The sequence below is a fragment of the Sceloporus occidentalis genome, unplaced genomic scaffold (assembly GCF_023333645.1).
Source record: "Sceloporus occidentalis isolate IW3139 unplaced genomic scaffold, rSceOcc1.0.p SCAF_23, whole genome shotgun sequence".
In the NCBI taxonomy this organism is placed as follows: Eukaryota; Metazoa; Chordata; class Lepidosauria; order Squamata; family Phrynosomatidae; genus Sceloporus; species Sceloporus occidentalis.
Window position 1 is genome coordinate 989,612 of NW_028317003.1, and position 72,089 is coordinate 1,061,700.

At 38.7% G+C, this 72,089-nt stretch overlaps 1 pseudogene; it reads left to right on the plus strand.

Moving 5' to 3' along the window:
- The first annotated feature begins 19,420 nt into the window (after positions 1-19,420).
- LOC149300664 (epidermal growth factor receptor-like) lies at positions 19,421-53,272 on the plus strand (annotated as a pseudogene).
- Positions 53,273-72,089: the final 18,817 nt, after the last annotated feature.

Below are 72,089 nucleotides of genomic sequence, written 5' to 3' on the forward strand. Positions count from 1 at the left end.
TATCTGCCCTATTCTGTCAGTATATGATCTATATTACACTTCCTATGTTTCTGCTGCTAAAGAATCAGGTTTCAGTAAAAAAGCAGGTACACAGATGGTTTTTAAATTTACTTTATAATAATAGTGAATTGAAACTAAATATAAGAAGGCTTGTGGGCCATCTTCTGTATTAACTATTTGTGAATCTCATCCTGCCAATCACAAAAAAATAACACAAAAAAGCAAACATAGGAAGTCATATGTGACTAAGAACCAACTTCTCCAAATTTTATTTGTTTAATTTAGAAATCTGAAAAAAAAAAACAGAGAAGGGGCTACAACAACAGGATCAAGTACATCTGGTGGCTGGAATGTCCCTTTAAGTTTTGCTAAAAAAAATGTGCAAAGCCGTTGGAGATGATGCAATAGCCAGACTCTTTATTTATTCTATACCCCCGCACACTTTGATACCAAAGAAAGAGGTCACAGAGATTGCTGGCCTGGTGGGCCATTTGTGTCTTGTTGCACAGCTGTATTTACAAGCTCTGTTGCTAGTCCACCAATATCATAGCAGCCAATAGTCCCAAAGTTGCCAGCAGAATCCTCAGCAATTTATCTTATAATCATCAATTAAATGTTGCCTGAGCAGCTTGGTACACTAGACACCCCAGTGGCACTATGTGGAACTGCAAGTTAAACATACAAACTGAAAGGCTTCAGGTAGTAGGCCAAGGTTTTTTAAAGTAGAGAAGCAGTTGCATTGGAGGGCTGTTGCTCCCTTGCTTTCTTGCCAGCCCTCCCATTTTTATGTTATAGATAGACAATTTTAGACTTTTTTTCCCTGTGAATTTTATATGGTTCATTAAAGAATACTGAAACAAAAAAGATCAAAGACTGGAGTTATTATATGCTTTGGTATTATTTTAACTTTATTTTATTATTGGTTTGGTGGCCTGTTTTATGTTTAAAAGATCTTAATGTTGTTTCTGCTCTGTTTGGTGATAAACGTTTTCTTGATTTTATGGTTTTAATCCAAAAGAGATATAAAACAGGTTATGTAATGTGAAGGAAAGTCATGAATATGTCATCAACGTATTATAAACTCTTAGATTGTGAACTGAGAATCACAGTTACTGTAAATGAAGACAAACATGTTCTATGTCACATTACTGTACCAAATGTCCTGTCTTGTGTTGGACAGCCCCAATGTTGGGCACTGTCCCACTGTTCTGCTAAGCTCCCTCACTTTCTCCAAGATCAGAGGATCTCCTTTAAGAGTTCACAGTGACAGGAGTTTATATAGAAGAATAATATATTTCATTTACATAATTTCATTTATAAACACTAATGTATATATACAGATTGAATGACAAAGCATTCTTAAGGTAAGAGGGACTCTGGGAAAGGAAAGAGGGACTGAAGGTTTGGGGTCCCAAAGAGGGACTGTTTCTCCTGAAGACATTTCTCCTAAAAAGATTGCGGATTTTTGTGGACAAGTACTCTTTATAGTATATCCGGGGGGGGGGGGGGGTCTAGGATGCTGCTGTGGGTCAAGATTAGGGCAGCAATCTGCTTAAATATATCACCGATATCACCTAGTGATAGTACTTTTGTATAAGCAGATTGCCCAACTCAGTGGGTGCAACATTCTCCTTGCTAAACGTTGTGCCGCCAGTAATGGCATATTCTGGCCTAGGCCAACTAAGTCTAGGATGGCAGGTCAAGGGGCACAACAGCTCCTTTGCTGCATAACAAGGAGCCAGTTGCCCGATTGCGTAATAACGCGTCCTGTGGTGCCACTGTTGAACGGGCCTGTTAAAAGGGGGATCAACATAAGTAATAAAAAATAATAACGATAACTAAAACAACTTGATTAGCTAAACGTGTCTTACCTTTTATAATATTTGTCTGTTTTTTCCCAAATTCAAATATGGATCATTTGATTAATCATCAAGAAACCGTTTTGCTGTTAATTCCTTTTTTTCTGTAGCTTTTATCCTTGCACTCACAAGCAACAAAAGAGGTGGTAAATTCATAGACATTAGAAATGTGTGTAACTTAGGACTTCTAGTAAAATCACATTCCAAATTACTTTTCACCAGCATCGAAAATTCAGATCACGTTTCTATTTAAAAAAGTGTTATTTGGTCGATTATGCCTTATTATCTTTGCGTCTGGGCCCATGATTCACATAACTCCTATAGGGCTGGAGAACTAGAATTTTGTTATTTCAGGTGGTTCTAGGCCTAAGAATTAATTAACAGATGCCATAACTAATAAAAAAGAAGGGAACCAAGCTCTGGAGCTATTTAAAACAATATTCTGTATTTTTTTTAATTCTCAGCACATCTTGAGAAGGAAGATTGGGGAAAACTTGGCTTGTGGAAGAAATAGAGTAATACAACCATATTTTTCCACAGCCAATGCCAAAATGATATTTGATATATGAAATCATATACTTTTGTATCTATAAGCATACAAGGTAGCTGTATAGTAGTCCCTAAACACATGGATATTTGTAGAAGTGTTCAAGCAAGGCAGTAAAGAGGTTATAGGGAAAGGTTAACCTGGTATCTGTCCCATCCAATGTACAGTTTCCAATACTGTAAGGTTCTGATTTATTGCTGTTGTTGAGTATTTTCAATAGCCTTAAGAGCATGTCTAATTTCTTAGGCAGTCGCACATACCAGACTCCGTAAGGGAGAGATTGGTAGGTCTGATCCGATGTCCAGGTAGGTGATTACCTGTATATATCTCATGACATTTAGTCGATAGGGTAGATGTCCCTTGTACCCAGCCTGTTTATACTGCAAATGCCAGTGCTGAGCTGGCATCAACCAAACATTATCTCTCCTTGGATATGATAACATGTCCACGTAGTCAAGTTTATTTTTATAGATAACGCATTATTTATTTGTAAGGTCTCTGGTCAGGGTCCTCAAAAAGAACTTCTGGAACCATGTCCCCTCTTTGTGTGAAAAACAAAAGTAACACTGGATTTTTTACCAGTTTTTGCAAACTTTTTTTAGGAATCTAAATGTATTTATGACCGAACATAAGACACAATCACAGCGTCTTTCTCTTTTAGACTTACTTATTTCTGGGACAAAGCAGCATATTGAACTTTTTGATAACAAATGGTATAACGGATGATAATATACCTAAAGTTATAGCTATAGTTTAAAAAAAACAAATGGGGCCTCATCCCCAAGATCTGGGGAGTGGCTGCAAGTGTTGCCTTGGTTGAAGCCCAAGACAGCTCCCCTCAATGACTCCAAGACGGCATTTTGGCATCTGCAGTTTCTCTAGGATGTTAAAATTCTCTGTTTTCATGAGGGAAGTGATAGGCTGCTTTATGAATCATGTCAATATGTTGGTGGAATCCAAGTTGACTGGAGATTAATTTCCCCTAGAAAGAAAATCCCACCTTGTCTATGTTGTGCTCCATATATCCGTGCCCTACCTATTGAAGACTTAGAAGTGCATGATATCACCTTGGGTGTGGGCTCAAAGAGTCTACGCTCATAATCACACAGACAAGCGAAGAAGCAAAGTACTTAGGATTAAGAAAATAAAAGTAATTACTGATTTCAGAAATGCTATTAAAAGTGGAACGTTTTAAGTAAGCCTTTAAAGGTATTTGATGTTTATAGACAAATGGAGACATGCAAAATGTTTTACTAACACTGCTAATAATTCTGGCTAGAGTGAATATATCCCAACTAGCACTGTTGTTTATATCTGTAGAATAAGCCTTGCGTGAGGAATTATTTAAAGATGTTGCTCTACTGACTCCGCTGAATTTAACACTTTTGTAACGGAATGCATTGCTAGAAATATAATTTCTGGTATATATGAGTTGCCAAGCCTTTACCAGAAAAAACTTTTTAAATCATATAAAGTTTTGCTTTTTTCATAATTTGCTGGGAACATTCAATTAGCAGGCTCGGATAGGTTGCCATTGCGACTGAAATTCATCTTTCATGTTTTTGTGTTTTTTTGTGATCAAACCTTTGGAGTAGATACAATCACAGATCTGTTGGATATACTATAGAGTGAAATTAATGTGGAAAAGCACCTTTATTGTGCCAGTAAACTTTTAAAATAACTGGCATGTTTAAAGGAAGTAAAACTTTTTTTTTCAGTGCCCCCAAAGTGTTGAGAAGACAGTTTGTACTTTGGAAGTTACAAGCTGTTTTCTCTGGGCAATCTGCACTGCCTCCTTGTAAACAGTCGCTCACAATTCGTTCAGTAAGCAGTGAGATTCTTACCTGGTTTGGAAGAGGTAATCTTAACAAGATGTGTACATGGTCTGCAACAAAAGACAAAACAAGTCATGTGAATAAGACAATACCAATACAAGGGCAAAGCCTAGAGATTCCTCTCACTGATTCCTGGGTGCTAGACTTTTGTGGTGCCCCCCAGTTGAGTATGGCTATATTGATAACCCCTCCACTTAAAAAACAGTGGCAACAAAATTATGGCAACCACTCCACCTCTTTGGGCCCCCAATTCGCCAAGTAACATGTCACCCATTTCCCACAGGCCCATCTTTGCCCCGATCAGCTTGTCGGTGCTATATGTGCCCCCCTAATAACTTATCAGTGCCACTTTTGTCCCCCAAACAAACTTACCATTCCAACAGCTTGTCAGTGCCATCTTTGCTTTCAAGTAGCTTGTCAGTGCCATCTTTGTACCTAAACAGCCTGCTAGCACCATTTTTGTGCCCAAACAGCTTGGCAATGTGATTTTTGTTCTCAAACAGCCTGTCATTGGCAACTTTCCTCTTTAAGCAGCATTACACTGAATGTGTCAGTGACACCCGTTGCTCCAACTTTAAGGAGCGAACCCCTGCTATTTAGAGCATCTGGGTGCTTTGCAACTCGTCCACCCTCTTAGGCTTGGCTCTGCAGTCTACACAATTGATGTGCCCATTGTTCTGCAGGGTATGAACATGTTAAAACTTTTCGCCAGGGCATCGAGGGAAATGTGTAGGCAGAAAAATACAACCAGAATTTGCTTAAATCTTAGACTGCATAATAATTTTAATGTCAATCCGAAAACTAGTGGGTGGGCAAAACTCACTTCCAGTAAAACCAAGTAGTACCAGGCTGAAAAAACATGTCTGAAGACCTGTCAACCACAATGTTTCACAATTACACTTTCTCTATACATGGGCTGTTTGATCAACCATCTTTACCAGACCTAGCAAAATATGTTAATCCAATTTTAAAGGTACTGATGTGCTTTTTATTGACTGTTTTATTACAATATTATCAGAAATTGTGTAAATAACTATTAAACATACTAAGAATTCATTTTTTTCTTATAAAGAAAATAGTAGCCATTTGTGCTAAGATATTTAAGAAAATAAATCAAGAACATGTTTTTTGAATTTCTTAGAAACTATTTACTTAAACATTTCTCTTTTTGTTGAGGTTTTAGTTCCACAGTAGCAGGAGAACTTCCTGTTTTGTGTGCATGGACATAGAAATGTTAATCTTTGGTTTCAAATGTTCATGTGTGTTTTAAATGGAAATATATTTATAAATGTATTTCATCATTTTCTCATCAGGCATACTTGCCTTAATTTCACCCGGATAATAATGAGTGGTGGAACATTTAAAATCTTGTTCTTTTTTAGAAAGAAGGATGACTCTCAATTCTCAGTTAATTGTCTCATGACCTTACATAATTTATGCAGCCTTTCCTGTACATTTATAAAAACGCTGAGGTGAAATTTATTGGGCTTCTTATTCTTCAATGATGAAACATGACACAATTATATGCTCTTTTTCTTTGCAATCTAGAGCAAGAGGAAATTGAACCTTTTCGAGGTAACAGTGAGGTAGTTGTGTGGCTGAGGCAAAATTCAGTGAGAAAATATTAGTGCTATCATTTGTAGATGATACAGTCATAAAATAAATGGACAACTGTAATCAAAATAAATCAGTTATGGCGCATAAAAGGCAAGAGTGCTAGAGTACTTGGAAAAATCTACTCTCCATAAACTTGGCCAACATTGCCAGAGTCTCAATGTCGCTCAATAGTCTACTAACCTCTTAATCCCACTCCTGATCTATACTGGAAAATTATATTATAATACTAAAACCTCCCATTCCTAACTTTCTTACTGGTAAGTGTTAGATTTAATTGTTAATTGAATGCTTAGATTTTATTATTGCTTGAATGCTAGTGACTAATTTATTATTATTATTTTTATTGTTATTATTATTATTATTATTATTATTAAAGCCTTAGCAAATGTCTATGATGTCAAGGAAGCACTTGGTTAAACCTAAAACATTTCTAGCTATATTTCTAATAATTTAAGAGTAATTCACATCATGGGCACACATAGTTTCTCCTTATATATAAAACATAGTCCCCATTGAACGTCATTTTTATTTCTGTAATAATAGATGTTATGGCGCATGCCACAATCAGTGCATGGTTCACATGTCTGCAAATTGGAATATCCTTAATAGTGTAATATATGTCTATATTTACATACAGTGTTAAATACAGATCAGACAGTTTCATACAGATCATCTGGTATTTAATCTAGCAATACCAAAAAAATGATTTAATATCTTACGGTGTCACTTAAGGTGTCATATTGTTGAGAGGAATATAAAGGAATATAATGTTTCAGCATTAAAAATGACTCCTAGTACTTTGTCACCTTTTATTTATTAATACATTTAGGTACAATTTCTATCACAGTTGAGTTACTTTACACACTTTATAATACTAAGCTTATCTCTTGGAGCACTTTTTCTAAATATGTTAAATTTTTTAACTTCAGACTCTTGAAATAATGTGGTTTAGGTCTGTAGTCTACAGGGTACATCAGCTAGGTTTAATGGCAGTCAAAATACTACAGCAAAGACCACATCTTACTCAGCAAATTGAGGCCTTTACTTCCAAAAATTAAGGATTGTAGTTGAAACTTCTAAACTGTGGGGATATCTGGCACTTCATGGTAATTGTGGGTAAAATACAGTTTGCCTATAAAAATAGATTTTGTAGCAATATTAAATGCTTTTAAATCTTTAAGCTATATTGTTAGGTTGTGTGTTATATTCACCTATATATTGAGAAAAGCTATTTTCCTTATACTTTTTGCACACATGGTCTTCTAGTGATGTAAATGTGGATAATTTTAAAAAAAACCTCCACCAAAAATGAATCATTAGCAGACCACAATCAGTCCAGCATTCAGGGCTACATTTTTAAGCTTTGATGTCAGAATTTTGGCAATGGACAAATAATGTATAAAGTTCCAGTCCTGCTCATAGACTTGTTCATCCCTCTTCCTCAATGATAGGTGGGATTCCTAGTTGCCATGTGGCGGCTATGACAAGTCTGCCTGCTACGTTGCTGGTGCTCTCATTAGACCAGATACAGAGGATTAGGAGGAGATGCATGCTGCATCACGTCTTGTTACTCCTAGATGTTCCAGATGTGCATGCACAAGATGATTAAGTCCATGTGGTTTAAACTTTCAGGGACCTTATCAGAATACCATGCATTAAAAAGCAAAGCACTGCTAAGCCTTATGACAAAGGATGCAATTTATATTTTATATAAAAAGTGTAATAAGTTGTAGCTCTGATGCTTTGTTGATTTGGTCCAAAAAGCCTTGCATTTCAGAAACTGGCTGAGAAACACAGAAGAAAATTTTGGTTGGATTCAGGATGCTTTCAGGCAACCAAATCAACCAAAAACATTTTAGATCATGGTCAGTAAGTCCAAAATGCACAACTAAGAATAAACTAATTGAAGTTTCCTGTGTTATATAAAGAACAAGTAAAAACTGTAAAACCTCACATAGTGGCCTTTTAAGGACACCTAAAGAGGGAGCGCATAATAACATTTATATAAAGTTGCCCTAAAAGATTGTTTTTTAGTGTGTCTTTATTTTTCTGTAGAGGGTGAACTGTCCTATCTATGTGAAAAAAATGGTAAGGCCAGTCCTCCTTCTTTCTGGCACACAATTTTTTCTAATTCACAACAAGGTCCAAACATATTCAGAATTTTCTATACAATCTGTATTACAAATGTTCAGGCCCTCTAGTAGTGATAAATGTGTTCATTAACATTGTCACACTATTGTACTGCTGATTTACTTTATCCTTTGATTTGGTGGAACAGCTGGATGCGGTGGAGTTGGAGCTATCATCTTATAGTGACTTGTTCAACTTTTTGGTACAATACATTTGGTGCAATGGTGTATCTAGGCCTAACCACTCCTAGGCATTGAGATACGACACACTGAGCCGAAGAAACGTGTGGAAGCCTGTACTAAGCACAGCCCTCCATAGTGTTAATGGACTGGTTGGGGAAATCAGCGATTTCCCTTTGGACAAGGCCATTGAGCATTTGCTCTATAGGAAGCCTGTTCGCCCAACAGGGCAATTGGCTTCATATTATGTGGACGAGGGTCTGCTGCATCTACCACCCTAGGCCTAGTTGGTGTAGACCACTATACGCCGCTGGATGACTCCAAAAGCAGTTGCATTTTCTTGAAAATGGAGCGCTGTTTTCAGTTCACTTTAAAGATGAACTACAGTGGAACCATTTTGTTACTACTGGTGTTAACATTGAAACAAACTTTATTCAGCTTGCCGGTCCCTACTTGGATTTCCTTAATCTTTCCAGTGAAAAATGTCACCACTGAAATGATGAACCTGCACTAACTGAAAAAATTAAAAGGTTCTGGCATAGTTTAAACGCAAATAAAATGCACCAGGGTACTTTGGTAGCATAATAACAATCGTTTGATCTTGCTATAATTATATTTATTTTCTCAAATACTCTATAAGGCATGAATAAAAGAAGCGTCTTGGTTTACTGTTTAGACTACATATGTGCCACAATTACTAGCACTAGTCTTTGAAATAAAATGTTGAATGCGATGCTCACTTTAGCTTTCAACAGCAACCAATAAAATACAATTAAGAACCTTGACATCAAGAGACAGTTTAAAGCCTAAACTGCCATTTGTTTTACTTGTTTTGAAGGTTTGCGGTAAAGTGACACAGAGCAGAAAGGTATTTTGACAGAGAGATGCTCCTTTCTCTGAACTTTTGTAACTCTTTGGAGTAAATTCACTAACCAGAAGTTTTCTATTATAGTTGAGCATATCAGCTCTCTGACATCACCATGTGTTATAAAGTCCAACCCCAGTGAGCTGCTCTTGCAAAAATGGAGAAGAACATTATAGAATGTATATTAAAATACTTACTTAGAATGTTGTGCTATTCTACATTCATTGTTGGAGGGGTTGCATGGGGCAGTATACGATCCAGTTAAGTAAGGAAGATGAAATGTGCATTTCTCCTGAAGACTCCTGATTAGTAAATACACTCCATTGTTTGTTGTCAAAAAATGATCTGTTGTTGGACTGGACACCGCTATCTAAATGTATCAGCTGCAAACTTATTTGCATTGTGCAGTAGGGTGACTATATGGCCCAGCATATATACACACCCCTTATGTGTCTACCCATAGGATTTAGGTCAACTTGGTGCAGCATGGCCCGGAAAGTGGCTTAGGAGCAAAAAAAAAATGACCACTAGCTCTAGTTTTCTAACCGATTCTAATATTTGCATATGTGTCTTCTTAAAATAAATATTTGCTCTTGTTGGAGAATGGCAAAAAGGTTAAAAAAAAGATTAATTGATACCGTACTGAAAAAATAACAAAGATTGAGATCAGATGATCCACATTGGGCAATAACCGGTGGTGCAGAAAAACTTTTGGTTTCACTGGTAGTAACAGCTTTATGATATTTGTCTTTATAATTCATCTGTCCGTTTACTTCACTGAACTAAAACATAATACCTCGCAACTGCAGCACTAAATGGGTTAGGCCAGGTGTGACCCGGTAATGACGCAGCAGGAAATGTAAAGGTGTAAAGAGTGAGGTTGCTGGGATTTGAAGGAAATGAATCATTCGTACAAATAACTGGCACTTCAGCTTATCATTACAGCCAATGTATTGTTTATCTGACAAATAAATGCGAGTTTTGCAAGAATGTGTATCTTGTACCAGAGGCATATTTAGGTGTAGCCCATGCTAGGCAGCAGCACTATCACCTAGTAGAGCTATCCACCATATGTTCCCTCACACTGCTGAGAGACAGGATATGATGTCATATCACATTGTTACGCACAATGCGGAGATTTGTGCTGGAAAAGTTGCAGGTCTCTGTACCCTCAAATTTAGACCACTGCTTAGGAAATTGTTTCCACAAGGGGGTTATATAATAGGATGCTATGGGTGGATTGGTATTTTTTAAACATGGAGAAAGGCAGCGTGGGTATAATGCCCTAGGGTCAGGTCTAGAACCGCATTCAAAATAAAAACATTGCTCTCCCTAGGTAGATACATAAACATAGTATTAAGAGAAGGAGCGCAGAATGCATAAACATTTTGGGTGTCCTCTTTGGCCTTGTATGAAAGTGCTGGCTAATAAAATGTTGGACGGTGACAAACGTACCTGCTTACCACAGTAAGACATGCTTAATATATTAGGGGTCTGGTTTCTCAACATAATGTATTGCATAAGAGAATGGCTACTGAGTAGATACAGGGCTTCCGACTATATAGTACAAATAAATAGCTACTTATGTCCCTTCTATTCTGCCAAATAATGTACCATCAACAAAGTATAGGATTTGTGTGTGGGTAATATTTAACAAATTAAAAAGAAACAAAAAAAACCCCAATGGATAATTATACATATTTTTGTCTTTTTTAAAATATTGGATTTTTTTAAGAAATAAAATGCATTTAAGACTCCAGCAGCCATAGTGTAAATCAGGAATGCAGTCAATGCAGGCCTCATCTTAAGGCAATTTTTTTGCCGCGTTAAGGACTTTGTACATATGTGTTGAGTGATAACTTCCAGGGTGCTGAAAATGGCAAAAATGTTCTGTAAACCATACCATGCTTTTATTGGCTACTTTGCAAAAGCGAAAGCTTGTTTTTTAACTGTGTAACTTATTTGTATGGGTGCACGTGAGGATACACAAAATATGCTCTACTAATGGAGAACTTTTGAACTGCCGTCTTTAACCCTATGTAACATGATTCACTGCAAATGCCTTGGTGTTCATAGTGTTAAAAATATTCAGAGATTTTAAGCCACTTGTGTTTATGCTCCGCTGATGGGTTCAACGCTTGGCCTTTAACATAGTATTGTGCAGTGGTGGATGACAGTGCTATTTGATCAGAAGATAACATGCAACTGAAATATGAAACTGAAAATGAACAATAAAGTACATCAGTTTACCAGCCTGTATTGTATGGCTACTGCGTTTAAATAAACTATAGTGTTCATAGAATACCTGGGCAACACGATTAAAATAACTATTAAAGCACTGTAAATAAAGAATGCAGTTTCCGGTCTCAATTTTCGTTTTTTTACATTACGGACAATGAGTTGGAAGTAAGCTTTCAGTCTCAGGACAACCTCATAAAAAGTACACTAATTGTGGTTAATATATGTGATCTAAATCACGGCGTCTAAAAAAAAAAAGGAAGATTTAAGCGGTTACACGTTTTTCCCAGTGGAAGCAGATGGATTCTCTATCTTCCTCTATCTCATAATTGAATCCACACTTGATCCAGCAGGAAGTGGTTGTTGACTTGAGAGTACAGGTCCTTCTTAGTTCCTCTAGTTTCTTCACGGGGTTACTGGATACATTAGAAATATTTTTATAGTAACACAATTGCAATATGAAAACAATATATATTTTGTCCTCTGCTTTCTCACAAGCTATTTAAAGTAATTCACCAGTTGAAGGCAATGTGAAGATCTGAGGTTTGTTTAAATGCCGTTTTTGTCTGCATAGAAGATAACATCAGAGGAGTATAATACAGTACCACTATAAAAATAAGGACTGTAGAAACCATTATCTACTGAGGTTGAGAGTCGTTGTTTTACCTTGAGATACTTTTTTAATGCTGCTTCATACGCATACACATAAAGCCTTACCTTATAGCTAATAGATGCACTCCTACCATTTAAATTATGACAGTGCCTTTACTTAAAGTAATTAAATATGCATTTTTTTGGTTACCATGTCAGGGATATAATACTGTTCCATTTGTCAACAATTAACTTATTAACTTTGTAACATGTTCCAACTTGTAGGTTAATTTGGACTTCATGTGCTTGGACTTCGACTAAATAAGAGACACAAAAGTGTAATTTACCAGTTTCACTTTCTCTAACCTACATCGCATTGTCTTTGATTTCAGTTAGGATCTAAAAACAAATGGCTGATTACAGTACCGTAGAATGTTGAATAGAACAATGTACCTACTTCATTCTTTATATCTGATCTACCTAGAACAGGTAGATCAGATATCAGACTCACTCATGGAAAGACATTTTACAACTAGGGTTTTATTTTGGTTTAATAATAATCTACAGGTATTTGACGTGTTAATTGTAGCACCGATATTCTCTTAGTGTCTTCATACCAATTTTATATGAAGCCACAGAATAGGTGAGACACTGGGAGAATAATGGTGAAGAATTGCCAGAATGGGTTGAGCTTTTGCATGTGGGTGGGGCTACTGTTAAGCCCCACCCCTTTCATCCAAGGACTACATTTATATTTACTTTCAAAATCTAACAGAGCAAAACCACTCAAAAAAGTTTAATAAAACAAAATGACTTACATAACATGTATTCTATAACTATTACTATTGTATTTTGTTGGACTTATTTATTATCCCATAGAATAGTTATATTAAAGGCATAGTTAAAGTTTGCAGCCTATATGTATATATGTATGGATCTTAAGGCATTGCTCAATTATCTTACATGTCAGAGCTGCAGTATGATTAGAAAAGGGTTGCTTTTGACAGTAAAAATCCAGCTCAATATACACACGTCCTTTTGTAAACTTCCTGCGCAGCTCTAACAGCTGTGCAATACACTCATTTGATCAGGGATCTGATCATAAACCCTAGAGATTAGCTCAAATATAAAAAAAAAACTACCGTATTTGCTCGATTATAAGACGACCCTGATTATAAGACGACCCCCCAAAATCTGAATATTAACTTAGGAAAAAAGAAAAAGCCTGAATATAAGACGACCCTAAAGGAAAAAAGTTTTACCAGTAAATGTTAATTCATGTAAACTATTTTTTTTAATAAAAGCTATGATTGAGAAAAATATTTTTTTTGTTTTTATTTCTTGTATTTTCCAGCCTGTCCCCCAGTTACGCACATCTGCCCCCAGGCTTGCCACACCAATATGGCACTGTGGCCCATGATATGCCTTTTAACCCTCTATATGCCACTGTGCCCCATGGTATGCCTTTTGACCCCCTATATGCCACTCTGCCTCCAGAAATGCCTTATACCCCTATATCCCATTCTGGCATTTAGGGGGTTAAAATGCATATTATGGGGCAGAGTGGCATATAGGGAGGTATAAGGCATTTCAGGAGGCAGAGTGGCATTAAGGGAGTTAAAAGGCATTGTATAGAGCACTCTGCCTCCAGAAATGCCTTATACCCCTATATGCCACTCTGGCATTTAGGGGGTTAAAAGGCATATTATGGGGCAGAGTGGCATATAGGGAGGTATAAGGCATTTCAGGAGGCAGAGTGCTCTATTAAATGCCCCCTTAACGCCACTCCAGAAATGCCCTATGCCCCCATTTAACTAACACACACACACACACTCTCTCCCCCCCCTCCCCTCCCCTCCCCTCTCCTCTCTCCTCTCTCCCCTCTCTCCCCTCTCAGCCCTCTCTTACCGGTGCTTCCAGCCGGGGCAGCGGGTTGACGTCGCCTTCTGCTGCAGCCGGAAGGAGGTGGAGTTGGCAGCGGGGGTTTGTATGCGTCCGTCGCGTATACTTTCCCCGGCTGTCAGAGATCAGAGATCTCTGACAGTCGGGGAAGGTCTACGCGACGGACGCAGACAACCCCCGCTGCTAGCCACACCTCCTTCCGGCTGCAGCGGACGTTGTCTACGCGGATCGCGTAGACATCAACCCGCTGCCCCGGCAATACAGCAGGAAGCACCGGTAAGTGTGTATGATGGGGGGGGGGGTGAGACAGGAGGATCCAGGTCCCCTGCAGCGGTGCGGGGGATCTGGATCTTAGTCTCCTAATCAGACTCTATTTGAGGTCTGATTAGAAGACGACCCCGATTAGAAGACGAGGGGTATTTTTCAGAGCATTTGCTCTGAAAAAAACCTCGTCTTATAATCGAGCAAATACGGTATATATCAGCAGAGCATCTCACGTCTTTAATTAACCCGTTCTTGAGTTTTATGGCTAACAATGTTTTAAGGGAAGCTGGGTGAGCTAGTGTTGACTTAACCAGGGTCACAGCCATGTTCAAAGTGTCTTCACCGATTTGTCTCCTTCCTTCATTGACTTCTTGCGTATGTTGAAACCTGTATTTCCAGAGGCTAAGTTGGTTCCATTGGGGCCTGGCTGGTACCGTGCCATGGCCGCTCATGCATCTCTAGCATGATTGCCAACAATGGATATCTACCAATATGACCATTTTCCCTCTATAAGTAGATGTTTGTCGCAATCTCATGAAAGCACTGTGTACCCAGTCAATGCCCGACAATATGCCTTGCTCAACTGAGTACAAAATACACAGCAACACACAGAACTTGATTCCATGAATCCTCTTTTTAACAGAATGTTATGCAAACATGGAACAAATTATTACTGGCTTGCCAAGTAGTGTGCCAATAAGGTAAATATTTTGGCTGAAGGTATATAAAAGCAGAAAATCTTTCTAATGATGTGTCGCTTTTATATAGTCGCTGAACTATTACTACTATATGTTTGACTATAATTAGCTTAAAACAAACAGATTCTTGGCCGATGGCATATAAAATATGTACATTGTGAACATTTCTTTAGAATAAAAAAAAGAGGAGCCAAGCATAAGTACTGTTTATAATTGTCTACCATTTTAAAGTGATCAACGTAATGTACAGCCATTCCCAGAAAAGAGAAAGCTACAGGGCTGAAGAGCTTTACATATTGTATTTATGGAAACATTCAATGTTAAGTACTCTATGACTCCCATAAATGGGTTACCTGATTTTGGGATGACGCTCAGCTTTGCGTAAGCTTCTTGGCCATGTCCCCTGTATATTAAACTCTGATACATGCTGAGGTTACAATGATGTCCTTCAACTGCACCTAAAAGGTTGGCCATCCTGTAGAACATCATCACAACCTATTGATTACAAATGTTGAAGTGCCCATTATTAAAAAAATAAGCTTAAACTGCCCGTAACATACAAACATTTAACGGCATTAAGAATCTTCGGCCCATCTAGTCTGCCGCTTGTAATGTGATATAAGACTCAGATGTTAATTAGCGCTTGATATTAATATCTTAAATTCAGGATCGCTTTATGCTTATCCCATGTGTGTTTAATTTCTCTTACTGTATTAGCCTCTAGGATGTCTGATGGGAGACTGTTCCATTTATCTCCCATCTTCTCAATAAAGTAAAATGTTCTTACATTACATTAAATCTCCGAACATCTAGTTTTAGATTACAACCTCTTGTTCTCCACCTTTAAAATAAACTTCCCTCTTGTACTTTGTTACCGCATCTACCTTACTGCATGCTCAAGACGTGAAGTCCAAAGAAAGACATTTCCCAACTTCAAATACAAATATATCTGTTATAAGATCACTCGGTGATCGCGGTCAGGTAGACTTGTCAGGAATGATGTTTCACTTTAGATGTGGTTACAATTTCATTGAGATTTCGTTTTAAATATCTAAAAGAATATTTTTATTCATTTAACACAACATGAAGTGTTCCGAAGTTACAGACCACAGATATTAATAACGCATTGATCTTCAGTCATGCCTGCCATCCGATTACTCGTCATTTCTGTTGAACAATCAAGTGATCAGAGATCATCTATCTCCCTAACAACTCTTAATGATGAACCTGTTGCAGGCTATGCTTTGTATTTCAGCTAACTAACATAGCACATCAAAAGAAATCGAACATTACTGCTTTTTTTTTCAGCACAAATTATTTACGGTTTTCTGTTTTTAAATGGAATTTAATTTTTTAACCTAAATTCAGTGCCTGGTAATAGACATGTCCTAGCCCATCCACGCTCATGCATGTGGACATTGACACAATATTGCATTGTCCTCTGTAGGAATTAAGTTAACAAAGTTTTAGTGGTTGTGGTTAGAGGAGCGGCTTGGAGGCAGAGGATGACCAAAACTAATTTATATGACTTCTGACTCACTGTCACCTTTCGCCGGCGAGTCTGTCCGGGGGGCCCCGCTGCTGCCGTGCGTCCGTCCCACGTCCCGCTCCCTCGGGTGGGGGCGTCCTCCGTCGGGTCCTCCAGCGCTGCTCTCCGCCGGGGATCACCATCTTCGCCATCCTCGGCCGTCGTGGCGTCGGTCTCTCCTGCTGGAGGTCTGCGACGGGGGTCCTGGAGGGGTTCTTCGCTCGTCCTCGGTGAGCTGGAAGTGCGCACACGTGCACACTGTCATGGCGGCCGGGAATCCCATACCCGGCAACAGCATACGTCACGCTAGGGGGCGGGTCCCAGAGCCGGCCTTAGGCGTTGTGGTGCCCTGTGCGGACTACTCCTCTGGCGCCCCCCCTCACTACCCCCTCTCTGCCCCTTCAAACTACCCCCCCCTCTGCCCCTTCAAACTACCCCTCCCCTCTGCCCCTTAAAACTACCCCCCCACCCATTCAAACTACACCCCCCCTGTCCCTTCAAACTACACCCCCCCTCTGCCCCTTCAAACTACACCCCCCCTCTGCCCCTTCAAACTACACCCCCCCTCTGCCCCTTCAAACTACACCCCCCTCCCTCTGCCCCTTCAAACTACACCCCCCTCCCTCTGCCCCTTCAAACTACACCCCCCTCTGCCCCTTCAAACTACACCCCCCATCTGCCCCTTCAAACTACACCCCCCTCTGCCCCTTCAAACTACACCCCCCCTGCCCCTTCAAACTACACCCCCCCTCTGCCCCTTCAAACTACACCCCCCCTCTGCCCCTTCAAACTACACCCCCCTCTGCCCCTTCAAACTACACCCCCCCCTCTGCCCCTTCAAACTACACCCCCCCCTCTGCCCCTTCAAACTACACCCCCCCTCTGCCCCTTCAAACTACACCCCCCTCTGCCCCTTCAAACTACACCCCCCCCTCTGCCCCTTCAAACTACACCCCCCCCACTTACCTTGTTGCCGGAGTCCTGCGGTGAGAGCGGGAGGCATCCATCTTCTCGCTCTGCCGCGGTGCCGGCATTTCATGTTGAGAGCCGGAATAGTCCGGCGCTCAACATGAGATGCCGGCACAGCGACGGAGTCACGGAGAGTAAGGGGCGCTGAGCGGTTGCCGAGAACTTCACGAGCAACCGCTCGGCGCCCCTGACCGGGACTTAGATTTAAGCATCGGGTTTTTTTTAAAACTTTATTTAACATGAATGATGTTAAATAAAGTTTAAAAAAAAAACACACAAAAAAAAAACTATGCTTTAATCTAAGTCCCGATCAGGCGCCCCTGCAACCATGGCGCCCTGTGCGGTCGCACAGGTCGCACACCCCTAAGGCCGGCCCTGGCGGGTCCTCTAGCTATTTATCTAATTGGATGATTATTTGCTGCAGCTGTTTGGCACCAAATTTAAACCCCCTGCTCACTCTAATCTGAGCCCTTGTGCGGTACAAACGTTATCACTGTCTCAGTGTGTTATATTCTGATTTACTTTGTTCCTGACTACTCTCTGATCGCCGCCTGGATTGACTTTGGATTGCTTTTTGGACTTTGCCTGTTTGCTGCCTGCCTCGACTTTGGACTGTGACCTGTTTATGCTATTTGAACTTTCCTGCTGTTGTCCCACTATTCGTCCTACTCATCCTGATTGCTCACCATTCTGCAAACGGGACCCGTCTCTCGTCGGAGTGTTACACTCACTCAGTATGTTTCTTATCAATATATTTTCTGCTGTCTCTATACGCATTATCATGAGTTTTGGCGCTGAAGAACACTTTGCCACACCAGGCAAAGAGGGGCAGAGGGATTTGGGTTCAAAAGAAGGATAGCTGTGGAGTACATGATGATCATTTTCAACTGTACTTAAATATATGACCGTTGTGATGTGAAAACATGGACCTGATCACTGTACCTGACCTGCACTTACACGTGATCCATGTTCCTTGATCTTAAAGTTGATTTTAGAGTTATCAGAAGTGCCACCTTGTGGTTATTTTGTTAATATTTGTATAAACGTATCTGCTTTAAATTCAGAAATGTACACTTACGATTAGTAACCAAATGAGTCTTTTATTAGTATATAGTCATTGCATTATTAATTTAAAAGACCCTCAGTTCATTGTGCATCAATAATGAATGTCTCTCAGGACCCTCCTTTGTAATTGACCTTTTATTCTGGGAAAGTAATTATCAATAGTTGTGGGGTTTGTGCTCCTATCACTTCTATTTACTCTTCTATAAAGTGTTAAGCATCGAAAGGGTAAAATGGACTCCTTCACAGATTTTGACTCCCTGATTTACCATGCATCATAAATGGCAAATCACGACCGGGGCTTTTTTTCTAGAAAGACTGAACAAACTATTGCATAGTAAAAAAATTCCAGTTTAGCAATTCTTACATGAGAAGCCCGCTGAGCATCTTCATAATGCATGGTAAAGGCAGTAAGTTGAAATGTCCAACTCCACTGCCAACCTCAGTTTAATGAATATACAACAAAGTCCCTTGACCTCAACTGTACCTTGTGTCTAGAGTTAATTTTATCGCACAAATGGAAGATATGGTGGCTTTCTCCAAGGGGCAGGAGTATAAAAATAGTCTAAAATGGCTTCCCTGGTCCATGTTTGTAGCCTCTCCTAAATTTTTAGACATCTTTCCTCAAGGGACCAGTGACGTGCTTCGCCCATCTTGCGGCTTTCTCCATCTTGCTAGCCTCTCACCGAGAAGGTTTACTCACTTGAATCTACTGCCTTACACATACACTGACGCATCAACATTGACATCCTGGAGTCTATTGTTCAAGTTATGTTTTTGTTTTATTGTGAATATGTTCATTTCATTATTCACACATCTGTATTTTTGTAATACGGTATTCGCTTCCATGTTTACAATAAGTTGTGCTTATCTCTGTCTTTAATGATATGCGATGTACACAGCTCATTCTTGAGTCATTTGGACCCTGGTATGCTTATCAATATTGTCTTGTTATTCGACAGACATTTGTCTTACTGTGCTGGTACGGGAGATACCTCCCATACCTCTTATGTACACTCTGTAACTTGTCTTTATGCATACCTTGAATAAATGAAACATTCAAGAACTACTGTATGAATAACTGTACTTAGTTGTCTTAATGTTGTATTACAGTATGCATTAGCACATTCAACAAGTTTAATCGGCTTGGATCAGATGAAGATCACTACATTGCGATGAAACGGACCTACAGTGACTGTGAGATTGTGATTGGAAATCTTGAAATCACCTATCTACAACCCCATCATAATGCCTCCTTCCTAAAGGTAATGTAAATAACTTGTACATTCCAGTCCCTAATAGAAGTTATGTATATTTATTTTTTTCTCTCTTAGCTGCCCTGACAATTCATTAGAGATAACAGACTGAAGATATAATAGTGTTTGTGTGATGGATATAGATGACTGTAGTAATCTGAGCACCTGTGAAGACTAGAATAAAGTGTTGTGATGAATGTTGGTGTCAAGCATGTAGGAGGCACAAAAAGCTAAGGGGAGTAATGGTTATAAAGACTCCATAATTTCATAATACACACTATTCTTGCTACCGCTACTGTTAATAGGTTCCTTTCATTATGCATTCAGGAGGTTAGGGATTAGTTTTCATTATCACCTTCTGCTCTTTTGGGCCATGGTAGCAAATGTGTTTAAGATAATCTAACTGTTCTATTCTAATTTCAGAGCATAAGAGAAGTTGGAGGTTATGTTCTCATCTCTTTGAATGGTATTAAAAGCATTCCTCTAGAAAACCTTCGGATCATCAGAGGCAACACTTTGTACAAAAATACATATGCATTGGCCATTGTCTTAAATGTTCAAGAAAACCACAGTTTAGAAGAGCTTCCTATGAGAAGTCTAACCGGTAAATATATAGATACAGAGTCCAACTTTTAATTGTGCACAAGTGACATTATTTTCCCACTTTACCATTACTTTATTTTACATTAGCTGTCATGCAGTAGAATGACCCATTTTACCAGTGCTTAATTTTGCATAAGCATACAGGTGAACTTCCCAGAACAGGCTATATGGAGCTCTCGCTCTTTGAAGGGTGGGTTTGCAAGGGGTGGGGCTCACCATATGCATGGGCAGGACTAGCTACATGAGGGTCATGGTTAGCTATGTGATGGGTGGGGCTAACCAAAGATAGCAGTGAATTCTATGGTGTGGGAATGGGCGTGGCTAAACCCCATTCCCCTGCCTCTTGGTAAGGGCAGAGTGACCCATAGACCCAGATAAACAGTGCTTCTCTTGGAGAGTTCCATAGGTATGTACATATAGTGTTCATATAAAGGGTTATATAGCAGGCTAGCATGTGGCACAGATTAAATACCACTATTATCATCTACAAGATTTACCCCTTTTTCAACCAATAATGTTTTAAACACCTAGGAATTCAATGCAAGAATTGTGAGGCTCTAAGACCAGTGATCCACCACATATCCACCATGCACATATCAAAGATGTGACCTCTTGTAGACCCTTCCAGTCCAAGCTAGTATTCTTAGTAACTACAAAGGCAGTTTAAGGCACATTTTGATTAAGGTGATTTTATTATTCACAAAACGTGTTCTCAACTGTGGTATTAAAGTGACCTCACATGGTTGACCATATCATTCGTACATGTTTAGCTTAGTCTGTGGTAGTGTAGCCAACAAGGAAGGGGTGAATGCAACCTGCAGGCTAAAGATACAAAAAGACTGTGTCCAACCAACAAATTAATTTATTCTATACTGTGGTATAATATATTTGCCATGTGCTTTTGTTTACGTAACACAGGATACATGACTAATATATATGTATATTCTTTTCCTTACAGAAATTCTTAAAGGTGGAGTTAGGATAGGAGAAAATCAAAACCTTTGCAGTTTAAACTCAATCCAGTGGAAAGACATCGTAAACACAGAAAATCCAAACAATGAGATTTCTGTGCAAATGCAATGCACTCCTGGCACTGGTAGGTATTATTATTATTAGGAATTTGTTTATCAGACATTTTATGGTACACACTACCGTTAATGACATCAATAACATCAATGACATCCACAATAATGTCCAAAAATGTAAAATAACATTAAGCAAAATAATTTACCATTTTTAATTCTGTAATAAGGGGCAATTGTAAAGGGTCTGAATACTTTTGCAAAGGCACTGTATATCAATTTTCTGCATTATAATAATATTTAATATTTACAAAAACATGTATTTTAATCTTATGAGATTTTCGAAAGACACAACATTTAGGACAAAATCATATGGCATTTAAGTTTTTTTGTTTTTTTTCTGGCAATATAATTTATATATGTATATATTTATAAAATAATATATTCATAACGATATCTATGGTAGTTTAGACCTTTCTCAATGAGTCTTGTTCTGAAAAGTAAGTACGTGTATTTTATTGCACATTGTATATTATCTTCCATTACACTGATATTATAGTTATACTTAATAACATGTTGTGTTGCATACAAATGATAAGGTAAATCGATTTTTTGAGCTTTTCAAATTCAATTACTTTTGCAATATTTTCTAGTGAATACATTTTATTTTTTCGTTCTTCGTACACAAGTTGGTATTTGGGATAGAGGGCATATCGTACTTGAAGACCCAAACCCTATTTCTCTTCTTCACTCATAGACTGGGGATTTGACTTACAATAAGACCTTGACATATACTGGATGGAACACGATCATTTCTAAGAAAAGATAACAGAATTCCTATCATGGTGATGAGAGTTACTAGGAAAAGTTGACAAAAGAGTTGGTGGGAGAGTTGTGTTTCAGCTGTCATTATACATTACGATGATCCATAGAGCTTTTGCTTTATAATAAGTCCTGAAATAAGGCAGTTAAAACCAAAAGTCACCTGAACACTCTCTCTCTCCAGCTGTCCCTGAAGGCTGGTTAATGGGGCACTTAAGTCTTTAGAATAAAATATTTTTAAATATATTTTATTTCTATGAAGCTATGCAGTGTTTAGGCATAAACATCTGTACATTTCTGTTTCAGATTTCAAATGTCATGCTAATTGTAATGGATCATGCTGGGGACCTGGCCCTGAAAACTGCCAAATACGTAGGTTTATTGTCCATAAGCTTTACATATGAAAAATGTGTATCAAAAAGGTGCCGCAATAGTGGTCTGTCACTTTGCACGATCTACATTTTAGAGTTTTATACATTATATAAACCTATATAATGGTGGTTATGTATTAAAAAAAGCAATATAGACTTACTTGATTAAAATCTCACCTTATGTGTACACCATGGGCGCAACAACCCTAATTTAACCATTCTCAGGATTTGTTTAGCGTTTAGTTATATCTTTCCTATTGTTATGTTGCTGATGTTGTTAAGTGCAAGCAGCATTTGTAATTGTTGGGATAAGGATGATAATATCAAGTGCTATGAATTCTTCTGGCGCTTAATAAATGTTATGTAAAAAGTTAATAGTTCTCCTTTATCACCAGACTGGGTTTGCCCACCCTAAAAGATTTTATAACTACTAGAATGTAATCAGATTTTTGAGGTCTATTGGTAATTCAAATCATTAGAATTTATTGCCAGTTTCTTCTGTTTCACTCACAAAAATATTTTTCACTTTATGTTCCGTAACTCAAATAAATACCAGTAGATTTGATTGCCACTCTCTTCTCTTTCAGTCACAAAAAACATTTGTGCTCAGCAGTGTTCAGGTCGTTGCAGAGGCCCTATGCCCAGTGATTGCTGTCATAGCCAATGTGCAGGTGGTTGTACAGGACCTAAAGAAAAAGACTGCTTGGTAAGGTTCATTAGTAATTTAATTTGGAAATACTTCATATAAAGTGTGTCTTAAACAATTTTCAAGGGGTAGAATGTTGGGCAGATCAAAGTGAAAATAGACTTTTTTTTTATCCTTCTGCTTCGTGTGTGGAAATGACAAACTACATACAAAAAGGGGTGTAGAGGAAATTTGCCTCAGATTTCCGTTCTGGACTGCCTCTGTGGTAGGGTGGTCATGTGTCCGGCAATTTGAGGCACTGTCCAGGGTCCCGGGCACCTTCATTCTGGAACAATTTAGTGTCCAAGAATGAGTATCCCTACCTTCTCCGCCAACTGCTTGTGCGCCCCTATCTCCTTTCAGACAGCACCAGTTCTTCTCTTGCCTTTTCTTCTTCTGCCTTCTTTTTATTGTGCTTCTCCCTGATATTAGCCCAATTGACAGGCCTTCTGCATGAGGGCGGTGCCTTCATGCACCACATGGACAACCTCTCCCCATTCTTCCAATTGGAGGAGAAGTTGTCCCTGTGGTGTGCGGAGTCTCTGCCATTATGCAGCAGCGCACCAGAAGGCCTGGTCAACAAAGCTGATCCCGGGGAGAAGCAGATGAAGAATATGCATAAAATGTTGGCGGAGGCATTGAGAGAGAGTAAGAGAGTGTGTAAGTGTGAGTTAGAGTGTGTGTGAGGGAATGTGATTAAGAGTGAGTGAGAGTGAAAAAGCAATGAAATGCAAACACAAATGATGATGGCAGATGGGAGTTATGCTGTACCACCATCAATATTTGGCTCACTATATAATGATAGGAGTGATGCTGTACCACCATCTGTGTATGGCTTTCTATATAATGAAACATACATATTCTTAGAAGTCATGCTGCACCACTGTATGCACCGGTGATAGGAGGTGTGCTGTACCATCCTTTGTAGCTGACTCCCTATACAATGATAGGAGTCATGCTGTACAACTGTCTGTGGCAATGCAGTTGTGAACGTAAGTAAGAAATTAAGTGTCCCTGAATGGCAGTTTGGAAATGTGGTCACCCTACTCTGTGAGCAGGATCAGACTGATACGTCGATGGTGATTTTTCCTCTGTAATATCACAAAAAGCATACCTAATTGGGTAGCGCTAATCAAAGAATTTCAATCAATCAAGAGAGCAAGTTCCAAACTGAAAATGCTATTTACAGAGCTTTACTGCCATTTATGCTATATTGTATTGATTAGGCATAACAAATTTAAAAACAAATTAAAATTATGGCATTTTCCTTTGCTGCTGGTATATGTTCATTGCACAATAATAATTTTATTATATGCCTTTTTATCCCCTAATACATATTCAGGCTTGCCGCAAATTTCGTGATGGCGAAACATGCAAAGAAAGTTGCCCACTGCTGCACTTATACAATCCTTCTACTTACCAAATGGAAGTAAATCCGGAAGGAAAGTACAGTTTTGGAGCTTCCTGTGTAAAAACATGCCCACGTAAGTTTGCTGACCATTGATTATACTAATGCAGCCTGTTTTTTTTGTTTTCCTGGTACATTTTGCATTATTTTGAATAGAGTATGCATCTGCTTCTAAGAAGGGCCAAATTCATCAGGCATTTAGGGTACTCAGAATAAAAAAACATAGGGAACCTTTTAGAAAGGGTGCCTTATATTTCTAGTTTTCAGAACAATTGACTTATATTTAAATTAACTTTTTGATTAAGATTTTTGGAACATGCAATTTATTTTTATATTATAGGTAACTATGTTGTGACTGTTCATGGGTCGTGTGTTCGGACTTGTCCAGCGAATTCTTATGAAATAGAAGAAAATGATATGCGTATTTGCAAAACATGTGATGGACCATGTACTTCAGGTAAAAATGAATTTGTGCATTTTCTTTATTAAATGGCATCAGTATGATTTGTATTAATGTATTTTTTTATCCCAGTGGTAATTTATAAGCCACAGCATCTACAAAGAAACAAAATCCAATCAAAATTAAAACCCCTTCCAGAGCCTTTTAATTTACCAAATGTTGCATGTATTTCAAATAATATTTATATTAATGGCTTATACCTAAATGTATATTATGTATATATATATATATATATATATATATATATAATTAAAAAATACATTTATAAATAACATAAAAAATATTAATTTCAAAAATTGAAGAGTTAAATTATCTCAGGAGCTGTACATCTCAGGTCCATCACAGTCCATTTTATCCTTGCTTTAGTCCTATCATGACCGCAAATTCGTTTATATGTTACTAAGGTGGTCTGTTTTCACTTTTGTCACATGGCAATTTATTGTAATCATTTGTTTATTTTTTCAAGAAAAAGTTTGCAGTGGAATCGGTACCGGAGACTTGAAAACTGCTGTTACGATAAATGGTGGAAATATTGAATCCTTCCAAAACTGCACCAAGGTGCAAGGAGACGTAGTCATCCTGGCTTCAGCAAAGTCTGAGTAAGTGATACGTTGAAGTATACCTTGACGGTTTTTAGAAAGATTCAACTTGTGTGTGTGTGTATACACTCACTTGCCACTTTATTAGGTACACCAGTTCAATTGCTTGCTTACACATATAGCTAATCAGCCAATCAAATGGCAGCAATTCAATGCATTTAGGCATGTAGACGTAGTCAAGACAACTGAAGTAGGACTTTGTGCCCATTCAGCCAAAAGAGCATTTGTAAGGCCAGGTACTGATGTGAAGGTGATTTCCGCGTGCTATGTAAGCGGTTATTACTGTGGACCAGGGTAAATCTAGGAAGGCAGAGATTTCACGATCCGATTTGTGGCAATGGTGGCATCCCATGACGGGCCCCTTTAGAGTCACTGAGCTCTAGTACAACCCGTTCATACACTTATTAGCAATGGTTGTGGCTGAAACACTTATATTCAATAATTAAGCAGTGTCTACATACTTTTGGTTGTATAGTGTGCGTAAATATATTTATATATAAAGCTGGTTTTTTTCATACAAGTTCTCAGATTTGTAATGATTTTATTGTAATGATTGCATACCGTGCTTTTTTAAATAGTATTTAATTTTCTTAAATTACAGTGACCGATTCACTAATACTCCAAAACTGGATCCTGAAAAACTGAATTACTTTAGGTCTGTGCGTGAAATAACAGGTAAGTCGATGTTGTTGTTTTACAACAAATATATTAGGGTGTTAAATTACATTTGGAATGTTAGTTTTAAGGAGTTATTACTGGGGCAATATAATATATTTGAAATTGGTGAGTGGAGGCTAAAAGACTGATGGTTAACTACTATTTTCTGGAAAAAGTTGTTTATATATATATATATATATAGGAAAGTCATCTTTTTCATGTGGTGTTTGGGCATACGTACAAATAATTTTGCTTTAGGAAGCCAGGTGAATGGGCGGACTTGATTAACTAGTTATTATTTTCTCTAATAATCTAAGTAGGGGCGAATATCATAAGATATAAGAAAGTTTGGGAGTGTTAGTCCATGCAACCTATTCATCATTTGTTCATTAGATCTGGTGTGAGTGGTCTAGGCTTCAGGTGAGGGAGGCAGGGTAATAGCAGGGCCGGCCCGACAATGGAGCCGAGTGGGGCAACCGCACCAGGCGGCACTCTTGAAGGGGCGGCACTTCGCCACCCCAAGCCCTTTTTTTTTTTTTAAAGCAAAAGAGAGAGAAAGGGGCGCCGAGTGGTTTTCGCTTACCAAGCTGTCAGTACCCGCTCGGCGCCCCTCTCTCTCTCCTCTGCGGCGAGTCTCCCTGTTCGGTCTCGGTGCCGGCTTGTAATGCTGAGTGCCGGAAGATTTCCGGCGCTCAGCATTACAAGCCAGCACCGAGACCAAACAGAGAGACTCGCCGCAGGACTGCTGAAAGGTAAGTACAAGGGGGGGGGGGCAGCAGGGGGGGAGGAAGGGTAGATAAGGGGGGGCAGCATTTTAAAATTCGCCCCAGGCGGCATTTTGCCTTGGGCCGACCCTGGGTAATAGCATAACCAAACACAGCTGAACAGAAATACACAGCACATTAATTATATACATAGTCAGACATGCATACATTGTACAGGATGTCACAAAGTACAGGGAACAAGGCAAGGAACACAGGGGATGGAGTGAGGAGCTAAGATTCTCAGATGTATGAGGGAAAGAGGGCAAAGGTACATAAAATACAGACACAGCAAACTGTGGAGAGGAGTTCAAATCCAGGCAGACCACTTAAAGGGGCAGCCACGCCTGGCAGTTTGCAGGGCGGGGCTGAACCCTGACACTAATGTATATACAGGGCCAGCCCGACAATGGAGCCGAGTGGGGCAACCGCTCCAGGCAGCACTTTTGAAGGGGCCCTTTTTTTTTTTTTAAACCGAAAGAGAGAGAAAGGGGCGCCGAGTGGTTTTCCCTTACCAAGCTGTCAGTACCCGCTCGGCGCCCCTCTCTTCCTCCTCTGCGGCGAGTCTTCCTGTTCGGTCTCGGTGCCGGCTTGTAATGCTGAGTGCCGGAAGATTTCCGGAGCTCAGCATTACAAGCCGGCACCTAGACCGAACAGGGAGACTCGCCGCAGGACTGCTGAAAGGTAAGTACGGGGGGGGGGGCAGGGACGGAGGGAGAGGAAGGGTAGATGGGGGGGGGGGCGGCATTTTAAAATTCGCCCCAGGCGGCATTTTGCCTTGGGCCGGCCCTGTGTATATATATACATGCATACTCCCTCCTTTACCCTCACCCTCTCCTTCCTATCCTCACTCACCTCCTTAACTACTGTAGTGTTCCCTCAAGTTGTGAGTGTTACGTGACCTTGCTATGTTCCTGTCAGATCAGCCCTCTGTGAACAATTTTGGACCAGCCCGACGGCAGCCCATCCCTGTGTTGCACCTCCTGATGAGTGGCACTTAACACCCCCCTAAGTATGCCACTGCAATTATGTTTTTTTATTTATTTGTGTTTTATGCTTCTCTAGGATGTTTAGTCATTCAGTGGTGGCCAGAAAATTACACTGATTTGAGTCAATTTGAAAACCTTGAAGTGATCCATGGCAGAAATATACGACAGTAAGTTTTTCTGTACATTTTCATTACATACAAAGTAACTACTACAAAGTAACATTTCCATGATTTTTCCCCCCTCTTTTTCATAATATGCAAAGTGTCACGAATAAAGTGATCCATAGAAAGTCAATTGTAAATAACATTGTATTAAATAAATTTGAATTCATTTCTTTTCTAGCTATACTTTTTCTTTGGGTATCGCCCGTCTGTCCATAACCTCATTGGGATTACGGTCCCTCAAAGAAGTGAGCGATGGAGATGTTATAATTAAGACAAACAAAAACCTTTGCTATGTTGACACGATCAACTGGAAAAATATCTTCAGAACAAACCAAAACTCCATTGTTGAAAACAATGAACTCCCAGAGAATTGTGGTATGTCGCCATATGCATTATATATGTAGTGTGTGTGTATGGATTTTAATTTAGCAATAATTTGAATGTGTGGATTTTATGCCTGTAGTCACTGTATTATGATTTTTTTTCTTTCTTGCTGCGTAAATATGTCAGGCTTAATGTATGAAATACAGATATGATGACACATAGCATAGATTTGTTGCATGATGCAGCAGAAAGCCTGATATTTTTACTAATGTCTCTTTGTGGTTTTAAAGTACCCTTGGAGGGGGTAGAAAAGGTCAGGGATTGAAGATCAGAATGGAAAACACATTAAGAGAGCAGCTGGGTAAAGATTAGTGATGATGATGAAGAGAAAAAGAAGAGTATGAGTATGCTATTTGCACTTTAGTTCTAATAGTAATTGGAACATGTTTATGTATTGACAATGTATGTTTCATTTATTTTAAGCGGCCAATGGAGATGTTTGTGACCCTTTATGCTCTGATGATGGATGTTGGGGGCCAGGGCCTTTCCAATGTTTTTCCTGTCGCAATTTTACTCGTGGACGTGAATGTGTTGACTCCTGCAATACTTTCGCAAGGTAGCTATTGTATCATTTGATATTTAATTCTTTATTAAATAACAAATGCAAATACACATTGAAGTTCTATATTTTTAAATGCTTTCAAAAAAACTATAGTACAGTAAAAACTGGTAAGAACCAATCCGATCCATACCTGTATGTATACCTGTTTAATTGTAGAACACTTGAATACTTTACAAACAAAATGCCATATTTTTTCTTTTTGGATCTGGCTGTTCCTTTCAAGGGTATTTGCAAAAAAGACCTTTTGCTAAGAAAATGTCCTTGTTTTCCATGAAAACAGTGACTCCAATACATATGTTTTTTTTAACCCCTTAAGGACAATGGGCGGTCTCTAAACTCATTGAAAACAATGCATTTTGAGCCCGTACATGTATGGGCTTTGTCATTAAGGGGTTAATGTAATGGTGGAGTTGAAATTATGCGACATACAGGTGAAGACATGAAAGTTCAAAATGTAAAGTCGCAGGCTCTTGCATTCCCTTGCAAATAACTTGCAGATAAGTGAATCTGCAAGTTGTTTTGTGGGTGTTAGCAACCGACGAAGACTTGAGTTGAGACTGATCAGTTGAGTTAACCCTTAACACGACTAACGACTCAACTTCATAGTCAATAGACCCAAGAGTTTCTGGTTGGGTAAATACTAATAAGCTGTTGTACTCAGTAGAGGTAAGTGAGCTATTCAGTGCTTGATGACCTCATGGGAGGAAGCTGTTCGGTGTGTTACTCACTTTTTTCCACCAAATTCCATTTTAATGGTTAGACAATTATATAAAACATTTATTTCTGAGCATGGTCTGTTTTTACAATGATAGCTAGAACAGAATCTGTAATGTCACCAAAGCTTTATTTGGGGGAAAGAAGGTTCCAATGCTTTAGTATACTAGAGAAGAAAGGTTTCAGAACCCTGCTATAGTTTTTGTTATTGAGCTCAAAAATATAGGACCAGTATGACTAAATCCTAATTTTAGATTTTTCCGTTAATTAGTGCTGCTAAAAGCCATAATACCCAGCATATGGTCTTGGATTTGCTTTTTGCTCCTTCATTCAGTAAATCTCTTCCAGGTGACCAAAACGTCATACTCAAAAAACAGTATTTCCAGTTTTAGCTCCTAGGTTTCTATTACTAATTAAAAGAAAGCGAACAGCAGTATGTAACTTGAGAAGAAACAAACATGTCCTAGTGGTTCTCAATATTTCCAGTGACGTTTTTCTGTGCATCTCAAAATGTCTCTGAAATCCACAGGATATCCATTAAACCTATTCGACAAAAGAAAAAGAAGAAAGGCACTCTTTACTTGTATTCCAATTAATATTTATTTTGGAAAAGTCAATCCATATTCAATCGGTGTAGGAAGCATAACACGTTCCGCTCCTCATTGGGCGTTTAGTTATAAGCATAAAGTGACGGGAAACCGTATCAATTTAACCGTTATTGTGACCTGATAATATCCATACAGATAAAAACAAAAGTACATAATCAATAAACAGTAGTATTATCTAGTGCTGATGTCAGCCAATCAGAATCAAGTGTATTCTTTGATGGGAAAATGGAGCATAGCAAAATTTGTTTCTTGTAATGTTTTATGGGAGGAAAATGCTGTTATTATTAAAATCCATTGAAATGGAATCAGAAGTTACATTAGATGTCCGTCTGTTAACACACATGAGCCTCATATGCATTTCTGTCCGCTAATGCTGGGTCAGTACATAGAATTATTAAGGTACATATAATACATATTCAAAATAACTTTATTAGTATAAATTCAGCAGATACAAAAACCCGTAATGGGAAAAATTTGTTTTATGCCAATAACATCTCTCTACAGCTAAACTATGGACAAAGAGGATAACGGGGTTGTGTATAAACATAAAGTCCAATACAAAGTTGGCTGGTTATTAAAGCACCACTTTTACCACTTCTGGCATTTATTATTTATCACTTGTGTTGTTACAGTCAGATTTATAGTTATAATATCATTTTAATAATTTGTAAATATTTTTATGCCATTAATTAAAAAAAGAAAGAAATGTAACAGATATCTAATGTCTTTTGTATAGGGAGCCTCGAGAGTATGTGAGTGATGGCGTCTGTTTTAAGTGCCACTCTGAGTGCATGCCTCAGAACACCACTGTCACCTGCAGCGGACCCGTAAGTATTCATACTTGATTACATAAATGAGTATGAGTGTAATAATTTAGAGAGAGCCGGGGAGAGTTGAAATCAGCAGTGTACATTAATCCCCCCTTTAACATATGACCTGAAAGATGTTTTCCACCCCTGGAGTGCCAGGAACAGCTTTTTGCTTTAGAAGTCTGCCCACCCATATACAATATTTTGTAATAATGTCTGTTTATGGTTTTAATTTGCAATTTTGTGTTTACAATTTTGGTTGGATATAGTTGGGTCTATTCATTAAGCGTTCAAGTGGTTAGTCGATTCAGTAAATTGTTTTTTTTTGTTGTGTGCAAGGGCATGAGAGTTGTATAAAATCTTGCAAAATCCGACACCCCTCTGAAAATACGTTTAACAAAGGGCATTTAATTTATTTTAACCCTTATCACAATTGGAATCTTTTGCTTAAGGTGGGTGGGGGGTTCACTCATCACCCCTTATTTGTTAATACAGATTCCAGGGTTCCCCTTTTCATTCCTTTTTTTAAATGATATACACTACTGTTCAAAAGTTTGGGGTCACTTAGAAATGTCCTTGTTTTTGTAAGAAAAGCACATTTTGGCCATTAAAATAACTCAGAAATACAGTGTAGACATTGTTCATGTAGTAAATGACTATTGTAGCTCCAAACAGTTGATTTTTAATGGAATATCTTCATAGGCGTACAGAGGCCCTTTATCAGCAACCATCATTACTATGTTCCAATGGCACGTTGTCTTGGCAAATCCAGGTTTAAGTTTAAAAAGCTAATTGATCATTGGAGAACCCCTTTGCTCAGAAATGTCCTTGTTTTTGATGACATTAGTGACTCCAAAATGTAGATTACATAAATAGACAAACAGATAAACATAGACATAAATGTAATGATGGAGTTGTAATTATGCGAGATACAGGTGAAGACATGAAAGGTCCAAATTTAAAGTCACAGGCTCTTGCATTACCTTGCAAACAACTTGCAGATTAGTGAATGAGGGTGTTGAAGAGGACTGGAGTTGAGTGAGCTATTCAGTACTTGGCATAAGGGGAACTCTAGCAGAGCCCCGACCTAGTCTCTTCTTGGCCAACCTTTCATGGACCCAGCCAGACTCTCCTGCAACACAATAAAAATAAATACTCTAACACGATTTTAACACACAACAACCAGGATGTATATTAAAACTGGCCCACAAATGATCACAGAAAAAAAAGTGTCAGGAATCCCCAGGACAACATAAATAAGTGTGAACTTTTTTCACATATATCACGCCTTCCTTAACTCCATAAATAATCCGCTAGAGAAAATTGCTAGTTTTATCTAAAGCTTACATCCAAAACCCTCAGTATCATAAAACAAAACAAATTATATAGCAATGAATGAATGAATGGAAGAACACAATTTAAACTGAATTATTGCTCTGCATGAACACACAAATGTGTGGATGAGATGTTGAAGAATATTTCTCACTTGTAAAGTCTAGCCCCCTCCATGCCCCTTGAGACATGATAATCATTTCCTCCTTCTTTGCAAGCTGTTCCCTGTATTCTCTAAACTTTTGGAGTTGGATGACTTCACTTCTATACACAACATAGGTTATTTAGAAATTGCTTGAACTGGCAAAAAAAGAAGAAAAAAGAAGGGGGGATGCAGTGATTCTGTTAAAAAGCCAAATCTTGTATTGTGGGATTACAAGAAGAAAAAGATTAACAAAACAAATAACTGTTTTTGATTTTTCATTTATTTTTGTACATTTATATTGGTACACAATTGAATTTACAGATGTGATAAAGAGAATATGCTATGGTGGATTGCGGCTTCCATTCATTTATTTATAAAGACACTAGGCCTCAACCAAAAATGTAAAGTATGCTTAGGAAAATGTGCCTGATTTGTTTGTTTTATTCTTTCTTTCTTTCTTTCATTTATTTTTTTTGTTATTTTATTTTTGCTTAAAGAGAATGAGAGTAAAGACTTACTGTTTCCCAAGAGAGTCCTGGGAAAGTAGAAAATGAAGGTGATAAGCAGATACAAGGAAAACTTTTTACTTTATGAACTGATATTATCTATAACACAGCTATAAAAATCTATAAAACATGATCTTTCTCAGATAAACATAAAACTTTCACTAACTAAAAACACATTTGTGCACGAACCTTTCCCATCATGTTTTCTCTCAAGGAAAATTTGCCAAAATAAAAAGGAAAAAATAAGAAAACTTTTACCATGATTATCCTTTTATCTCCCTGTGTGCACCTTGGGTGGCTTTTTACCTGGTGGTTTAGAGAGGGAGCTTTCTCCCATCTGATTCCGTTCTTGGCTACAAACAAATCTTACAGACGTTTACAAGTCCGCTTTGCTTAATTTGTATTTGCAACCTAATCAGTATTTTAGGAAATAAGTATTTTCTTAGATTTGTAAGTGAATGTGACAACCAACAGAGCAGTAATTACTTAGAACCAATCCAGTCAGTGTTCATGTTACTTATGCCCCTTGTGGCACGTATGGTTGTTTCTTTGGAACACTTTGAAATGTATTCCCCTAAAATGGCGATTGGAAAGAGAGTTTGCAGGTAAATTCTGGTTTCGACCCCTTGACCATCACTTCATGACTCAGGCCAAGGAGTTTGGGTAATGCATCCATCTAAAACTACACTTGTGAAGGAATTCCACCTCAAAGTATTTCCTTTATAATAACCTCACTTAGAATTCAATTTATGTATAATATAACATAATATGGATAGCATGAATACCAGTAAACAGCAAAGGTAACAAAGCCAGGAGTCATCTGTAATCCTTCATCATGATTGCAAGCTGGATTCAAATTCTTCAAGATTATGGGTGGACCATGTTTACAATATGGATTCCTAAAAACATCCTTCTGATCTGGATTCCAGCATTGATCATTTGTACATAAATATGTCAGTGGCGGAGGCTATCTCCATCTCCCAAAGGTTTCAACAGAATCCCAGCATCATTGAAGTTCAGTACAAGTACAATCAGAAGTGAATATGCTGAACTGCTGCTTTTGCGGCAGATTTTCGTTGGTGAGCATGGAACTTGCATCGGAAACACCTAGCACTGAATATTGTCATTTAGTATTACTAATCCTTTGTAATATATTAAGCCAGATATCAAATGTCATTTCTGTTTCTGGAGCGAGTACCATAGAGAGACAGGACACATTTAATGCATCCTGACACGTGACTTATGGCTGTACCATAATGGCAAACTATGTGTCTGCTGGTACATGATGCTACATAAGGTTATCTCCTATGTTAACAAGCAAAACGGGGGGCCAGAGACAGTTCATTTAGGGTACTAGAAACTCGAGCGCTGACCCTGGATTTCCAAAACCTCAAAATCATTTATTGGGAGAATTCAGTATTTGACATTTTGTAACGTTACATAGAATTTGATGATATTTTTTTTTTAAATCACATAATATACTTAAAATAGATCCACACTGTGGAAAGAAGCATGGTGGCACACAAGTAGCATTCTTTGCCACATTTGATAAAATGTCTTTCATGGCTTTTCTTCTATCTCCCGTAAATTGATATAGCCATGATACCAGAACTGGGAAGTATTAAATTGACCTTGTGACTGGAAAAGATTACATTTTGTAACAGATACAACACAGAAGGACAGCACTTGAACTAAACAATGAGGAAAAACATCTGGATGTAGTTTAAACAACAGATGTCCCACGCATTATCTACACCACAGCCCATCAGACCATGGTCAATGGAATTAACTCGTTCTGTGCTAAGAGCTCTGTTTCTGATGAACCAGAGATTCGTTACCCTTAACGTAATAATTACATTTTACTGTCACGTCATTATTTTTGGTACTTACAGAAATACAAGGAAATACTGTAAATTCTTCTAGATTACTCAGTGGCCAAAATATATGTTAGTTAAATAGTTTACTGTTATGAAATACACAAATGTGTCTTTTTGAAGATGGGGATTTTTATGATTTCAAAATATGTGCAATTTGTATAGAACGTAGAATTGGACGTGAGGAAGTGTTGGATGAATGTTACTGTTATATGACTCACTGCAAGCAGTACACAATTTCATATACCAGCGGGTGTCCTTCCAGCCAAAATCCTAATGTCAGTGTTAATAAATTGTAACATTATCAAAGACTACTCAGGTGCTAGTATAGTACAGCCGATGTACACTGCCTTGGTGGCCAGAAGCCATTCTTAGATTTACTTGAATAGGTCAAAGATGTTCCTATCTTGTCCTGATGAAATCCAGCAATATTGAAACCAGCGTTCTGTAGGTGGAACTCCTCCTGGAGCAGCTTCCAATTGTGTGATGTGATCCAAGCTATATGTATAGTAGAGGTATATAAAACGAATGAGCCAATGTAACAGTGGGAAGGGAATCACAAAGAGGCATAAAGAACGTGTGTTGTTGAATCGACAGCAGCATCGTTTTAGACATGTCCACTTTGACATTAGCATACGGTATTTTATGTTGCTGGCTAATGCCTTATTGTATACTTACTAGACTTGGGCACCAGGGGGCTCTTCGTGTTCGTCTTCATGCTCGTCTTCGGCAAAAAAAACAACTTTGTATTCCGCGAATATTCGCCTGGTCCTGTCTTCTCTTCGGGCGAATATTCGCGGAAATTCTTCGTGTTCGGGTTTTCTTCGTTTTCCCCGGTTAAGGGGTTAATACGGGGTTAAAGCCGCTCTGGCGCCAGGAGTTTAAATGTCCGTATGAGCAACTCTATTGGTCGTCAGCAGGGGGCTCGTCTGCCATCAACCCAATAGGGTCGCTCGTACAGACTGTTAAACTCCTGGTGCCGTAATTGTCCGGCAGATCCCGCTAGTCTCCCTGTTCTATCATTTATTAACTGCGGAAATCTGCGGATTTCCACTTCCGGGAACTGCCGCGATGCCGCGAAGCCGCGAAGACAAGGTAAGTTAGAAGGGGGGGATGGTAGACGAAGACGAAGACAATCACGAAGATCTTCGTGGTGTGTGTCTTCGTCTTCGCCTACTTTTTACCGCCGCCGTCTTCTCTTCGGCGTGTCTTCGGAATGAACACGAAAACGCACTCTTCGTGTTCGTTTCCATGTTCCCCCGAAGACGAATGCACAAGTCTAATACTTATCAACACTGGAGACTAGTTTAGTCAGGGAAGTGTGCTGCTACTCGTAGTTAAGTAGGAGGCAGTGTAATTCCTTGATTATTTTCCACATATTTTATAAACAAGCAACAGTACTCTCAAAAAATGGAAGACTGGTCAGACATTATTCTCTTCATCTTATGTTTTATTTTCATCAGGAATAATTCACAGAAGGGTTTGTTGTAGTGTTGTGACTTGACTTTTTATTATGAAGGACCAACATGTGTGGGCCGCTGCTGCAGAAAGAGCTTGGCTAGCTCTGTATAATGCATAGTTAAATCGGCAATATTTCCTCTCGTCGCCAACTGGATTTTGCTTTATACAGGGCCAGTCTCTTTTGGAGAAACTTAATGTTGGCCCTTCATAATTAATAGTGAAGTGAGAAACTCTCCAGCCACTGAACAACATTGTCACAAAAATACCAGGCACCTCCTTATTCCTACTCATCTAAATGTCTCTATTCTGGATGAGTGGACGTCTTCCTTTTGTTCTTAGTGTTTAAGGAGCACACATTAATTCCTAACACAGAACTGTTACCTGACAAATCTTAAAATTGTCTGTCTACAGGGTCAAGAGGACTGTACAAAATGTTCCCACTACAAAGATGGTCCATACTGTGTCCAGTCATGTCCATCTGGAATTCTGGGTGAAAATGATACATTGATCTGGAAGTATCCAGATCACAATGGAGTTTGCCAGCATTGTCACCCTGAATGCAAAATGGGGTAAGTGTACATTGAGCCTGTCTTTCAGTATGCCAAAGAGTGATACCTTCATCATTATCCTGTCCATTTTGTCAGGTGTTTTACAGATTTGCTAAGTATCCTTAAAGTACATGCTGATAACTTAATATTTGTGTGTTTTAGTGCATGAAACACAGGCTTCATATGTAAGTTAAGGTTCACTAAACATAAAGGAATTGTTCTAACTAAGTTAGTAAGCTTGTTTACACATATAACCTCTGGTACCTGGATGTATTTTGAAGAAGAGATCAGAAGAGCTATAACTATACATACCCCATGTTGACTGTTGATTTATAGCAGGATCATGCCAGGTCGACCTTATAAGACCTTATTGCTAGTAGGCTAGCAGGGAACCTAAACTAGAATGATGCTCCAAATAAAGATCATCTGGTATTACTGTTAAAAAAATTAAACTCTGAAATGAAAACTACTTGGCTGACAGGCTTGGGTTTTACTGAGCTGTGATGGCACTGGTAATCAGGATTGGTTGGTCATGATGAATTATTTGAGGATTGACTAATCGACATCTGTTACATAAGCCAGAAACTGACCCTCTGGGTTAAGTGTGGCATTTTTATTGACTTTCACAATAAATAGATTTTTTTTTAAAACTGCGACAAGAGTGCCACCTACTGGCTAGTCTTAATGATTTATAAAGAATGATTGTTATTAGGGAAACAACTTTTTACTCTATGACCAAAACAAAAACTTAAATGATTCTTTATTTTTCCTTCAACAGATGTGAAGGAGCAGGAACTGCAGGTTGTCCACTTCCTTTGTAAGTTTTATATGGTCTTATGATTAAATCTCTGATTACGTATTTCAAACACTTATCTTTTAACATTGTTATGTTCTGCTATTCCCATATCCTATAATGTCAACACTTGAATATAACTTTTACTAACCCGACTGCAACACAGTATGGTTTAACACCCCCTTTACACTATTAAAATATAAAAATGTTTAAATGTGCTAAAGAAATAAAACTTAAAAAGATGAACATTAAACCAAGTATAACAAAGCATACAGCCTACCTTCCTAAGACCCTCAACAACCATAATAAAGAAGTCATCCACCATAACCTCCTGCAAAGTCAACACAGAGTTTTGCTACAAGCAACTCATCCTCACCCAAACAATCCATCTACCGTCTCAATTCCCGTTGAAGCACTCAATAGATTGTAGGCTTGCCGGAGCTCACAAGAGCAACATTAAAGCATAAAGGTTCATCTTGGGCTCAGACGTACTTGGAATCCACTGTTGTGTTCACTGGTAGTTTACATAAACGTTCTCTACCAACAAGTAGCTCCTGATGGTGAGATGTGTTCCAGTTTACTTGGCTCTGTAATGTAATGTTCTTGCCTCGAGCATTAGAAAGGCTGAAGTTTTTGATATCTTTGAAACTGAGTTTAAGAAAGGTAGTGAGCTTTTGAAAAAACTGTCATATTATTCGTAACAATCCTTTTTATTTTGGTTTGTAGGTCAAAAGTTGCATCCATTGCTGCTGGTATAGTCGGAGGAATCCTTGGAGCCCTTGTGCTTGCACTTGTTACCTACTTCTTTATTCGCAGAAATCGTATCCATAGAAAACGCACTCTGCGCAGGTTACTTCAGGAGAGAGAGGTAAAATCAGAGGTCATGGCATCTGTAGCTTTCTAAATACACAATGTGTACATTATTTACCTTTCCTATTGTCATCAGTTCATGAAAATATTCCACACCAAAGTACTATAAAACTGGTAACAAGTTGAGTTTCTTACCTTTGTAGAACTATAACCTTGTACTTTCCATCATAATAAATACTTCTTCATGCTGTTGTATATTCCTAGCTGGTTGAGCCTGTCACGCCAAGCGGAGAAGCTCCTAACCAAGCCCTTCTTCGGATTCTAAAGGAGACAGAATTTAGGAAAATAAAGATTCTTGGCTCAGGAGCATTTGGCACAGTCTATCAGGTAAGGTTTTTTTCAGGTGGGTCAAATAACATATGCTGCCCCTGTTCATAGAAACACTGCCATGTAAGGGTTACCTAACCAAACTTTCAAACATTTTTGAATATCATTGGCCAAATTAGTAATACCACAGTTAGAAGTGTGGTTAGAGATGTGACTGGGGGAACAAGTTTACCAATCCTTTTTTGTTAGTTATGATCTATTATTAGCTATTTACTGTATGTAGATGCAAAAGACATTTAGAAGAATAATAATGTGCTTTGTTTTTGGGGAATATACTTTGTACATGAGTGTTTTAAAAGCATGCGGACCATACTTCTTAATTTTATTTTATTCAAGGTCAAGGGTAGCGTTTTGATGGCATGTTCTTTCAGCACAGGGTATCACTCTTCATGAAACTGAACGCGAGTAGAAATTTTAACAAACTGCACATACTTCTACATTCTTTTTTGGGGGAGGCACTGAATGGTGGGCTCGGTCCCCAAATGGACAGAGTCCTGCACTACCTGCTATGTGACACACATGTACATATGTACATATCTTTTTTTTTTCAAAAGGCAGGCCCACTTTGAGACCCAAATCCAACTATTCCTTTCATTCCATGATGGTCCTCTTTTGTTGGAGCTCAGACTATTTAGTGGGTCCAAGTGCACTACTAGAAGTCAAAATGCACATACGGTATATACATTATAATAAAATTTTGTGAAAAAATATAACAATCACCCATATGTCTGATGTCTTCTCAACACCTTTAATTGTTAATGCAAAACAACACCACTAGAGGGAGCACGGCTGCGACATTTGTTCTGTATCGTAATAAAACAAAGAGACATGCACAGTACACATTCACTTTTCATTGTGGTGACATTTTCAATGGGAACGCTCTGCCTTTGGTCACTTTATTAGTGGTCTCTAAAGCTGTGCAACTGCTAGTTCTGGCCCAATGAAGCCCAATAAGATGCCTTCCAGTATCATGAAGAGGGAACTCCATAATCACTGTGTTGTGGGACCATATTTTCATTGCAGGAGAAACCTACTTTAGAAAAACTAAAGGAATTCTAGGATGGCTGTTATGTACCAAGTTGTTTCAGTTATCTGTATGCCCTCTTGATAATTAATCTGAAAAAAATCACAGAATGGTTAATTTTTAGAATGTTTGCAATTTAATAGTGTTTGCAGGAGCCCTCATATATCTGTCCGTATGCAGACTTCCCATGCCACATTAACTAAATACGAATGAAAGCTTTGGGATTTTATGTAATTGTATGTTTAAATATTAACACAAATATGCATCATTTGCTTTTCTTATATATCACATTTTCAAACAAATGATATCTGCATAATTGCAAATAATAAGAAATAGAAAAAGTGGTAGAACTACAGATAAACATTCATTTCAAAATCTTGACTTACTTTCAAAGCTCTTCATAGCAGTCGCCCTACTTACATTTCCTCAATCATCTCAAAATACATTCCTACCAAGCATCTCCTCATTTTATATTCTGTTCTAATTTCTACCATTAGCTCACCTTTGCTAGTCCTTCTCCTGCTTCAGACAATAGGAACAGCAATATTTTTTTTTTATTTTTTTTTAACTAGTGTTGCCATTCCATCCCTAAGAGTGGCACGTTTGCCTCTTAATATACCTGAATTCCTTCTAGATTGTAAGCTTGTTTGAGCAGTCAAATTGTTACATTATGCACTACTTCTTATGTCCTGTTTACCCTTTGTACAAAGCTGCAGAATATGGTGGCACTATAAAACACAACAAATAAAATAAATGCATAAAATAACAAATGGGTATATGTTAAGTGATCTATATGGATTCAAAACAAGTCTCGTACAGGTAGCGGTATAAGTGAAAAAAAGAAAACATGACATTTCAGTGTGCCACAAAAACATATAATATTACATAGGCCCAATGAGATTTGATATCCGTCACAAATTAAATTGCATCATGTGACCACTGTCATTTAATATGTTTATTATACTGCATTTATAAATAGCTGTCACGTTTTGGACCAATGAAAACTGATTCCACTTCTTACAATTCCTAAGAGTGTATGTAAGAAGGGGCATATTAAGTAGCATTAAGTATTCCTAATAAGTATTCATATTAATGGATTGAGTCGAGCAAGGCCATCAAAGTTTATATGCCAATCATAAATTCTAACATTCGATATGGCTATTACGGTAATTAATTCACTAACAACAGATAACAAAAGGGCCATAATTAAGAGACATTGATATGGTATTGACAGGACTGAGAGCGCTATGTGAGTACAAAGGCACATAGGGTTTTTGGAAAGGACAGCAAGCGCTTGTTGTGTGTATGACTAATTAAATTGGTATTTTTATGTGTTAAGGGCCTGTGGATACCAGACGGGAAGGGAGTAAAGATTCCTGTTGCCATCAAAGAGTTGAGAGAAGCCACATCGTCCAAAGCCAACAGGGAAATTCTTGATGTGAGTATTTGAGTCACGGAGGTGATTTTCCATGAGAATTGCCATGTAGTGTACTTATACCGAACACATTTAGATCAGTCATTAATATCATCATTGAATTAGTAGGTTTTTTTCGATAAGAAAACTTGGAAAAAATGATCAATTTCAAAAACTGATCAGTCAAAAAATATAGTGTTATGGTAGGATGTTATTGAAAATATACTTTAAAAACACATCTTTATTTGAATCCAATTTTCTGGAGATGTTTGGGTTGGCAAATAACATATCTGTCCATTCCCACCATGCAAGTTCTTTGAAAAACCACAATTCCCATAGGCTGTTTTAGGGAAGGTTGTTTTTAATAGATTGTTACACAAACTACCATGCATACTTTAATTACATCACAATGTATCTCTCCAAGATAAACCATTCAAAACAAAAACTGCTTTTGTTCTTGTTTTGGAAAATCTGTAAAAAAAAAAAGCAGTAGAGGAGAAAAGATATGTTTCCAACCCTGTGTAATAATAGTTAATTCAGCGAGATTGCTCATCTTTTAAATTTTACTTAATTTTACTTAAGCAATATAAGCAACATACCTGGGAACTCTCTGGGTTTGACCCGGAGATTGCCGGATGAGCACTGGTTCTCCGGGTCAAGACCCGAATCCTTGACACGCCCCGCCCCTGCCCCTTTCCAGCAGGAATGCCCCTACAACATCATCGGGAACGCCCCTGACGTCACTGGGACCTCCCACTGACATCACGTGACCTCCCACTGATGTCACGGGACCGCAGTCCTGGCTGCGTCCCGCTAGGGAAGGCTCTGGGTAGCCGGAGTCCAGAAGATCCCAGGTATGATAAGCAATAACACAAGGAAAGGTACCTTACCTTCTTTTTCTCAGAATCTGCATGATTTTTCCTCCCGTCTCTTTCATAGTAACATAGTTCATAAGGTTGAAAAAAGACCAAAGTCCATCAAGTTCAACCTATATACATATTGTGTCCCTACTGTGTTGATCCAGAGGAAGGCAAAAAAACCCTTATGAAGCAGATGCCAATTGCCCCATACCAGGGGGAAAATTCCTTCGCGACTCCAAATATGGCAATCAGAATAAATCCCTGGATCAACGTTCTGTCCCTATTAATCTAATATCCATAACTTGTAATATTATTGCTTTCAAGAAACACGTCCAGGCTCCTTTTGAACTCTTTTATTGAGTTTACCACAACCACTTCCTCTGGCAGAGAGTTCCATAATCTCACCACTCTTACTGTAAAGAACCCCCGTCTGTGCTGGTGTAGAAACCTTCTTTCCTCCAACCGTAGAGGATGTCCCCTTGTTATAGATACAGTCCTGGGTATAAATAGGTCCTGGGAGTGATCTCTGTACTGTCCCCTTATATATTTATACATAGTTATTAAATCCCCCCTAAGCCGTCTTTTTTCCAAACTAAATAACCCTAATTCTGATAATCTTTCTGGGTACTGTAGTCCTCCCATTCCCCTTATGACTCTGGTTGCCCGTCTTTGAACCCTCTCCAGCTCCACTATATCTTTCTTGTACACTGGTGCCCAGTACTGTACACAGTATTCCATGTGTGGTCTGACTAGTGACTTGTACAGTGGTAGAATTATTTCCTTGTCGTGGGCATCTATGCCCCTTTTGATGCACCCCATGATTTTATTTGCCTTAGCAGCAGCTGCCTGACACTGGTCGCTACAGGTAAATTTACTGTTAACTAAAACTCCTAAGTCCTTTTCCATGTCAGTCGTCCCCAGTGTTTTCCCATTTAATACATATTCCCAGCCTGGATTTTTCTTCCCCATGTGCATAACCTTACATTTATCTGTGTTGAACCTCATCTGCCACATCCCAGCCCAAGCCTCCAACCTATGCAGATCCATTTGTAATCGTGCACTGTCCTCTATTGTGTTAACCACGTTACAGAGCTTAGTATCGTCTGCAAAGATTGATACTTTACTATACAGTCCCTCTACAAGGTCATTAATAAATATATTAAAAAGAATAGGACCCAAAACTGACCCCTGTGGTACCCCACTAGCAACAGTAACCCACTCATGTATGTACCATTAATAACCACCCTCTGTTTCCTATCACTGAGCCAGTTACTTACCCACATACACACATTCTCCCCCAGCCCAAGCATTCTCATTTTATGTACCAGCCTTTTATGTGGCACCGTATCAAATGCTTTGGAAAAATCAAGATATACGACATCCAGCGATTCACCCCGATCCAGTCTTGAGCTCACCTCCTCATAAAAGCTGATCAGGTTAGTTTGACAGGCCCGATCCCTTGTAAACCCATGCTGATATGGAGTCATACACTTATTTTCATTGAGATACTCCAAAATAGCATCTCTTAGGAAACCCTCAAACAGTTTACACACAACAGAAGTTAAACTAACAGGCCTATAATTCCCCGGGTCACTTTTTGTCCCCTTTTTGAATATTGGCACAACATTTGCTATGCGCCAGTCCTGGGGAACAGACCCTGTCACTATAGAGTCCTTGAATATTAGAAATAGGGGTCTGTCTATTACATTACTTAACTCCCTTAGAACGCGGGGGTGAATGCCATCTGGACCTGGTGATTTGTCTATTTTGATTTTTTTTAGGCGGCACTGCACTTCTTCCTGGGTTAGACAGGCGACATGTACTGGGGCAGTTATCTCATCCTGCTGTATATTACCTGGCATTTCATTTTCCTCTGTGAATACAGCAGAGAAGAATATATTTAATAGATTAGCTTTTTCCTGATCCCCGTCTATAACTTCTCCCTCATTACTTTTTAAGGGGCCAACGCTTTCATTTTTAACCTTTTTACTATTTATATAGTTAAAGAACATTTTGGGGTTTGTCTTACTCTCTTTGGCAATGAGTCTTTCTGTCTCCACTTTTGCTGCTTTTATCTGATTTTTACATATTTTATTTTTTTCCCGATAGCTTTTTAGTGCTTCCTCACTGCCTTCCTGTTTTAGTAGCTTAAATGCCTTTTTTTTGCCATTTATTACCCCCTTTACATTTTTATTTATCCACATTGGTTTTCTCTTGTTCCTGACTCTTTTATTCCCATACGGTATGTACCTTTCACAGTGAGAATTTAAGATATCCTTAAAAATCTCCCATTGAGTGTCTGTACTCTTGTTTTTGAGGACATTTTCCCAATTTACAGTGTTAAGGGCTTCTCTTAGTTGATCAAACTTTGCCTTCCTAAAGTTCATGGTTCTTGTGGCTCCTCTAAGAGTTCCCTTATTGAAGGACAAGTTATAATGTATCATATTGTGATCACTATTTCCTAGATGCCCCCTGACCTGCACATTAGTTACTCTGTCAGGTCTGTTGGTTAATATTAAGTCCAGTAGGGCGCCCCCTCTGGTCGGGTCCTGTACCATTTGGGACAGATAATTATCCTTACTTATAGTCAGAAACCGGTTTCCTTTATGAGATTCACAGGTCTCGGTTTCCCAGTTTATGTCGGGATAGTTAAAGTCCCCCATAATAACCACCTCATTGTGATTTGCTGCCTTGTTTATTTGCTTTAATAGGGGTCATAATCTAAAACTTGAAGGTCAGATGCTTAGGTGTAAATAAAGGAGGTTTTACTTTGCCACAAGGGTGGTAGGTAAATACAACAGCCCTGCAGAAACGGTAGATATTTATAGAAAAGGGGAATTTAAACATGCATGGAATAGGCATACAGCCTGATTTTAAGACAAAAAACGAGGATTAATTAAGGTCTGAGTATTTACAGCAGGAACAAACAGACACACTAGTTGGCCTGAATGTTGTTGTCTGCTGTTAAATTTTATGAATCAATGAAATCCTGGGCTTGGAATTTGTCAATTTAAATTAATAAGCTATTTACATCAATATTATATGTTTGATAATGTGTTTCTAAATAAGAGGAAAATATGAAACAGCTGGTATAAACACATGCTAATAGTAACTAAACACTTTCAGTTAAATAACTGAAAAATAAACCTCTAAATTAATCTCTAAGTTTTATTTAAAGGACTGGAAGCAACTGGATCTATGTACAACCTCATTCTTAATGAGATTTGGCAAAAGTGCTTGAGGTGCTGTCTGGCTTGTATGAAAAAAAAAACAATTTGAGGGAAATTATTTACAATATGTGAATCGCAAGACTATAAAAGTGAAGCACAAGATGTCTGTGTATTTTATTCTTGACATATTTTGTATTTTAGGAAGCGTATGTCATGGCCAGTGTTGACAATCCCCATGTTTGCCGTTTATTGGGAATATGTTTGACTTCTACTGTCCAGCTGATCACACAACTCATGCCTTATGGCTGCTTACTGGACTATGTTCGTGAACACAAGGACAACATTGGCTCAAGACATCTTCTCAACTGGTGTGTGCAGATTGCCAAGGTAAGCATTCAGACTTTTAAACTACTAAGATGTGAACAGTTATGATGCTACATTTTATGGGAATACGAGGAGTATATATGCTATGGCATGTTACCCCCAGTAACAAGTTTTTGAAGATCCAGATGTGGAAAAAGAATAGCCATGAAAATCATCATCAAGAATAGCCAGTCATGAGTCAACAATATTAAATATGCACATACACCATTTGTATTTTTTATTTAATATATTCAATTTGTCATTAGTATGTTTTTTGCACAGTCACTTTATTGATCATATATAGATGAAATAATTTTTATTTCACCTAATGAATTTTTCTATTTTAAATGTGTTAAAGTCTATTTCACACTTATGATTAATGAATTTATTTATATGTATATAGAGTATTATGCACATTATTTATCTGTCAATATGCATTACATGCAAGAGGAGATATATGTATTTTTTGCACATCATCACTTTAATTGTTGATCATATTTATTTATATATTATATTTATTCATTAATAGAAACTTAATGCACTTTAAATTTATATTTATATGTACATATTTATTGGGCTCATTTCTTGGAGATGTACTTAAGGTTTATGCTGGCATAATATAACTGTTGTACAACCTTAAGAAGTTCCGAATGGAAACCTGGTGCGCCGGTGCAGCGATGGCCGTCCTGAGGTCCTGCTCTCGGTTGGGCGCCCCGCCCGTGGCGCGCGGACTCGGGCGTCCGATACGGGGCAGTGAATCGTGGAGCAGAGGCGCAGCACCGGCGCCAATTAAGGTTTCGGCGCAAAACTTCTGAGGGGAGGGGTATAAATATTAGTGCAAGACAAGGAAATAGCAGCGACCCCTTGAAAAAGGAGAACCGAAACGGCGTTGGGGAAGTGGATGTCAATATGGGTAAGGAGCATATTGCTCTTAGTTATTATTTTGATTTATTGGAATTGCTTGAATATTTATTATAAATGTCAACAAGTGCTTTATATATTTATTAACTCCATAGTGAGGATTTTGAACCATGCAAATTCTTTATGATTATAGAATGGATAGGTGCACTCTATATAGAGTAAGATACAATTATACTTGAATGATTCAGCACTTTATAATTCTTATGATGGTTTACATGCACTCAAGACACTTTATATATATATAGCCATATTGCCTCCATATGCTCTGATTATTTTCCTATAATAACCTCTGTTGTCTATATAATGAAATGTTTTTTATGAATTAAAAAATTTTTGTATAATAAAATATATTTTATATAAGGGCTTGTGTGAAACTCCCCTTTTTTCTGTTAGGTGTACATTTTATGAATGTCTAGTGGTAGTGTCCATTGCCCATCGTATCACGGTAGATGTCTCACACACTTTTATATCAGTGTTCTATGCCTGTTCAGTGTCTGTAAGGCTGTTACATCTTCTTTATAGACACAGAGAGGTTTATTCACTAACAGACATGACAGGAGAGGTGTGTTTCGGCCCCTATACATTATGAAGGCCCAACATTAGTCAGCTTCTGCAATAGGAAGAGCTTGACTGTCCCTGTATAATGTATAGTTAAATTAGAGAGATGTCTCCAGATTCTGCACACCCAGTAAATTACATATTATGCAGGGCCAGCTCAGCCATTCTAGCCGACGAAACCCGTTGGGTTTGGCCCTTCATAATGCATAGTGAATTGAGAGAATTAAAACCACAACCCTCCTGAAACTCCCCTGCCAACTCCTTTAGTAAATAGACCCCAGGGCTATTACATATATATGTCACTTACCAAACCCCGGCCTGCTATACTGTAATAATAATTTGTCACAGAGCAGGCATAACAGGACATGTGCGGCTTTATGGGTTGCAACTTTTCTCAAGAAACTTGGAAAACTCACAACAGACCGTTCAAATCTGTTATGATTTTTCACAGCTGTCACAGTACATATTATACATATTTATTTTGAACCACTACTGTCTTTTTACATGTAATCCTCTTTTTAAGCCAGTTACAAACTAAACCCATTGAAGATAAACAATTTGTTGTTTTTTTATTGCCCAACATGGATAATAGGGGATGGTTAAATACTTTTCCCATAAGTAGTTTGATGTCTACTTCAAATGCACAAAACAAATTCATATTAAAGGCTGGAATACAATATGGCTAAGAACATACAATATCTCTATAATATTTTTAAGTCCTAATATTTTTAAGTCCTATAGCAAAAGTGAAAATGTTTGTAAATCATTCAACAACTGCTTTCATAAAATGAAAAGATCCGTTGACCACCTAATATAGTCAGTAAAAAAAAAACAACCAAATACATAGATAGGAGTATCACAATGGAAGGCAATTGGCAGATGAACTGCATTAATGCATTGCAATATATAGTATATTTTAAATGGACATGAACATTATTTAATGGCAAAAGACATTAAGGGTAGCGTTCTCATTCAAAAGCACAAAATCCATGAGATAGTTAACTGTTTGAACTGAATTTTACACCCCATATGCTTTGCAGATGACATCAGCTATGATATCACAAATTACACCATTGATTATAAAATGATGATATAACAAATGACATCATAAATCACCTAATAGATAGCGCAAATGATAGCCAGATTGTAACCAGCAGCCCCACCAAGCTGCCAACTCCATGCACTTTATGTTGTTTCCCAGAGATAATATGTGGTGGGAACTCAAAGGCTTAAAAGTTATCCATCCTCATATATTTTGCAGGGTATGGGCTACCTTGAAGACCGCCGTTTGGTCCACAGAGATTTGGCTGCTCGAAATGTTCTTGTGAAAGGTCCACAACATGTCAAGATCACTGATTTTGGGTTGGCAAAACTACTGGGGGCAGATGAAAAAGAATATCACGCAGAAGGAGGAAAGGTAGGAAATCATATGACTTCAGTCACACACATATGCACTGGTGGCTGTGACAATATTCCATGTAACAAAAACCCAAAATATTGATGTAAAATATCTGAAAACGTTATGTCGTTGTAGGTACCTATTAAATGGATGGCACTAGAGTCAATTCTACATAGAATTTACACCCACCAGAGTGATGTATGGAGTTATGGTAAGTCAACCAAGAAGTAGTCTTTCTTTTCATATTGACTTTCCGTTAACATGTGTTTCATGCCTTAGACTCCGTATTACTTACAATATATGTTCTTGTGCTTACAGGGGTTACTGTGTGGGAATTAATGACATTTGGATTGAAACCATATGATGGGATCGCAGCCAGTGAAATTTCAACAATTTTAGAAAAGGGGGAGCGTCTTCCACAGCCTCCAATCTGCACAATTGATGTGTATATGATTATGGTGAAATGTGAGTTATATGTGTAAATATCATGTAAATACATATAAATACAGTATCTTGCAAAAGGTAAAGCGGCACATTAAAATTTAAGTCTGTATGATATTATTGCAAGGTGACATTTAGGTTATTTTGATACATTTTATAATGCTTGCACCATGTGTTTGGAAGGGTTTTTTTGCAGCAAAGAGTGCTTTTGTAAGCATACAGGTTTTTTAATTTATTAATAAAACAATTAATAAAAAAATCCCGTGTAGAATGAAATTGTGTTTTTTTTAATATGAGAGATTTATTAAGGGATCTGAATACTTTTGCAAGGCACTGTATATATGAATATAATGTATACATTCATGTGATATACTGTTGTAATTTGAAGATTTAATGCATGTGTCTAGACTTATTGCTGCACTTCATTTAACAGTCTGCAGTCTCCATAACAGTAGCCCTCTACTGACCCCTAGTGTCTACATAATGTTACTGTATACTCCACATCACCCGGATCTTGGTATCTGTGAACCAATGGTTATTATGGTTTGTTTAACCCTTTTTCCCATGTTTAGTGTACCCTCACATTGTTTTTTTCAAGGACACATGGGGCTTTCTCTTTATGCAACTTTTTCATATAGTCTGTCATTTAGTATGAACTAAATGTAAAAACCAGCAGAAAATTTGAGGAAAAAGTTTTTGCAGTCTTACTTAGGATTTCTTCCACAAGTTAGTTCACACTGTCAATCCCTCCAATTAATGTCAAAATGCTCCCTTACATACCACTTTAATTTTTTTATAATTTTTTGGATTGAAGGCAAAAAAAAGGGTTATTTTTTAGAAAATAAAAAATGTGCGAACCTCTGCTTTTGCGTTGTAACCGGTACTCGCACAGGTTACACTGGATCGGACAGTAGGAAGCTAGGTAGACATGGCAGCATATAGGTATCACTGTGTTACAATGTTCTACAGCCACCAATTTCACAATAATGTATAATGAAACAGCGTAAAATGTGTTTAAATTGTGCAAATATGATACATTATTCCATATGCAACCATCTATATCAATTATATAAATAGCTATCAGAGTTGCATATGACATACCGATATATATATATATATATATATATATATATATATATATCTTGCCCCTATTCCATCTCTTTATTCACAGTCCCTTCAACAAAAGTTTCTATCTCTGTCCATTTAAAATGTTATAGCACCTACATGGCCACATTTATATTTTTTCTCCATTAGTTTATGATTCTTTATTCACTAAGACATAACATTCATACTTGAATGAAGGACTATTTTTCAAGGGCAGGGGTGCTATCTAAAATATTTTGTACTGTATACGTCAACTAGTGGAAGCATTCTGTTAAGAAAAATATGTAACAGCTATATAAAAACTTGCATGGACAAGAATCTCAAAACATTTTTTACCACAGAAATGCAAAAAATGAAAACATTACTTTAATCAGTTGACTTCTTGACGCCACCGCAGACTTAATTGGATATTTATCATTGACATATTGACTTCTAGTTACTTAAAACTTTTTCCCCTTTAGGTCAAGGGGTCCGAACACCCAAACACTGTAGAGAAGTATGCATTAAAATGGGCTATTCTAGCAGAATGGCAAATCAGTAGGTCAAGCGGACAGTAGTTTTAAAGAGCGTTGATTCCACCAACTCCTGGTTATGTATGTTCTGTATGTTATTCTGCTCCTGTAGACTTATTTATGTGAAAGGCTTTGGGCTTATGTTTTGATAGACATCAGTATTAAATATTTATATATTTTTTGTCATTGTTTTTTCTGAAAACACTGTCAGAGCTTATTTTAAGAAAATACACGTTTTAACAAAATCTGCAATTTTTGCATTGCTTTAGGTTGGATGATAGATGCTGAGAGCCGTCCCAAATTCAGAGAGTTAAGTGCGGAATTTAGCAAAATGGCTCGAGACCCAACACGCTACTTAGTCATACAGGTACGGTATGCAGTAATTAAGGGCTCCAATACTAATCTAAACTACTGTCTGATCCAGAGAGAAAGACAAAATAGGCCTTGTGATAAAGAAAGCACACTGAAAGATGTTGATGACCTTGAGGAATCTGGTTACCCATATGTAAACTTGTAATTGTAACTTAAACTCAACTTTAAGAACATTACCAATACTAGTCATTAAAGTAGAAGTTGACAAGAAAGTTAAACTCCTTATGATGTTATCTGATATTGTTTGGTAAAGTAAGTGAGCTGCAATCCCCCCACTAATATAAACCCCCCAACAATATACATTTGTTTTTTCTATTTTCATTAGGAATAGCAAGTACATAACTTAATATGTTTGACAGCGCTTAAATGTATGTAATTCATTCAACTCATAATATTTTTTCTTCCGTGCCCAGGGCGATGAAAGAATGAACTTACCAAGTCCCGTTGAATCAAAATTCCATCATGCGTTGGTGCAAGAAGAAATGGGAGACATAGTTGATGCTGAGGAATACCTGATACCAAATCAAGGGTTCTTTAGCTCTCCTTCAACCTCACGGACTCCTCTTCTGACTACTCTGGTACCTGCTTTTCATCGCTGTTTACTTATTAGTCAAATTGGTTAGGGTCATGTGATTAAAGCTAAAAATAATGTCGTTTTTTTTTCACCATCAGCAGGGACCACCAGTTAGAGAAGACAGTTTTATTCAAAGATACAGCACAGACCCTACAGTCATTTTGGACGACAGTGTGGATGATGAGTTTCTTCCTGCTCCTGGTTAGTAGCTGTGTATTGTACTGAGTAAACAATTGAAATATCATAATAACACTGGGTCATTTCCCAGATATTGAAATAAAAAAAATATTTTTTCCATGCCACTTTCTTTTACAGCATTGTTAACATATATTTGTACTGTATTGTATATGTTTGAAACTTTAGTATGTACATTTGTAGTAGCAACTACAGGGAACTTGCTCTTGGAGCTGGTCCAGATACCATCCTTTAATCATGTTAACCCAGCATCAGGACTACCCATCGTTATGCAGATTAAAGCTGGCAGCACCATGCTGTGGGTTAAATATAGAGAGACATGTATCTTATTAGTGGGTACGTTATCCAAGGACCCATTGTTTTTTGGTTTGGGACTGTATAAAGAATAGCATAAAAAATTATTGTTATGCCGGCATAAACATTACCAGTTGTACTATGAATCACATGGCACCACGTAAAGATATAATGCCATTGTCCAGGACCTTTGACTTCCCACTAATCTTGAGAGTTTCATTTGTGTTTTGTAAATAAGGACCACATTCTGTACCTTCCCATTATGCCCAATACATTATGTAGCTATGCAATGATTATTGTGGGAGAGGAGCAAGTGGTTAGCATGATGCGTCAGGCGTTATGGTATGACTACAAACAATGGTTACTGGGAATGGGCAGATCCATATGTTCTTGTTTGTTCATAAGCATAAAGCAAATTGCATGTCCTGTTAATTTTATTTCAATAGACAATAAAAAAACAAGTAGCAGTGGACAATATATATATATTTTTTATCCATATACAGTATCTATATATCTTTATATCTATTTTTAGATTATTATTACATGTTATAGAGCACTAGCAGATTCTGTAGCACTATTATAATAGAAGAGAACATACAATTTACAATAACTTTACAATCAAGAAAATTAACAATTACAAACCCTGCTCATGTACGTGATCAATCTACATAATTGACTCACAACTATATTTTATATTTCAGAATATGTAAACCAAATCATTCCAAAACCATTCACTTCAGCAAACGTCAACGGGAATCCATCTAATGGTGTTAAGTCTCTTCTGGAAAATCATTACCAGAATTCCCAGAGCAATGGCGTGAAGAACCCAGAGTATTTGAATTTAGCTCAAGATATCATCTCTAAACCAGAGTTTAGCTATCATTCCCTCTGGGACCAAAAAGTAAACCATCAAATAAATCTTGAAAATCCCGATTACCAACAAGACTTCTTTCCTAAAGAATCAAAGACCAATGGACATTTTAAGATTCCTGCAGCTGAAAATCCAGAATATTTGGGATTGGCACCCAAAAGTGACTATATTGAGACATCAGCATGACCATAGTTATTTATCATTCCTGTTTTCTTCTTATTGGGACACAGTTAGGCCTCCATTGGCCTTTAGGGAAACACAAGGGCAAAAAGTAGCCCAATACACTAAAGTATGGACAATGAAGGTATACTTCGGTTGTATCTGGCAGTCAACTAAAATGACATATGGCAGTTACAATGTTTCTCCTCCATCAATGACCATTTTATATATAAATAAATATATAAAGATATTTTTAAATCTGTAACAATTTCCATTTTAATTCCATGTTTTTTTTTATAGTGTATATTATTTCTGGAACCCTTCTTTTTATATTGTGTTGCAAAAAAAAAAACATATCTGACTATTACTTCAGACAGATTTTGTTTTTTTGGGGTAACATCTCATAAACTATGGATCATTATGGATCATCAGTCTTTATCTAAGAACTATTAAGCAGACATTTAGTTTTTGTATTTGCATTCCTTGATTATAATGAAATGTGCACTTTGTGTCTTAACCTGCTAAAAAGTTATAAAGAAAAAAATATTTTCCAATAACATTATGAAAATATGCCCCAGTAGTCCAAGCACTAAAAAAAGATAGCTGGGTTTTTTTGCCCAAGTTTTGATGCTTTGCATATGGATACGTTTTCTTGTTTATACTCTGTAATCAGAAACTATATTTAGTTTTGTAAGAATTTGACAAAACACTACATTACAGATGAACGCCATATTTTCATTATGTGTTTTTGTTTGGCTGTATTGGAACTTCAGATGTCTTAAATTCCCACATTTCTAAAATAATCTGAAAAAACCCAGATTATGTTTTCGGTCTATACATAAAAATAATTTCTTGCCAATGCTTAAGGTGTTATCAATCAAAATATGGATTTAAGTGTTTTTCATATCCCTTACCCCTTTTTTGTTGAACAAAATCAGTATCAATTTCATATTATGGATTGGTTGTTTTTAACATACGACACTGTCTAACTCTAGATCCTCTAGAACCTCGGTTCTGAAAGACTTAAGTCTGTCTTTAACTGTCTTCCATGAGCTTAAGTGACAACATCTTACTGATCACTTTATCACAATGGATTCCAAGAACATGGACCAGTTAAGCAAAACAAAGGCCCTATGGTTTCTAGAAACAGCCACCATTCATTTGTTTGCGATTTGTTGTTCATTTGACAGCCAATCCCAAATGATTTACACTACCACCTAAATGGCAAATATGCGTTCTGTAAAACTGTCATTTGCCTGTAAATGAGAGGTATCAGCTCGGAATTCTCATTTTCTGTTTAATCTTAGTTTGATCGACATTTCTTATGTGACAGTCGAGTGTCTAGAAGAGCATCATGGGATTTGTAGTTCACCAAAGGCTGAAGGGACATTCTTTGTCCATACCTGCCCTAGGACAGGGACACTATAATATTCCAAATAGTAGGAGTAATCAGAACTGTTCCCATTAAGTCATGTTCTCAATTGAATAATTTGAACATGTTTTATATGTCCTATTTTTTTAGTAAGAGTGAAGGTTTCCTTTGTAAGAAAATAGTTTACAATTTAAACTGTGATCTGGCTATAATGTATCTAATTTTATTGAAGGGGGGGCACTCACCCTGGCTAGCGTACAAACTTAAAATTTTAAAGATGGATTTATTTTATTCTATGAATAGCAGGAAATGAATCACCAGACCGTTCTGTCAACAAACATCTGTGCACTATATGAATCTATAGGTTTCATTAATGTTTAATGAATTTAAGGGCAACAGAAATTGGCTAATTAATTTCTAAATGGTAAAAAAAAGCCCAACCAAGTTCAAATGCTAAAATGTTTCAGTATTTTCTGTAAAAAAAGATGAGCACTTCTTTATATTGTTTTATAATTGCTAGCGTTATGTAGCGTTTATGTAAGTGCTCCTGCAACTTTTTAATCAATTATATCTGTATATATATATATATGTGTTTATAGAGTAGTGTTATACTCAGGCTTGAGCCTTGCTACAATCTATATTTGCTGTTGGTACTCTAAGCCTGATAAACAGCAACTAACAGGGCTCCATCAATATTACAGCTTCCCACCTGGCTCATGATCTCCACTGGGGCAGCTCGGCAGAAGAGCAGGACCTTGCCGGAAAAAAGTCCCACTAAGAGGGGGCAGTTGGGTATGATATAGTACAGAACCTCAAATACAGGAGAACGTAGTATATGGATTGGTACTGATTGCTAAATTGGTTCTTAAGTGACACATCTACTAAATGTAAAGTCAGAAGTTCTCTTCAGCCTGTCAGAACTGTGCTTAGAATAGGAGTTGTATGGGGATTGGGGACATACCACCTGCTTCCCTTACCCAAAGAGCCACTTCTCAGAGTCAGCCGCAGAGCATCACCCGGTTGTCATGTGGGAGCAACAGCACAGACCTGCACTGATCTTACCACTCCCTGGGCTGGTCAGGGGAGATTAGTGCTTGAAAATCATTACTGTCCCACAAAAATCAGGACACTTGGGAGGTATGGGTGTCAATGTTGTTTTAAGGATATTTAGCAATTTCTTTATATATGTGTATATAAATAAATAAATATATATACAGGCCCCAAGAGCCTAAAGCGGGACAACTGTGTTGGTGGGAGTTAGAGGAGGGCATGACCATTATATTGCCAGCCACCTTAAGGTATATTACTGCAGAACACCACAATATGATGTAATATTGGGGTACTCTGCTTCGTTACATCACAAGGTGGCTGGGTAAAAGCGGTGACCTTGATCAATTTTACAACTCAGTGGGTGGTCAGGACTGTTCCGCTTAAAATGAGACACTTGTGAGGTATGTACTTACATAGCTAACTGTTTTGTGTTGTGTATTTACAGAAGCACTATTTGTATAAAATCAGATGTACAATGACTTTTATATAGGGGCTATAGTGTTAATCAGTACATATGCTAATTGTTTGTATATGAAGATGAGTACAATGCATATGAGATGTAATTTATTTCTCGTTTTCTTTTTTGTCTAAAAAGCTTTTGTTGTAAAAAAAACCTGTTATGCATTAAAATTATAGTGTCTTTGTCTTAAGAGATGAACAGTGACTATTTTGTTTTACAAGTATAGTTTACATTTACAGGGATTTATTTAAATGACTCCAAAAGCATAGACCAAAGCTGTTTTCTTGAACTAAGTGGCCAAACTGGTCACCCTGGCATCAAATAAATAGTATACAGTGCATATAAAAAGTCTACACACCCCTGTTCAAATGCCAGGTTCTTGTGATGTTAAAGAATGAGACAAAGATAAATCATGTCAGAACTTTTTCCACCTTTAATGTGACCTATAACGTGAACAAACTGAAATCTTTGAGGGGGAAATGTTTTTTTTTTAAATCTCACGATAACATGGTTGCATAAGTGTGCACACCCTTAAACTAATACTTTGTTGAAGCACCTTTTGATTTTATTACAGCAATCAGTCTTTTTGGGTAGGAGTCTATTAGCATGGCACATCTTGACGTGGCAATATATGCCCACTCTTCTTTGCAAAAGAGCTCCAAATCTGTCAGATTGTGAGGACATCTCCTTTTCACAGCCCTCTTCAGATCACCCCACAGATGTTCAATTGGATTTAGGTCTGGGCTCTGGCTGGACCATTCCAAAATGTTAATCTTCTTCTGGTGAAGCCATGCTTTTGTGGATTTGGATGTGTGCTTTGGGTCGTTGTCGTGCTGAAAGGTAAACTTCATCTTCATCTTCCTGACGGATGCCTGAAGATCTTGTGCCAAAATTGTCTGATATTTGGAAGTGTTCATCATTTCCTCCACCCTGACTAAGGCCCCGGTTCCAGTTGAAGAAAAACAGCCCCAAAGCATGATGCTGCCACCACCATGCTTCACTGTGGGTATGGTGTTCTTTGGGTGATGTGCAGTGTTGTTTTTGCGCCAACCATACCTTTTGGAATTATGGCCAAAAAGTTCAACCTTGGTTTCATCAGACCATAATGCATTTTCCCACATGCTTTTGGGGGACTTGATGTTTGTTTTTGTAAGAAAAGGCTTCCGTATTGCCACCATAACCCACAGCCCATTCATATGAAGAATACGGGAGATTGTTGTCACATGTAGCACACAGCCAGTACTTGCCAGAAATTCGTGCGGTTCCTTTAATGTTGCAGTAGGTCTCTTGTAAGCCTCCTAGAGCAGTTTTCTTGTTGTCTTTTCATCAATCTTGGAGGGACGTCCAGTACTTGGTAATGTCTCTGTTGTGCCATATTGTCTCCACTTGATGATGACTGTCTTCACTGTGTTCCATGGTATATATAATGCTTTGGAAATTCTTTTGTACCCTTCTCCCAACTGATATCTTTCAACAATGAGATCCCTCTGATGCTTTGGAAGCTCTCTGCAGACCATGGCTTTTGCTCTGAGATGCAACTAAGCAAACGTCAGGTAAAGTAATTCTGAACACAGCCACAGCCCCAGTTATAAGAGGGTGTGCACGCTTATGCAAACAGGTTATTGTTAGTTTTTTTCCCCTCAAAGATTTCAGCTTGTTTTGCAAATTAATTGTTCACGTTATAGGTCACATTAAGCATTAAGGGTGGAAAACGTTTTGACATGATTTATCTTTGTCTCATTCTTTAACATCACAAGAACCTGGCATTTTAACAGGGGTGTGTAGACTTTTTATAACCACTGTATAATGGGCTAATACAATATGTATCATCCCTGGTGTGTGAGGTGTCAACTACTATCACTAGAGTAAGTATTACACAACACAGGACAGTCCTTAACCCCTTGAGGACAATTGCCCGGGCACGTCACCGAAATTCAAGTCGTTAACGACAATTGACGTGCCAGGACCGGCACGTCTTTAAACGGGTGCAGAAAGCGATCTATTTTTGCTTTCTGCACCGAAACGGCGTTGCTGTAATGCCTTGACCTCGAGGCATTCAGCAACGCCATGATCGACACAAAGGGGCCATCTCTGGCCCCTCCCCGGGGCGTCAACATCCGCCATACTTTGTATGGCGGCGGACGCCCGTTTTATAAGCGTTTAGGAGGCGATCAACGATCAGGAGGCATCCAGCAACACCAAACACTTACCTGGGGATGGACTGTGACCGCTGCCGGTGATCTTCGCCATCAGCAAGATGGCGGCGGCCCGGGAAAAAAAACAATAAAGACGAAAAAGTTCACTAGAGGGTCTCCAGACCCTCTAGAGAACTCTGGCTCCACTTGCAGGTTGAATACAGGTACTGCATTCAACCATGCAAGTCAATGGAGCTCAGCTTTCTAATCACAGTGTGATTAGTAAAAATACATTAAAAATAAAATAAAATTAATAATAATTAGAAAAAAATAGTAAAAAAACAGTAAAATGTAAAAATAATTTCCCACTGATGTCACTATCAGGGGAACCTTCAAGTTGAAAAAAAATGTAAAAAAAAAATTAAAAAAAGGCAAAAAAAATAAATATATATATATATAAAATATATGTTTGTGAGCAAGTCCTAAAATTAGCATATTAGCTTAAAACAATTCTCGCATGGAAAGAGTTAAAATACTGGCATATTAAATGCCCATGGGGTGTCTACTTTTAAAAAATGTATGATTTGATGGGGTAAATTGAATTGGCCGGGTTCAACAAGGTCCCAATTAACACAGGAGGAAGGATGGCCACACATTTAATTTCCAATTAGAAAAATGCACACGTACCAAATGTGGCCTTTTAGTTCCCCCAAAAAATGACAAACCCATGCATGTGGGGTATCACTGTACTCAGGAGATGTTGCTGAACACATATTGGGGTGTGATAGCGGCATATACCAGGAGCTGTAAATTCATACATAAAGTAGGTGTGTGTGGGAAAAATACACACACAAAAATACTACTGCAAACTGCTGGTGGTAAAATGTGTGCATGCAAAGAGTTAAAATACCAGCATTTAAAATACCCTGTGGTGTCTAGTTTTCAAAAATATATGGTTTTGCTGGGCACACTGAAATGGCCCGGCTCAAAGATGTACCAAATAGGGCATGGGCAGTGGATCCTTCATGTGTGGTATCACTGCGCTCAGGAGATGTTGCTGAACACATATTGGGGTGTTTTGTGATAGTGACATATACGAGAACTTTTTAATTCATACCTGAAGTAAAATGTGTGTGAAAAAACAAATGCAAAAAAATGACTACCACAAAGTTTGACAAAGACTGGTGGTAGATATGGTGCATGGAAAGAGTTAAAATACTAGCATTTGAAATACCCTGGGGTGTCTAGTTTTCAAAAATATATGGTTTTGTTGGGCACACTGAAATGGCCCGGCTCAAAGATGTACCAAATAGGGCATGGGCAGTGGATCCCCAAATGCAAAAGTTCAACATTGAAAAATGTGCATGCCACAAATGTGGCCCTTTTGCCCCCAAACAGCCAGGCAAAATCATTCATGTGAGGTATCGCTGTACTCAGGAGATGTTGCTAAACACATATTGGGGTGTTTTATGACATATACCAGAACCTGTTTATTCATACCTGAAGTAAAATGTGTGTGAAAAAAACAAACGCAAAAAAATTACTACCATAAAGTTTGACAACGGCTGATGGTAGAATAAGTGCTTGGAAAGGGTTAAAATACTAGCATTTGGAATACCCTGGGCTGTCTAGTTTTAAAAAATATATGACTTGATGGGGTTAATTGCATTGGCCGGGTTCAAAGATACCCGAAATGGCACATGGGGGGAAGAATTACCAGATTTGGAAAAAATGGCTTTGAAATAGCAAAACGCTACCTGTACTTATTGCCCCATAAGCAAAAAAACATAAAAACATTGGGTATTTCTAAACTCAGGACAAATAGTAGAATCTATTTAGCAGGTTTTTTATTACCTTTTATAGATGAGTAAAAGTTTTTTCAACTAAAAGTTAGAAACAGTAATTTTTTTCTAAATGTTTCACCATATTTTATACTTTTTTTAATAGTAAATAATATGATACAATCAAAACAATGTCATCTAAAGAAAGCCCTTCTTGTCCTGAAAAAAACAATATCTAATGTGTGTGGGTTCAGTAAACGGGAAAGAAGAAAATTACAGCTAAACACGAGCAGCGCAGAAATGTTAAAACGGCCATTGTCACGAAGGGTACAAAAAGTAAAATCAGCCTTTGTCACGAAGGGGTTAAAGGATCCGTTTCTAAACACCAGCGACATCTGTCTACTTTACTATAATGTTCTGGGCTATCTTTAAACATACTGGTGCCTCCCGCCAGCTACCAACCCAGACCCCTCCATCAACCTCTGTTCCGGCCTGCTGCTGGATATGACATTATATCCTAGCGCTGTCCAACAGTAGATGGTGTACAGGCCTCCAGGAGAAAGCTTAAGTGGAGTGATCTGTACTGGCAGCTGCATGGACGTTGAGTGGCTCATGGTACATTTACCGTACATATTACATATTTCAATAAATGACATTTCTTTTAATTTTTTCCTTTTCTGAACTGAAAAAATCAGTCAATTAACAACCAAATGTTGTTTTGTGAAGCTCTTCTAAGGCTCTTCTAAAGTAAAGAACAGGGTAATTGACAGGAAAAAAATGTAATATATTTTAGTATATACATAAAAATGTTGTTAAATGACAAAATAGTAGACTTGTGCATTCGTCTTCGGGCGAACATGGAAACGAACACGAAGAGTGCGTTTTCGTGTTCGTTCAGAAGACACGCCGAAGAGAAGACGGCGGCGGAAAAACGTAGGCGAAGACGAAGACAGACACCACGAAGATCTTCGTGATTGTCTTCGTCTTCGTCTACAATTCTCCCCCCCTCTTCTAACTTACCTTGTCTTCGCGGCTTCGCGGCAGTTCCCGGAAGTGGAAATCCGAAGGTTCGCCGTCACGGGTTACAGGGCAGTGCGAATGAGCTTATTGGTCGCCTACAGGGACCTCCTCTGGCATCAACCAATTGGTTGATGCCAGAGGAAGACCCTGCAGGTGACCAATAGGCTCACTCGCACGGTCTTTGTAACCCCTGCCAGCGAACCTATGGATTTCCGCTCCCATTAACCCCTTCGATGCTGCGTTATCTAACACAGCATCGAAGGGGTTAACGGGAGCGGAAATCCATAGGTTAAAAGGCTGTGCAAGCGACCAATAGGCTCACTTGCATGGCCCCTTAACCCTTTAAAAAACAAAGTTAACCCCTAACTAATTGAACAGGGAGGGAGACCAGTGGGATCTGCCGGGTAAGTTGCAGCATTGAGGTTTTAAAACCCCAATGCTGCAACTTACCCTGCCGATGCCACTGATCTCCCTCCCTGTTCAATTAGTTAAATGTCCGTACGAGCGACTTTATTGTTCGCTCGTACGGACATTTAATTAATTGAACAAGGAGGGAGACCAGTGGGATGTGCCGGGTAAGTTGCAGCATTGGGGTTTTAAAACCCCAATGCTGCAACTTACCCTGCAGATGCCACTGGTCTCCCTCCCTGTTCAATTAGTTAAATGTCCGTACGAGCGACTTTATTGTTCGCTCGTACGGACATTTAATTAATTAAACAGGGAGGGAGACCAGTGGGATGTGCCAGGTAAGTTGCAGCATTGGGGTTTTAAAACCCCAATGCTGCAACTTACCCTGCAGATGCCACTGATCTCCCTCCCTGTTCAATTAGTTAAAGACTAGTGTCATCTGCAGGGCAAGTTGCAGCATTGGGGTTTTAAAACCTCAATGCTGCAACTTACCCTGCCGATGCCACTGGTCTCCCTCCCTGTTCCATTAGTTACATGTCCATACGAGCGACTTTATTGTTCGCTCGTACGGACATTTAATTAATTGAACAGGGAGGGAGACCAGTGGGATGTGCCGGGTAAGTTGCAGCATTGGGGTTTTAAAAGTCTGCACGAGCGACCAACAGAGTGGCTCATGCAGACTTTTAAAACCCCAATGCTGCAACTTACCCGGCACATCCCACTGGTCTCCCTGTTCTATCAGTTAAATGTCCGTACGAACGACTTTATTGGTCGCTCGTACGGACATTTAACTGATAGAGCAGGGAGACCAGTGGGATGTGCCGGGTAAGTTACAGCACCAGGACCCTAAAAGTCTGTACGAGCGACCAACAGAGTCGCTCGTACAGACTTTTAAAATCCCAATGCTGCAACTTACCCGGCAGATCCCACTGGTCTCCCTGTTCTATCAGTTAATAAATGATAGAACAGGGAGACCAGCGGGTTCTGCCGGACAATTATGGCACCAGGAGTTTAACAGTCTGAACGAGCGACCCTATTGGTCGCCAGCAGGGGGCTCGTCTGCCATCAACCAATGGCAGACGAGCCCCCTGCTGACGACCAATAGAGTTGCTCATACGGACATTTAAACTCCTGGCGCCAGAGCGGCTTTAACCCCGTTTTAACCCCTTAACCGGGGAAAACGAAGAAAACCCGAACACGAAGAATGTCCGCGAATATTCGCCCGAAGAGAAGACAGGACCAGGTGAATATTCGCGGAATCCGAAGGTTTTTTTTTTGCCGAAGACGAGCACGAAGACGAACACGAAGAGCCCCCTGGTGCCCAAGTCTACAAAATAGTTAAACAATAGTTAAACAACGTTGCTAGTTAATGCATCGGTTCGATATTGGATGCTGTGCACCTAACGCACAGCATCCAATGCTGTGCACCTAACGCATTTCGCCATTGCAGCTTCTTTAGAGGTCACTAGCGAGTGTAACAATTTGACTGTGTTATAAATTGTTGTTGAGACAAATGTGCTGCAGGGAGATGTATTATATATGGTAGAAGATGTCGCTTGTAGTTACAACTGCGCAATGGAGATAAATGAACTTGTAACTAGTTCCGGATCCAAGTTGTTGATAAAGATGGGTTAGTTACTTGAATCTTAGGACGAGAACTATATTCAAGATCAGATAAGTGTAAATAAACAGCCTGCGTACGACATCCAGTATCTTTTCTACATCATGACCGTGCACTGCTTAGTGGTTTCACTCCCAAATAAAGACAATAGACAACAATTGTCTTTGGGATGTGTATTGCCTCAGCGCTTTATTGTTCGGTTGCTACACACTGTGACACGCTCAATGAAAAACCTAAAAAGTGCATAAAACCGCTTGATGCCAATACACAGCAGTGTACCTTGTAACAGCTTAGGTATCCACATTTTGTTTACTTGACTTATAGTAACGCTAGTTCATTAACCTGTTTACATAACATTTAATTAATTTATGCAAAACACAACAACATATATAACTGATGCCGACATAACCCGGCCTGCCATAACTCTACACTAGCAGGCCTTAATGTTCCCCAAGGGGCCCTACCTAGGCAACATTACCAATCATTATAAACATGGTATAATGCTTCCTCTCATCTATCCATCGAAGACGGGTCCACCAAATTCTTTTACAACAATGGACCAACCACCATAGCCCGGACATGTGGACACCTTCACATGATCCAGCTCCTCTACAACTCCACTGCCTTCTTGATCCCAATCCATATGTCTAGCATCCAAATATCAGTGCCAATATCGTTTAGATGCACACCATCCTTCCGGCTGTTGTTGTCACCCTCTAAACTCGGGGTGCACCACAACAACGCCCCCAAAACTACTGATCAACCTAAAACTTGTCTTAATAACTTTTTACCTGGCATTGCCAACCCCTTGCAATGAATGGGCCTCCCTACAGAATAAATGGGCAACAATATGTCGGATCAAACAATGATGAGCCCAGGAAAACTTGACCACAATCTCAGCATATCAGCCTATGCCAATGTTTTGTGCAAAATATCTTCCAATCTAAGACCTCTAAAGCCCAACCACCCAACCTACGACTGGCCTGCAGGTAAGCCAAGTTGCTAGCCGTTTATTTTGACACCTGGTCTTTCTACCAAGAACACAAAACAGTGGCAGATGATCCAAAATACTGCAGGTTGCTGCAAAACAATTATAAAGCAAATAAATCCCAGTCACCCAGGAAAGACAGAAGCATTTTTTGCTTTAGTTTAATACATATATACAGTGTATAATTAATACATTATATAATTAATGCAGTAAATGGAACAAAACCCATGAAAAAAGGTACAAGAGAAATCCAGAAACTATACCAAAAACCACTAAACGAGGACTCCCAGCTGTCTTTTTAATCATGGATCTTTCCAGGCCCCATGTGGCTGCCTCCATAGCTGCCCCTATGCGGAAGGAATGCAAGGCAAGCTGATTTTTGCTCAATATCGGGGGCAGAGTGGCATGAAAGGGAAGCAGAGTGGCGTATCTGGGGAGGAAGTAGCAAGCTGTGGGGCAGATGTGCCAGGTGGGCAAATAAAAGGAAATAAAAACAAAAAATGCATTTTTCATAATCATAGTTTTTATTAAAAATATTTACTAGTAAAACCTTTTTTCTTATAGGGTAGTCTTATATTCAGGCTTTTTCTTTTTTTTTCTAAATTCAAATTCAAATTTTGGGGAGTCGTCTTATAATCAAGTATATACGTTATTTAATTTTTACTTATTCAGAGATAAAACACCCTTGTTTCGTGTTATTCACTCCATTTCAATAAGCCGATCTTATCACAAAGGATTAGTCGCAGAAACTGGGATGTGGTTGGGATTTTCAGAAACCCAATTTAATTGTAAGGCGTGATTTCATTCTGCTCTACAGGGGACAATTGGCTTCCCCTGAAGGGAGATCCTGTTCCATACACACTGGCAGAACTGGAACTTTTTTCTTCTAAAAGCTTTTGCAGTAGCAAATGTTTTGATTCCATTGTGTCTAATCTCCTTAATTTATTAGGGCCTTTTAACACTTATAGTTTCCGAGATTTTAATACAAATAATGTGGTAAAAATAATGTTTTATAGTTATTTGTATGGCAAATAGTGTGACTCGGGTATGTATAAGGGGTGCGTGTGGGTATAAGAGCTCGACCGCGAGATAAACTATATGGGACGAATCATATGTCTGTGTGTAATCAAGGTGTTGGGGCAAGTCCTGCGGATGCAACCTGGGTGCTGGGCAACTCCTTTGGATGCAACCTGGGTGGTTGGGAAAGTCCTATTTGAGAAATCTGAAGAGGTCCATAAAAAAATATTCTTAGTGAAAATTGTCTTCCGTGGCCACCAGTTGGTCTGCGTACACACCCACTGTTGAGATATAATCTGAAAGTGCTCTCACAGTGCTATAGCCTATGTGATACATTGTATGGTTAAGATAAGTATAAATAAAGTTTATGTTGTTATCTCCTCCTTCCTCCTGAACAGGAAGAGAAGCAGTTAATATATGTTTCAATAAAGACACAGAAGCAAGGAGTACCTGTGTGTTTTGCCTCCATCTTTATATATATCAATTTCTTATATACCCGGTTATCCTATCCTAATAATTCAAATGGCAACACCCACAAAGCTTTCTGTCCTATCCACCAAAAAAATGCAAAGGGGATAGCAGCTGTGTGCGTTTTTAGTTTTAATCTATAATTAGTGTTTTACTTATATTTTTTAAATAGCTTTTGACACAGGGGCACTCACACCCAGACACTCGCATTAACACACACATCCAGATATCCACGCTAAAAACACATGCACACAGACACTCAGCACTAACACACAGCACCCAGACATTCACATCAACACAACTAGACATTGAACACTAACACACACCCAAACAATCACACTAACACACACAGACAATCAACACTGACACACTCATACTAACACAGCCAGACACACACATTAACATTCCCAGATGCAAACACATACTAACATACCTAAAAACACATGTTCACAGACTAAAGTACCTACCCACGCAGGCCTTATTCAAGAGGTACCAACTCTCAGGTACGCGCCAGTGTGCCTTTGGGCTGGCTGACACTAACATACCCAGACAAAGACACTTGTTCACACACCAAAAAATACCAACACACACTAACATATCCATACACACACAAATACCCAAAGTCACATGTTCACACACTGATATACCCACACAGACACACTCATAGACAAATGCTCACACACTAACATACCTAGACACGCATACGTACCCAAACACACACTTACATACCCAGACACACACTAACATACCCAAAGAGACACACATACATACCCAGATACACACATAAGCAACTCACTTACCCTGCAAAGCCTCAGCCCGTCGTTGATGCATCTTGCTGGGCAGCTGCCGTGCTACTCGCCCGAGGTCACGCAATTGCCCCTGCATGGATCCTTGAATGCTTTGATAGGTAATTGCTTGCCCCATAATCTGCCACATCATCATTTTGTAATGGCATTTACCAAAAGCATCAAATGTATTTTTATGGTCTTTCTCACACTTTCAAATATTTTATACACTGACTCCAGTAGAAGAAGAAGGATGTTCACTCATGTGGAATCAGAGATTAAAGCAACCAGGGCAAATGTTGAGTTTATTCCATCACAGGCAGGGCCGATTCAAGGCTCTTGTGGGCCCTGGGCAAACAATATAATAGTTGGCCCCCCCTCTCGTGCTCCTGCCAAGCAAATGCAAAAACTGGGGAGTACAGAGGCTTGTAGTGGGGGGACAGACAGAGGCTTGTAGTGGGGGGACAGACAGGGGGCTTGTAGTGGAGGGCCCATGTGCGGCCATCTTCGAATTCCACTACCGCAGACCTAGGGTGGCCCATGAGATCACACACACAGATGTATATATATATATATATATATATATATATATATATATATATATATATATATTAGACATGCATTTTTAACTAAATAATATGTACTTATCTCTTTGAAGTAAAGACTATGATTGAAATATGATTTCAAAATAAAAGCTGAACTGCTCAGTTTCTTTAATGTTAGACCCTGCTGCGGATAATACCGTTCAAATGCTCTGAAAAATACCCCTCGTCTTATAATCGGGGTCGTCTTATAATCAGACCTCAAATAGGTCTGACTATGAGATGACTAAGATCCAGATCCCCCGCAGCTGCAGGGGACCTGGATCCTCCTGCCCCCCCGCCCCACTTACCGGTGCATCTGAGTCCCCGGTGTGCATCCGGGGCAGCGTGTAGATGGCTAGCAGCGGGGGTTGCCTGCGTCCATCGCGCAGACCTTCCCCGCCTGCCAGAGATCAGAGTTCCCCGCACCGCCTCCGGTGCGGGGAATTCTCTCTGACAGGCGGGGAAGGTCTGCGCGATGGACGCAGACAACCCCCGCTGCTAGCCACGCCTCCTTCCGGCTGCAGCGTAAGTTCTACACGCTGCCCCGGCTACATGACAGGGGAGTCAGAAGCACCGGTAAGTTTGGGGGGGGGGGGCAGGGGAGTGTTAAATGGGGGACATAAGGCATTTCTGGAGGCAGTTCTATGAATGCCACTCTGCCTCCAGAAATGCCTTTTAACCCTCAATACGCCACTCTGCCTCCTGAAATGCCTTAAACCTATGCCACTCTGCCCCATAATATGCCTTTTAACCCCCTTAATGCCAGAGTGGCATATAGGGGTATATGGCATTTCTGGAGCCAGAGTGGCACATAGGGGGTCAAAGGGCATATCATGGGGCACAGTGGCATATCATGGGGCACAGTGGCATATAGGGGATATAAGGCATTTCTGGGGCAGATGGGCATAACTGGGGGGGGCAGGTTGGAAAATAGAAGAAAATAAAACCAAAATATTTTTCTCAATTCATAGCGTTTATTAAAAAAAATAGTTTAGATGAATTAACATTTACTGGTAAAACTTTTTTCCTATAGGGTCGTCTTATATTAAGGCTTTTTCTTTTTTTCCTAAATTAATATTCAGATTTGGGGGGTCGTCTTATAATCAGGGTCGTTTTATAATCGAGCAAATACGGTATATTAATATTAGCTCGAACTGTCAATATATATAAATATTAGGCCCTGCTGCAAATACATTTTATATTGATAAAATTGGACCCTATGCAAGCATTTCCTTGGAACCCGTTCCACGCGCAAAAAAATACATATAGATCAAATAAACAACACATAAAACAGCACTTGCATGTATAGATAGACCGAATAAGAGATACAAACCTACATCACTACATACATACATAACGTATGGAAACATAGCATAGGAGGGATAGATCAACACATTAACACACAAACCCAGCTTTGCATGTATAGATCAATTGAAAATCACATGTGAACTCAGCACTGAAGGCATAGAATCAGACAAACAAATCTTGTATTTGCAGGTATAGAATAATAATGTATGGAAACATTTATGCATTGCAGGTATAGATCAGCAGAACACACAAGCCCAGCATTGCAGGTATAGATTAATTGGAAATCACATGTAAACTCAGCAGTGAGGGTATAGATAGGAAATAATGTATGGAAACATAGCATATCGGATATTCTGTTATCTACAGAATAACACACAAACCCAGCTTTAAAGGTATAGATAAAACCCCATAAACTACAGCGCACAGATCACAGGTTGGACACCCCAAAGCCAGCCCTGGTGTCCACATTGCCCACATAGAACCTGATCAGCACCCAGATTTCATACACAAGACTTGCCATCTTTGTCCCCAAACAGCACAGCATGAGTCAACTTTGTCTCCAAAGAGCCCGTCCCATCTTTGTCCTATAAACAGTGGCATCGCTACAGGGGGGCAATTGCCCCCCCTAGGATATTCCTTGCCCCCCCTGTTGCCCCCCTGCCGAATTTGGAGTCACCCAGGACAGTCCCGCAATGGGACTTTAACCCCTTGACTGCTAACGACGGCATGGTGCCGTCGCTAGCAGTCCCAGTCAGGTGCTAACGACGGAACCATGCCATCACTAGCACTACCCTAACTTGATGGAGGTCTGTGGACCTCCATCACCACCTACCCCGGCGATCTGCCCCTCAAACTGAAGGGCATCACCGGGGCCACCCGATCCGCCCGGTGACGTCTCGTGCAATGACGCGATGACGTCACCGCGCAACTTTATTAACAACTGACAATTGTCAGTTAAAGAGGTATGGGGGCATGCTGCTTAGATGCCTGTATCTCAGGCATCTAAGCAGCTACAGACCCCCAACATATACCATTGGAAAGGTAATTACTTCACCTTTCCAACGGTATATAGCTTGTAAATATAATAAAAAATGTTAAGTTAAAAAAAAAAAATTTTTTAAAAAAGTTTAAAAAATTATTTAAACATAAAGTAGTTTAACTTAAAAAATAAAAAAAAAAGTTTAAATATTCTAGCTAAATGATCCACTGTGGTAGCCAATGTTACCACAGTGATCATATAGCTATAAAAAGTCACATTCCCTTTTTAAAAATGGCCGATACTAATTTTTAATCCCATGATCCCTTTGATCATGGGGTTAAATTTAGCCAACGGTAGAGGGAGGCAATTTTTGAAATCCTGATGAACTGCAAATATTAATAAAATCAGCCATTTAGCCTGTGTGGTACGTGAGTAACCATCTTATCCCTGGATCGCCTTGCATTTTTACTGCAAAACGTATTTTTGCTGTAAAAGTGATTTTTTTCTCCCTTTACCATCATTTCTTTGGGATTGTAAGGGGAAAGAATGGTGTGTGCTTCTGTGAGTGAATGTATGGAAAGTATGGTGTGTGCTTCTGCGAGTGAATGTATGGAAAGTATGGTGTGTGCTTCTGCGAGTGAATGGAGATATGAAAGGCGTGTGAATGATCAGTAATTAGGCTTGAAGCCTTGACGTGGCATTACTGCTCACGTAGGAAGTTAAATTATGGTACAAAAAGTACACATTTGCAAGAACTACACCCCTTGGCACATCAAATGAGGGGCTGTATGTGTTTCTAGTACAAACCTGGAGTGCGCAAAGTGACATATTCCACCATTATTTGTGCAGTCAACTTTTGTCCTAGAAATACATGTAGCCCCTCATTTTAAGCTCCAAGGGGCGTAGTTTCTTAAAATGGATGAATTGTCCGAATGAGGGAGAGCATGAGTTAATATGTGGATGAATTGTCTGAATGAGGGAGAGCATGAATTAATGTGTGGATGAATTGTCTGAATGAGGGAGAGCATGAGTTAATATGTGGATGAGTTGTCTGAATGAGGAAGAGCATGAGTTAATATGTGGATGAGTTGTCTGAATGAGGGAGAGCATGAGTTAATATGTGGATGAACTGTCTGAATGAGGGAGAGCATGAGTTAATATGTGGATGAATTGTCCAAATGAGGGAGAGCATGAGTTAATGTGTTTGTGTGTATCATAGATGTATAATTGTGGAACGGCAAAGATGGCACTAGCAGGATGTTTGAGCCTTGGGGACCAAGATGGCACAGGCAGGGTGTGTATGGGACAAAGATCGCAAATATTATGTGTGTTATCTGGGTGCTGGCCAGGTTCTATGTGGGCAGTGTGGACGCCAGGGCTGACTTTGGGGTGTGCAACCTGTGATCTATGCAGTAGAGCAGCAGGTAATGCTAGCAGAATGCTTGATTGTATAGCGAGAGGTATTAGCAGTAGAAAGAGGGAAGAGCTCATGCCGTTGTACAGATCACTGGTGAGACCTCACTTGGAGTATTGTGTACAGTACTGGAGACCATATCTCCAGAAGGATATAGAAATGTTGGAGAAAGTGTAGAGAAGAGCTACTAAAATGGTTTATGGATTACAGGATAAACCTTACCAGGACAGGTTAAAGGATCTTAACCTATATAGCCTGGAAAAAAGACGGGACAGGGGGGATACGATAGAAACATTTAAATACTTAAAGGGAATCAACAAGGTAAAGGAAGAGAGTTTATTTAAAAGGAGAAATACTACCACAACAAGAGGACACAAGCATAAACTAGAGGGGCAAAGGTTTAATGGTAACATCAGAAAATATTACTTTACGGAAAGGGTAGTGGAAGCATGGAATAGAGTCATTTAAGCAAGCATGGGATAGGCATAAGGCCAAGCTAGATATAGGATAAGGGCAGGTACAAAAGGAAAGTACTCAGAGGTTGGGCAGACTGGATGGGCCTACTGGTTCTTATCTGCCGTCACTTTCTATGTTTCTATGTAATTTAGGGGGTTTAAAAATAAAACCTTTAATACTGTGTTTTTATGTGAATTCCAATTGACCTATACCTGTCTGATTCTGTTTATTTGATATATACCTTCAGTGCTGAGATCACAAGTGAATTTCAATTGATCTATACATGCAAAGCTGGGTTTGTGTGTTAATGTGTTGATCTATACCTCCTATCAGCAGCAGGATATAATATTTATATATATATATTTATATATATATATCGGCAGCAGGGACTAATATTAATATATATGGGCAGCAGGGGCTAATATATATATATATCAGCAGCAGGATCTAATATTAGGCCCTGAAATCATTTAGTGCAAAAGCTAAGGTATTGTGTTGTTTAAAGGATTTCAAGGATTAGTCGTACTAAATTGTGGCTTCAGGCTTCCCATGTTGAATGATCAAGTATTGTATTGTCCAATAACAAAAGTATCATTCCATAGCACATTACTTTTGGCAATATATATATATATATATATATATATATATATATATATACCGGTGTGTTATTAATGCCCCCCCAGTTTGACTGTGGTATCTTGTGTGCCCCCCCCTATATATTGTTTCTAGAGTCGCCACTGCCCATAAACACCCTTCTTGTGCCATCTTTGCCTTTCCACAAATCAATGATACATCTATGATACACACAAACACTTTTACGGTCACTCACCAATAGACACTTTCATTCACATAATTAATTCACATAATCGTTTATTCTCTCACTCACACAAATCAATTACACATATTCATTAATGCATCCACACCTTAATTCATTCTCTCCCTCATTCAAACACTCCACCGGAAACACTAAAACTAGTCATACATCTGTAAATACCGTA